Genomic DNA, 60948 nt, shown 5'->3' on the forward strand with positions numbered 1-60948 from the left:
ATTATTGTTGTGATCGTATCAAGTAAGAAACAAAACATATTATTTACACATTTCAATAATGTGTACGGAGAACCACACTTTTATTCAACTAAACCAGATGGAGGCTCAAATATAGAGGCTTTTATGCCATCTGGTCAGCTTATTGGAGCTGTCGGTGCACAAAACTCTATCATCTATGACAATAGAGGTGTTCAAGTTATGTCAACACATATGAAGACTATTTTTGACAGCTATGAACAAATGCACAAAACGATACAGCTTACCCATCTTCTTGATAAAGAAGTATGCAGAACCATGAACTATAAAAACATTGGACAAGTTTTATTTGAATGTGATGTTAACCTGAGACTTGACCACAAAGCCTTACTACTTACCGCATTGGTCAATTTTTCTTGTGTCTTCTACCGTCTGAGAAAGTACTTTGTGGATCCACCGCTTTCATTCTACCCTTTCAGCTCAAGAGTGCCAAATGCTCCAACAGCTGCACCTTATTAATTTTTTCTTCAAGAAAACTGAACTGTTACAAAATAGCCTTCAAAGTTTTACACATGTTTTATGAAAGAACAAAAATGATAAGAAATATATCTGATGCAAAAATAATTTAACCACTCCGCTTCCTGTCTTATAGGGTTCAACATGGAAAATCTAAGGGAATATACTTAATCCTTGCTATAAAGCCATTTAAACTTTTGTCTACTGGCGGTGCACTTACAATTCCTTCTAAATACCTGACATGTTCATTAAGTGGTTCAAATTCTTTTGAAGTTGGCGCTCATTTTACGCCATCATTATCCTATTGGTTGAGGCAATAATTGTTGTATTGCTTTTTTCAATTTTTATGTAAAAAAAGCAATTTCTATAATATATAAGCTTCCGGTTCATTATATAGTGTAAAAATTCCTTTACTTGATCTCTTATTTTACAACATGAAGATGCCTAGTCTCTCTATGTTGTGACCTCATTCACTGATCCACTCTAGTGTTGTAGTCTTCGAACAGTTTCTTCTTTACATTCAATAAGCCCAGTCTGCAAGTTTATCCGAAGTATATAATTTATCAATCAAATATCTACTGGATACAAATAAATACAAACATTACTATATAGTAGAACTAGCTGCATTACCCGTCTACAGAAACACATTCACGTGCAGCATAAGGTTTATTGAGAGTTGTCTTTCATACTGTAAAACAACTCCAAATATGCAGTCTACTGAAATTGTTGTCCTGATCAGAGAATGCATGCACATACGCAGTCGTGCATGTCAATAATGTTGGAAAGACCTATGGAAATATGCAATGTGCTCTACAGGTAGTCTACAATGCAACAGTCTTGCACCACTCAAATCCGAGTTGTCCTAATTTTGTAAAGAACTGATAATAAAATTGACATTGCCGGGCAAACTGAATTTTTAAAACTGGCAGTATTGAAAAGTTGTATATATTTTAAGAAATTCTAGAAATTACTTTGCTTTTGAGCTGCAAAGCAATTGCCAGCATTTATTGAATTGAGACTTCTACATGCTTAAAACACTAGTCATGACTCACCAGTTCTTCGTCTATAGCCTGTGTTTGACATGGTATATATTAACTGTGCAGCAGTAACGTGGTTGTGGTGATAAAATCTATTGCCAATAAAATTTTCTATATAAACTACATATATAGCCTCTCGCCTTTCCATCGTAAGGCATTACATCTGGAGCATTTTTGGACATTCGTCCAATAGAAAAATTCAGCCCTATACTGTGTAGAAGAACTGTAGTCAAGTGTGAAGTTTTCTGCCCATACACGACGCCTAGTAACAGCTGCGGTAGTTAGTGCATCTCGCTTTTGTCGCCGTTTCATCTGCTCTGAAAATTCAGCTCGCCGAGCAGCTGTTGTAGCTAGTGCATCATGTTCTGGTCGCCGCTGCTTCTGCTCGGAGGTTTCTGCAAGTCTGGCCAATGTAACGGCTGCTCTGAGCTGTTTGAGTCGCTGCTGTGTCGACTCAGTAGTCTCTGCACTTCTAGCGGCTGCAGCATCTATTCTGGCCTGCTCTTGATGTACCAGTGTTTGTTCAGCGGTTTCTGCTCTTCTAGCAGCTGCTATTCTGTTTCGTTGTATGTGTTGCTGTAATTGCTCTGCAGTTTCTGCACTTCTAGCAGATGCAGTAGCTATTCTGTTTCATTGTAAGTGTAGCTGTGTTTACTCTGCAGTTTCTGCACTGCTAACAGCTGCGGTAGCAGTTCTTTTTTGTTACGGGCATAGCTGTGTTTGCTCTACAGTTTCTGCTCATCTAGCTGCAGCTTTGCAAATTTGGTCTTTTTCTCTACGGGAATCAATCTGTTCTTGCGTTTGGGCAGTAGGCTTTTTGGACGGCATTGCACTGCTTCAAGCATTTCTAAAATTGAATGAGATGGTGTGCTTTTTTGTAATATACACTGCTCGCTTTCTTCTCACCGTCGCCTATCGCAACGCTCGGAGTGCCCGGGCAAGTTCTGTAGTAGCTGTAGATCTGTAGTACTTGTAGCTAGAAAATAAAGTAAAAATAACTCAGCTGCGGAAGGAAATGAATATGTTTACTATCCCAAACAGTGGCAAATCCAACGTTTTCAACCCTTTCACTGAAGTAGACTCATTTAGGCGCCTTCCATGGTCGACCGCCGACATTTTTGCGACTTTCCCAGCAATTGCTAGCAACTGAATTTTATTATTCGTTAATAACATAACCAACAATCTTTAAAACTTTTATAGTAGTGACAGTGTTGCCCAAAGATTTTTTTTATAAAGTTAGCCTAAAATTTAGTTTTAAATCTTTGTTTGAGAATTTTCGACTTAAAAACAAAAATTTGTTGTGTGAGTTCATTAAATGCGTTCGAGTTAAAAAACAAATAACTACTTATGTTGATGACACTATAACCATTTTAAATTTTTGTGATTACACAGATAATTAAAATGTACAAAATATAGATACAATGAATTTTTTGCATAGCAGTGCTTGTTAACATGTTGGCAAAATCTGCTAGATAACCAAAACAAACGTTCTACATGGAGTTTCAAATTGAAAAAATATCATGAAGCAATATCGGCAAAATGGCTGGCAGTAGGCCGATAGCTAATTTTGTATGAGGACGCAAGTGAAAAGGTTATGTAGTGGAACTGTGGCAATTCATAGGCAATACAACATTGAATAAGACGTAGGCTTACTAACCTTTTCGATATAGAAATTTAGTAGGTAAAATGCAGTAGCAGAATTCGTGCAAGTTCTGTTGTAGCTGTGGTACTCGTAGCTGGAGAATAAGCAAAAGTAACTCAGCTGCAGAAGGAAATGAACATGTTTACTATCACAAACAGTGGCAAATCCAGCATTTTTAACCTTTTCACTGAAGTAGACTCATGCGTTTTCTATGGTCGACCGCCGTAGACGCATATTTGCGACTTTCTCAGCAATTGCTAGTAACTGAATTTTATTATTTGTTGATCACATAACCAATGATTTTAGGACTTTTATGGTAGTGACAGTGTTGTCCTAAGATTTCTTTATAAAATTAGCCTAAAGTTTAATTTTAAATCTTTGTTTGAGAATTTCCAACTTAAAAGCGAAGATTTTCTGTGCGAGTTCATTAAATGCGTCCGAGTTAAAAAACAAATAACTACTTATGTTGATGACACTATAGCCATTTCAGATTTTTGTGATTACACAGATAATTAAAATGCACAAAGTATAGAGACAACGAATTTTTTGTATAGCAGTGCTTGTTAACATGTTGGCAAAATGAAATATATAACCAAAACAAACAGTATAGATGGAGTTTGAAATAGAAAAAATATCGTATACATATTAAGCAATATCGGCAAAATGGCTGGCAGTAGGCCGATAGCTAAATTTGTAGACGGACGCAAGTGAAAGGTTTATGTAGTGGAAGTGTAGCAATTCATAGACAATACAACATTGATTAAGGAATACTTACCATTTTTATGTAGAAATGTAATAGGTGAGAACTGCGTTTTCCAGTGGCCGCAAGAAACCAACGTTCGCGTGACCTTCTCGGTATAAGTTGGCAGTAAATATTAATTGAATGTAAATTACTATTCATTAATTTATTCTATTTAATGATTAGTACATTTGTATTGCTGTATAGACCGCTGAACTCAGAACAGTGCTTTTTAACACGCCAGCAATTTTGCTGTTTCAAACACACCAATGTCGTTGGGCGCCGTAAAGAGGCGCGCTAACCGGAGATGACGTGTTTTTGTGTAAAAGCGATGAATAGGGTATGTATAGAAGCGTGTACTAACAGAAGGATCCCGTTAATGCGCCCTAGATACCTAGTAGCGGGTAATAGTCAGAAAAGTACATTACTCTATAAAGCGGACACACGCACGCACGCGCACACACACACACAACAATTGCCGTTTATATAGTAGATTAATGATATGGTCAGGTTTTATATTACTGGAGGTATAGAACATAATTGCTTCATACATTCACCTCTGCCAATATTGAAACAGTAAAAAATAAAACTTTACATAAAAAACAGACCAATGTCATGTCACAATGGAAACCCTATTTTTAGTTTTAAATAAATTTATTCATCTGTTAAAAACCACTAGTTATAAACAAAAACTAATTCATTCACTTACTTCAACATCTGATAATTAGTAAATAGCTGCCAGTAATGTTAACACGTTCAAAATGAATATTTATCAGTTACCCATTAGCTACGCAGTGTACAAAGTATATAAACATTGAAAATTTAGACATCAAGTTTAGCCCATGAGTAATAAAAGTTGGAGGATCGAAATTCAACATTCTCTATGAAAATTAGAATAACGAAATCCTATTATTTTTAGTTACCACTAAATTTCTAAGAAAAACTAACACAAATTATATTATTGGTATATTGTGATAATAAACTACTAGATGAGTATATTAACGGTATTGTATACAATATAATAATGATTGATTACTGAAAAATACTTTACTGGAAATACTTTCTTTCATATATCTATAAACATTTAAATGTTACTTAAACAAGGAGGGAAAAATTTGAGAAGCAATTTATAACCAATAGTATTTCAACTCTGAAAATTTATAAATGACTTGAATATGTATATATGCCTTTATATTGCATATACTTGAATATATGCATAAGATGGTAATTATATGGTGATCATCTCCGGCTGTTGACATCCATTCCTGCTAATATTTCTGTCAGCCTTTGAAGCTCTACAATTGAAAAAGAAAGTTATTTATGACTGCATTTTAAACTTAATATAAACTTAATTCATAGATTGATTCCATCATTCATCGAAGCAAAACACCATAAAACATATTATTTAGTTACAGAGGCTGCAGTAATAAAACATGTATTACACAGATATTACAAAATGACTTACTGGAGAAGAAACAAACTCAAATATTTTAATGCTACTCTAATTTACAGGCAAACAGATAAAAAATTAGACTTTCAATGAGTAGATGGTGTTAATGTAACAGCAGAGCATTGAGGCCAGGGCCAGCTGCCGAGTCAGTTGTGCAACCGACAGTCTTACTAAACTGAGTCGTAGATTAGCAAGACTCGATCCTCAATGATCCAGCTCGGTATGCCGAGCTCGTCAGACAAAGGACTGACTATCATCACGACAGGAGACTCGGTCTTCCATGAGTCTGCCAGGTATGCTAAAATTGTTAAACAAAGGACCAGCGAGCCGAGCCTAAAAAGCAGGAAAGCCTATGGCGCAAAATGGCTATATAAGGAGCATGAAAATAGAGCCAAGCAGAGACAGCGGCGTTCTCTGCATGTAGTTTCTTGTATGCACACACATTAACTGTATGTATATGTATTATTCCATTTAATATATATTTGCATTAGCGATACACGCGGTGTATTTATTCTTGTGGAGTGTAAAGAAAACTACCAGTTTTCTTTACATTAGTGGCAGCATTGGAATCGCAGATCCCGACTCTAAAAGAGAAGGCTATTCTAGTGATAGTAAGATGAAAGCACCAAAGACCAAGACACCTAAAACGAGAGTCAACCTGATATCAGCATTATTTCCTTAGGGCAACGCCACCCCTGACGATGGGGGAACGATATTGCAGATAACAGGAAAGAGAGTCATCTCTGATTTCCACGGACTGTATTGCCTGAGAAAACACTGCTCTTGACAATTGGAAAGCACTCTCATCAGCAAGATGAATGCCAGATGTGTTAGAAGCACTGATCAAAGCACATACCATCTCGCCAAGATGCTGGAAATAACGATGCTGGTACTCCGTGCCTCGGCTCAGGTGACCAGTTAAAGTACCTATCCCCGCATGCTTGGTCTAAAATGAGCCCTCTTAGGCAAAATACAAAAATGTCTAAGGAGCTCCTTTACAGCTTCTTAGGGTCAGCAACCACTGTACAACCTGCTGCTAGAGTCAGCATGCTACAGTAAAAGTCATGGTAAGGATGCGGGCAGATTGTGATCACTTGTCTTGACAGATCATAGACACTTACTGTACTAGGATTACTGTAAGAAAATATGTATAGCCTATTCTCATGGTGACTGATAAACTCAAAAAGACCAAAAAGTATAAAAAAGGTTTCACCTTACTCTGTTCAAAGCAGAATTAATGGCTTTAGTTTTTTGCTAAGAACCTGGGAGTTTCACTATTTGCCTCAAGATTTTTGCTGTTTCAAGTAGCGTACCGCTGATTATTATTCAGCATTACTAGAAGCTGGCTTAACCAGTTTGGTGTTTCACTGTTACCTCAAACTAAGTTTCTATGGTCCTATGACTGATATTATAACTGGTATTTACTATGTTTTTTATAACTACAGCATTTTTCTAAATCTTCTGTCAATGGTTACTGATTAGTATTTTTCCACTCTCTCATTTTCTCTGTTTGCTGTTTTATAGTAAATTGAAGCTGCAATGTCAATTATTTGGGCACAGCAATCAGTTTTATCAAGTGACACAATGTACAGGCTGACTGAATGGAAGGTGTTTATCTGTTTGAATGCCAAAATTTCCAAGAATCTTAATACTCTCATTTGCATTGACTTTGCAAATAATTTCCTACCAACACTTAATAAGTCATCAGTACAATTTAAATGTTCTTGATTGCAAGCATACATGTACCTCATAACTGCAAAGCTTAAGTATCTAGAGGTTCTAACTAGAACCTGTCAACTGATTGCATCCAATTGGATACTAGATAGTCTTATGACATCCTTGCATAGCCTGCATTGAATGTCAGCAATAGTTTGATTAACTTGTGCTTGAACCTGTCTGGTAAGCACCACCTCTTCTTAGGAACCAAGAGTATTGATTCATTATAGGCTTTCAGACAAAAATTGCTCGAGCGCTGATATGTTTGCAAGAGATCTTCAAACTTAGACATTCAATGATGATGCTGGCAACGGAAAATATAGGTCATTTGATATCAACTTTATTTCTGCATGGTGCATGAACTTATCAAAGCTTACCATGACAGTCGAGCGGGACCTTTAATTTTGATATTTTAATTTGGAAATTTTAGTACTATTTTTGAACTGACACTCATGAGTGAGGTAGAGTATGTTCTACAAAAGGTTGAGAAATGCAGAAGAGCAATGGTGAATGTGCAATAGGCAATACCCAATTACTATGATACAGCCAGAAAAAAAGAAGCAAAGAAGAAGATAAGCATCTCTTAACCGCGGAGGAGATTGAAAAGTGCTGGCATGTAAGTGTAACTATAATCACAGTAGTCATTGGAGTATCGGATGCAATAACACCTTTACATCAAATGCAGCTTGCCAAAATACCAGCAAAAGTTTACAAAAATCGGTTGCAAAAAAGCGCTAGTGAAACTGGCTAAGATCTTGAGGCAAGTGCTCAAACTACCATGTTTGTAGAAAAAGACCCAAGCTTGAGTAGATGTTACCAGCCACTTGACTTAACATCTCTTTCATATTTATTTATTTGTCTGTTTATTTATTTATTAATTACTTTGTCAGCAAATTATTTTCAAGGTTACCGGAAGCTTGACGATTTAATTCTTGCATCATCATTGTTTCCTGTTCTTTGGCTTGGCATTCCAACTCTTCTATTTTTTGGTTAGCTTGCTTGAGCTCTAGAATATTCCAATTATAACATTAAAATGAAATGCGACGGTCGTTTATTTATATTCATATACACTATTTATATATGTTCAACTATATGTTCAAACAGTTGTTGTATCACTGCTTCACGCTGATGGTATTAGGGTTCATTACCTGAAGTTAACACTCATTAGTGTCATACATGGAGAATAATCAACTGAAAGTGAAATACATGTATCTAGTCTGGGTGAAAATAGAACAAAATCGTATACAGGTTTAATTAGACGATCAATATGTTGTTAGATGTTAGTAGGTGCTGCAACAGTCAAAGGAAAGTTAAAAATCAAATTATCAATCTACCTCGCTTTAGTATTTCTACTTGTGCCATACTCTCCTTAGCTACATGAGTGAGATCAGTTGCAAGTGTATTGACCATCAGCTTATGCTCTTTCTTGACCAACGCTAGGTCTGAAAAAGCACGTAGAACCTAAAACTTAAAACAATACTACCAGTAGCTACTTCCACTTAGGTAGGAAATTCAAATGCTTAAAATTGGTTGATCTTGAGTTGACACTTCAGATGTAGAAGTTCAACTCATGTGACACTTCAGCTATACTAGTTCAATTTTGGTGGCATCAGCCAGGGCTGGGGCCACTAGCAAATATTGGACGCGTTGCACTAACGTGCACTGCCAGCCATGGTTTTGCACGACGCACTTGCACTATGCACTTCTGAGTGGAGTTTTATGCACTTGCATTTTGCATTATCTACTATTAGGAAATAATCATACACTTGCATTTAACACTTTGCAGTGTCTCCAAGCATGAAATCCACTTGCACTTTACATTTCACACTTCCTGTTAACACTAAGTCCACTGGCACTGCACTTTGTACATTATAATAGTGATGTTTATCCACTTGCTCTGGACAGTTTGTACATTATGATAGTGATGTTTATCCACTTGTACTAAACACTTTGTACAACATGATAGTGATGTTTATTTATTTATACTAGACACTTTGTACATCATGATAGTGATGTTAATCCACTTGCACTAGACACTTTGCAATTTCAATAATCATATATTCCACTTACACTGTCATCTTTATAGTTGACTTCATCCACTTGCATTGCACTTTGCACTTTATTAGTTTACATCAGACCCACTATGCACTTAACATTGTAGCTGAAACAAATATTCGGTGCGAATATCAAACTACTCGACACTTTTTTTAAAGACATGGCTGAACAATGTGCCATATTTGGACTATCATGATTAAAAAAGCTCTTTAATGATAGAAAAGATAGCTGAAACTGATTCAAAAACCGACACTTAGTTTAACCTACACTCCATTTTGCTTAACACACTGATACCCAATCATTTAGGCCTCTAGTTGTATTTCTTGCAGCGTATATAAATTTTCCTTCCAATATGTCAAACTATCACATATTCATATATTTTGCATGTCATGTATTCCTTGCACCATCCACTGTTCACACATCACAGCACTCCAGGTTATCACAGCTATACATTTTCATCAATGGCAGCATTCCACTTTTTTGTACTATCCAGTAGTCATGGAGTGTTGCACTGCACTATCCGCTATCTATAAATTTTCACTGCACTTTTCTACAACATCTACTTTCATTTAATTTGGCATTGTACTTTTTTGCACTATCTACTATTTGTGTAATTTTGCACATCACTATTTGGCACTATTCACTTTCCATTAACATTTGCACTTAACTATTTTGCACTATGCACTTTTCATATAGTTTTGCGCTTCACTGTTTCGCACTATTCACTTTTCATATAGTTTTGCATATCACTATTTTGCACTATGCACATTTCATATAATTTTGCACTTCACTATTTTGCACTATCCACTAGCCAAACATTAATGCATTCCACTATGCATTACACTAGTGGAAGTTGAAATGCAGTGAGAAATCCACTTGCATTACAAATGGCCCCGGCCCAGGAATCAGCTATATGAGTTCAACTCAGGTAAAAATTCAGCTATACAAGCTTAACTCAAGTGACAATTCAGCTATATGAGTTCAACTCAAGTGACAATCAGCAATATGAGTTCAACTCAGGTAAAACTTCAGCTATACAAATTCAACTGAAGTGACAATTCAGCTATATGAGTTCAATTCAGGTGACAATTCAACTATATGAGTTCAATTCAGGTAACAATTCAGCTATATGAGTTCAATTCAGGTGACAATTCAGCTATCTGAGTTCAATTCAAGTGACAATTCAGCTATATTTCAACTCAGGTAAGAATTCAGCTATACAAGTTCAACCGAAGTGACAATTCAGCTATATGAGTTCAACTCAGGTAACAATTCAGCTATATGAGTTCAATTCAGGTGACAATTCAGCTATCTGAGTTCAACTCAGGAGACAATTCAGCTATATGAGTTCAATTCAGGTGACAATTCAGCTATCTGAGTTCGACTCAAGTGACACCTCAGCTATAGGAGTTCAACTTATGTGATATTTTTAGCTATAGGCCTATTAGTCCATTTGGGATTACAAGACAAAAATATTGACACAACCAAATCAGAAGTTAGCACTTTGTAATTTTTAAAATAGAGGCCATACTGAATTAGCATAGGTTTGAGCAAAGGTAGTAATGCGCCGTCCACAGCAATAAAAACTTTCCCTCGGATCTTTTGTTACCTAACTTTATGAGCCTCAAGATGCTTTACTCAAGTTATATAATGTAGATCATCTTCAATGTCTATAATTAAACTGGTAGTAAGCCTGCAGTTGCTCGCAACTTGCTTTGTTTTAAATCAGATAAGCTGCAGATGCCTCTTTGATAGTCTGGTTTTTTAGAGCCTGACTGAGTTTTGAAGCTGAATTTGTTACATGCAAACACACATGCCTACAATAACACATACACACAAACAAGTAACGCACACACATATGCATGCACACATATTCTTACGCACATGTGCAAACACACACAATCACACAGATAATTGCATGCACACAAAATGAAAAAGTGGTAATATTAGTAAATTATAAGTAATGTATATAAGTATATAAGTATATAAGTAAAGTAAAGTTAGTAATAGGTTTATGCAGCTTGATACCTTTAGTGTACCACAAAAAGTTGAAAGTACGATCCCTGGTTATAAAATGACTTTTCTATAAGCATTAAAACGTTGCGCAGATCTGTATCTACATGTATATGTAATCACTAACCAACTGTGTTCAAGAGCTTTGCAAAAGATTCTTACCTTCGCCAATAAAATATCCATAGCTGAGATCTGAAACTGGAAGAATTTTTCGAACCGATTTTCTGTTGTTATTTTTTATTCTCAACAGCTCTCTTTGTTGATATGGAGTTACGGAGGTGAGCAAAACTCTAAGTGTATCTATGTGTTTCTTCAAAGCAGCATCATGTAGAGCAGTATCCCCATTTAAATCAGCAATATTCAAAATCTGAAACCTTTGCTGGTTGGTCAGATTGCTAAGCATATAGGTACTCAAATCTGTGTGCCCAGCAGAGGCTGCTCTATGGATGGATGTACTTCTCTCAATATCCTGGAGAACTAACAAGCTGAACTGTTGATCTGAGGAGAGAAGACTCAACATACATTCCATGGTCTCAGCATCATTTCCCTCTGCAGCTCGATGGATGCCTGTCCACTCACTCCAGCCCCTTGTTGTTGCCAGCGCACTGTAACGTGCTTGAACTGGAGAATGCATTAGTTTTTTTCTTAATATTTCTTTATCAGAATATGAGTCAATATACTTCACTAATAGGTGCTGAAGCTCTGCGCTATCACTAGCCATGATGTAGCCAATTTAGCCACCAGGTATTCACGCAACATTTATTCTCTCTAGCAATGAAATGCTAAACCGTAGTAAAGGTAATCACGAACTAGCTGCAGGCCTGAGCCATATATTGATTTATTTTCGTGCAATTGTATTGGTTTGAATCATATATAAGGAGAGTTCATTGGAAGTTGGGAGAACAAAGAAGTTGAACGGGCAAATACGTGAATATGCGCTAATATTGATTTAATAGCAGCGATGCTGTTGCATAACACGCATCATAATACTTTTTCCCTCTACATTGAAAACACCATATTTGGGCATAACCAACTCAATAAAAACTCCATACACTCCAAATTGAAAAAACTATTAATTTGAATTTAAATTGAGAAAAAATTAATTAGACGAGTAAAAATGCCCGGAGAGATTTATTTGCTGGGTTTGCAGTACTTCAATTTAATTTCGATAAATAATTTTATTAGGCTTGTATTATCTTTTAATCATATTTTCAGCAAAGTTATTATAAACTTTATTCTAGTGTGAGTATGGCTGTAAAACGGCAAACTATATTACAATGTATGTGATGTAAACTATAAGGAAAAATTAGCTGAATATCTACTCATCAATTATAACTTTTCAATTTGTAATTGTCACTGGTAAGGGAAAGATTTTATTAGTTTAATTCTCACAAAAGCGAAATTTATTCACGTCTGTACAAACAACAATGAAAACAACATAGACTAGTGGTTTAGCACACCTGGAGGTTCTAAGTTAAAAGCCAGTGCGAACTGGATTTTTTGTTCCCAAAACCTTTGTTTCAAAAATGTTAATTTTTGTTTCTGTATGTATTATAAGTAAGGTTCATTTATGTTACTTGTTCTTGAATATATATTTGTAGCATTTGATGGATTATTATTATATAACTTATAAATTTGCATATTTTCAGCGTATTATTTGACAGCATCGTTGCGTTTATCTTAACTCCGCTTATGATGGATCAATGCTCATAACTCTGCTATCACATACAAAACGCTAGTTTTGGCTGCCAACTGCAGCAACGAGCTTTTGTGCAACATTGTTAAATATAGTTACAAAATAAAAATATACCTTTAAGCTTAAAATGGAACAAAAAAATTGCAAGCTCCAACACATTGCAAAGCAATGCACAGAGCCACAGGCTATAATAGCATCACAATTTAATTGTAAGCATTTGATATCAACTGGTAGCAATATTTCTCAGCTTCCTGATGCATGTTTATTTAAAGATCTATGACAAGTTAGCAGATTTATTGCATTCAAAAGGGTTAATGTCGCTCCGCCGAAGGAAACTGAAAAATATAGACAACATTCGCTTTGCCCACAAAAAAGGCTCAAATACGTGATTGCGTAAAAGAACTGTACCAAATGAAATGGTGACCAATATAAGGCTAAAACTCAGCTACAATTTGATGTCACTTTTGTCTTTGTAGACTAGCTCTGTCCAGAGATATAAGCGTTTGAAGATCATTTTTTCAACTGCTAAGATTTAAGCTGACCAGTGCTTTATTCGTGACATGTATAGTGAGTGTGTATGAAAGAGTCCTTGACTGATAAATGTACTATCTCTTCTTTAGCCAATCATAAGCACAAAATTTTATATAGGTCATAATATATGTTGTCGCTAATAAAACGTGTTGAATGTGATATCGAAGATACTCATCGTTAGGAAATTTACTGAACTACTACGCAGATTCCGCAATGACATCGTTATTTAATTTACGGAATTAATTGACTTATGTAATTTACTGAATTACTACATTGACATGTTTTCTTGACAAAAAAAATTGTAACAATGCTGCCCGTTCCAGCAAAGGTGAGTCAAGGTTTTCTATCATCAGGTGGCTGAAGATTGCGGCAGACAGCATATGGTTAGAGTTGACAGGTGTCGGCAGCGTTATGCTGCTGAATAAGAAAGGAGAATGGAGGTAAATCTACGTGTATATTTTGATTTTAGTCTTCTATGTGTATACTAAATTAAATGTAATAATTTTACTACTCATGTGTACATTTACTAAATGATAAAATTATAACTTTTTGCTATCACGAATCATCGCTTCATAACTTTTTTATCGTTACGCTTTAATGTAGCTGCAAAATTTGCTTCAAAGTTTTTTTTTGCAGTTTTAACTAATAAATTAGAGTCATGACTAGAATTTATGTTCATTTCTCACTTGTGGAAAGTGAGGAAAATGGATTGATCAATTTGATTGATCAATTGATTAATCAAATTGATCTTTAATTCCCAGAAACAAAGTTTCAAATTGTTGGCCTGGCGTACTTATGCTTTTGATAAACATTTGTTCATTTTATAATTTTACACTTTCAATCTACCAGACTCCCAAATTGAAAGCTTTCAGTAGTTACACGTTAGAACGACATATCGAAGAATGACATATATTTCTTACATTTGTTTTATTGATTACAGGATGTTTATATCACACTACCAGTAGAGCAGTGTTGTCAGTGTGAAAACCGCCATACGTCGGAAAGAGAGACCTGTGTGACGCACCAACCATTATATGTGGCATTCTGTTTTTCAGATACATAATTATAGAGTTTGTGTTTACTGTAGTTATTTGTCCTATTATACGAGCTGAAACTATGTGAGTGGCCACAACTTGGATAGATGTTTTTAATGAAAACTTTCTGCTGAGATGAAAATTTTTTGGTTTGTAAAATTTATATAATAAAACAATCATGCTGAAGATAATGCAAAACATAATTTGCAGAACATATTGAACACATCTTAGCCCCGTTTTCACCTGTGCCACAACCATGCCTGATAGTTTGATTTATGGAGTGTGATCAGAGCTGTAGTGGCAGGTACTTTATGCAAGCTCGACTCGAGTCCAACGGACCAGATATTAAGAGCTATGTATACTCAAAAAATTTCACGTTTCACACTACTAAGTGAAAACAGTTGAGTCCACACGACACACCGCCAACCAGGTGCAAAAGATGATTTTATTAACTCTCTGTCAGAATTGGCGGCTAATTTATTTCAAAGAAATTGACGTTGCTCTGCATTCACTATTTTGCTCAAATCGAAAGACCATTTGCTTTTTAGTTGAATCAACTAATCAAATGTGACCAGTCATTCTTTTTTACAAATTGAAACTAATAATGACTAGATGACGTTGGCTATACATGAAATTTCAGGGATGCCGTAGGTTTTGCCATATATTTGAACATTTTCTTTTCAAAGATGCGGCATGTTCAATTTTTCTAGTAACCAGTTTCCGGTGTGGGCAGGAACTGAGAACATTGCTAATACAAAGGCCACGATGAAATAAGTTAACTCGATGACCTAATTACCGTAGATTGGCAAAATCAAGGTCGCTACTCAGATGTTTACACAGCATTTACAGGAAACTAACATGACAAATTTTTAATTACCCTCATTTGAGGCGTTTGAGACATTTATAATAATGTAACTGTAGCTAAATTAAAAATTGTATTCTAGCAATCATGAGCAAATACAAAATAAAATATATGCCATTAGAGCCGTGTATGACTAGATATTTATGGCAATACCCGTTGTGAATACGAGGCTGTCTCACTATATAGTGTATAAATATACATCATTTTAGGCAAGTCAGGGCACATCTCTTTTTTACTGAGCGTTTTTATTGCGATCAATTTTTATCCATTTTAAATTTCAAATATCTTAACAATGAGATCACCTATAACAACAAACAACATCTCAAATGATAGAAGAAAATCAATATTTCTGTTAAAATAGACTAAAATTTGACCCAATCGCATCTTTGCAATTTCGCTATTTTGACTAAATTCCAACGAATCATTTGAAAAATGCAATTCCGGCCTTTAATTGACTGCTGCCTCTATTCGACTCCAATTATGGGAGAGGGGTTAAAAATAAAGCATGATAGCGTTCAAATAGAGGTTTTCTGGTGCATATTTTATATTTGGGTTATTAGGAACCATAAAAATAGTGTCACTTTTAACATTTTGGTAGTAACCACTATACAATGGGATTTGGTTGGCACAGGATATACTGACATCTGATGTAACTGCAGTTATAATGAGTGGATGAAGCCAGGAGATTATGTCGTATCACATGGTAAATGAATATATAAATCATTGGGAAGTAGAAAGTAGCAGGAGCCTTACATTTTCTGGCTTCAGAAGTAAAATGTGAAGACCGTTGATTAGGATGGATAACTGTGCAGCATTTCAAAGTCAATAGAGTAAATTCTGAGTTTATGTTTGACACTGGAGCTAAGGTTTCAATAGCTACTGAAAAAAACAGCCAATAGCTGGAAGTTTTAGTTTAAGAAACAATCAACAGCTCTAGCAAGTGTTGATAGGAATGATTTGAATGTAGTTAGAGTCATAGAGTTATCTCCCCCTAGAGTTATAACAACACGAGCATTTCCAGGGCCAACAAGGAGCATTTAGGCCACGCCCCTTTTTGTGCTAGTCAATCGTAGTGATTGACTAGATCAATAACATCAGCCATGAGAATGGTTAAACAAAGACCATGAATTTTCACAGTGAAGATAGTAATTAATGCTCATATTAAAGAAATGATGATTATAGTTTATTACTCTAATATATGCTTATTATTTAAAGCAATGCCATACCTACATGACTTGCAAAGGAACTGAATAGATAGTGTTAAGTAAGAGAGTTAATGCAATCAGTTATTCATAGATAAGATAGATAGCCATACTGGGGTAGTATTACATTAGTGTGATGGGAGGCTAATCGACTGCCATCAACTATGAGCTGTACTACCTGGCATTGCCCAAGTAATTAAAAAGTCTTTGGACAGAAAATTTATTTTTATATAACATTTACCATTCTAAATTTTAAAATTCATATAATGAGAAAATATTTTTAAGCAGTTCAAATGAATTAAGAGGAAAAAGAAAACAACTGTGAAGGTTTTCAAGCTTTTTCAAGCCACTACAATTTTAAATTTCATATTATAAAAGAAGAGTTTTGTTTAAATAAATTAGGAAAAAAAGTAAAACTGTAAATATGTTTAAATGTAAAATAATGAGCAAGTAATGACTAAATATAAACTGTTTAGCTATGATTACAATGAAAAATTATTTAAGAAATAAGGTAATAAAACAGTATAGTTTATTTTTATATAATTTAAATTAAGTACAAATTATTTTTATTTAACATATAACGACATTTGCCACTCTGAGTTTCAAACATTTTGCTCGCTTACATCAAGCAAAGATGTCCACTAACTAGTGGACATCTTTGCTTCAAGCTAGTCTATGTATTTGAATGATATGTATTGAAATCTAATATTAGATGCAAGGGCTGTTGAATGTGTCAAGGGTGTCAATGAATCACTCTATCACCATACAATGTCAATACTCTCAGTTGATGGCAGTCGATTAGCTTCCCATCACACCAATGTAATACAACCCTAGTATGACTATCTATCTTATCTATGAGTAACTGATTACATTAACTCACTTACTTAACACTATCTATTCAGTGCCTTTACAAGTCATGTAGGTATGGAATTGCTTTAAATAATAAGCAGATATTAGAGTAATAAACTATAATCATCATTTCTTTAATATGAGCATTAATTACTAGCTTAACTGTGAAAACTCATGATCATTGTTGAACCAACGATATACAGCCCCCCAATGTGATGTATATGGGGGGCTGTATATCATTCGTTTAATCATTCTCATGGTTGATGTTATTGATCTAGTCAATCACTACGACTGACTAGCACAACAAGGGGCGTGGCCTAAAGGCTCCTTGTTGGCACCGGAAACGCTTGTGTTGTTGAAGGCCCTGTTATCCCTCTAGGGGAGATAACTCTATAGTTGGGGTGGCTGTAGTTTATTTGGAAACTGGACGCAGAATGATGAAAGCTGTTTATTTGCTAAAAAAATTAGAAACAAATTTTCAGTGCGTAACTGAGTTGAAGCAGCCGAAATTATTGACTGCTGTAAATGCATTGTGTGAGAGCATGCTCTGACCAATTTAGCTATGTTCCCAAAAAGTTATTACTGCTGGGTTATGTTGTCATGTTTTAGAAGATACTAGGTCGCAAAACCTGACAAATAGAGACGAGACAAATAAAACCTGACATATGGAGCACGGTGTTGAAAAAGACCCTACATGTCGAGAATTGTGAAATAAAAAAAACTATGGAGTGACAAGTAGAAGAAGAACAGTAATAGGAAGTTATTTTGGAAACCAGCACAATGACTGTGGTCAATGTCTATGTTTGTCATGCTCCATAGAAATTGTCCATGGACAATGTCTATGGAGCATGATAAACAAAGCAGTGTGGAAAAGTAGCGGTATCTGTTACTGACAGAAGGACCACTAAATGTTTTCTTGGACCAGTCTACCATGCTGTTAGTAGCGCTCCTTACAGAAACTAAGAAAAATTGGTGGGTGTGGTCTTAAAGGTTGACTTGCAACACAATTCACATTACAGTTATTTGGTATTAAAAGATTCACCATGTCTTACTATGTCGTGTTGTAGGTACAAAATATGTGGAAATGTGATTACAAGCTCTTAAAAGCTCAAAAATGAAAAGCCGCCGTAGATTGGAATCTTTTTATTTTGATGACGTAGCAATGAAATTTGGTTGTCTTGTCACGTGATGTTCTCGCGTGAATTGAAAGGTTAATAAAAAGCTCAATATAAAACTTATCGTAGCAATAGTTTATGACAAACACTTCGGGTTTTACCGAAGACCCCATATCAAGTATACATGTAGATGCTCGCTACTTTACATTTTCGTTTCGGTTTGGTCTAATCGGCAAGTCGTAATCTGATCATGTGACCCAATACTTCGCAAATAATTTCTGCAGCACTTTTCGGTTATCACAAGTAACCAACAGGCTCGTCATGATTATCAGACAATGATATATACTCCTTCAAGCTAAGGCTAAAAAATTAAACGAATTCTTACGGTAAGTTATAGGATATCACTGCTAAAAGTGACAGCATTACGATGACGATAAAACAGACGCGTAAGAACAATAGACATGGTTTTATTAAATGCATGAAATATATTTGTCAAAATATTTCGACAAATAAGGTTGCATGAAACTGTAAACAGAAACCATCTACCACAGCTACGTCATATTTGAGCCGTTTTGGAAAGAGAATCCAAACTACGGCGGTCTCGTGTGGCTGCGATTAACTGTTCGTTTTTTAGCTTTTAAGAGCTTGTAATCACATTTCCACATCTTTTGCACCTACAACACAACAGAGTAAGACATTTGATATCAAATAACTGTAACGTGAATTTTGTTGCAAGTCAACCTTTAAAGAAAAACCGCCATCGAAGCTACAGAAGGTCAGATCTATTGACATCTCAAGTGAAGGAAGTCATGCTGAGGTGAGTGACGGTGCTGAGAATGTAGCTGTACCTGTATCTATTATGGAGAAGGCATGCTATTTTTAGTTGAGATGTCCAGTGATGGAAATGTAGCCAGAAATAGTTATTAAAGGAAGATAGCAGAAATTGAAAGAAAAAAGAGTGAGGAAATACAGAGGAAGTTTTAGGATAAAAGGAGCAAACTGAAAGCTGAATATGAGGCAACAGTTAGCGAGTTGGAGAATGCCAATGAACTCAGGGTGGATATAGAAAAGTTGGCCAAGGTTTGGAAAAGAATCGCAAAGAATTGACCTGCAACTTATTAGAATTAGGCTGAGAAGTAGATCTGGGCCTATACCAACACACAGGTATGTGACGCCACCTATTGTGATGTAAGAGGTGACTCAGCAGTAACATTCCCAAAGGATGCATGTCATGCCCCCTTCCATTAGTGGGAGTGCGGTTAAAATAGAAGAAATAATAGCTAAAGTTAAAGAGACATTATCAAATCAACCAACAGGCTTCGGGCTAGTCAGTAATGATGGCAGTGTCGGTAGCGACAGTGGTCAATGAGGTACAATTGAAGGTGACAGTGGTCGTGGTTATGGAGAAGACAGTACTTACTGCCAATAATGCTGGCACCAAGTATTGGGTATTGGAAAGTATTTTGGGCAGTGGCACAGGCTTGTACAAGCCGGTTGCACTGCCTATGGAGAAAAACCTAACAAAGTCAAGTAATGAGCACCACAAGTACGATGGGTTACTACACTTGCTTATTAGTAGTTTTGGTGCAGCCCGAAAAAAGAAAGGGCATGCTATATGATAGGTGCCGTGAGGCTCTAGCTATGATGAAGTGGATGAAGCCAGCAGATTACGTAGTATTACGAAGTACAAAAACGAGTAGGAGATAAGACAGTCCTTTAGCTACCATACATGTGAGTAATTCTCTTCGTACAACAGCTATAGTTTTATACCAAAACGCTGTGTTTGTTGGTGTTACAAGATCATTACCTCCAAAGGGTTCTGAGTTTTATAATCTTATACTGCGTTGTGTTGATTATTGATAGTATTGGATTATCTTATCAAATAATCTTACAACTGGTAGAGAGTAACTCAAGTTTCTTATCGAACGCAGATGAACTGCTCAAGTGTTAGTGCTAACTTTCAGATAAGGCCTAACTCTGACTAATAACTGTTAAACCAATCTGTCTGGTTGATTAGTGTAATAAAGATCTTATAACTGACCTTCTTAACTGTGAAAATCTGAGACTATACTCTGAGAAGGGGAATTCCCTAAGAAATGAAAAACAGGTTTTTTTCTAAATCTCATGTTTAGTTCAAGAACAAGAAACGGATATAAGTTATTAGAATATAAAGTAATGTTTGAAACTTAAAATATAGTCGCTCTCTTGTTCTCTTGAGAACCGACTCTTCTACTTAATCTGCTGTCAGGTCTGCCTGCCATGATGAAGCTGTATGGAAAGAGTGAAGCATATGAGTAAATATGCATACTTTCATATTGTTAAGAGTTAGCTTTGGTGTCAACGAGTGAAACTACGTTTTAGGTCTTCAATTGTGAATCTTGTAATTTTGGGGGTTCCTGGCTTATGTCATGTTGTTCTCCGTCAGCAAAGGTACCATAATATTTATTCTCTAATTTTAATCCCTGGTCTGGTGTAGATTGGCAGCAGATGCGGATCTTCATACAATGCATGGCACAAGTTGTTATCGCTTGGGTGTTGATGCTGATCGAGGGTGTGGCTAGGCATATATCTTAAACTGCTATTTTTAGATGTTTTATCTGAGTTCTAATTAGTAGCTCTTAATGATTATCTAAAATCCTCCTAGGTACCATTCTTGATGTTCTAGTAGTGAAATGGGGATGGTTTGTCTTAAAAGTCGGGATGTGATGGTGATAATCCCAAAGATAGGATCTTTAGATGTCGTAGCTCTGGGAATCTGTCATGTAAGCTGTATGGTAATGCAACTTGTATTTTTTTAGGTCTATCTGTATATGGCTGATATCACATATACATGTAACAACTGTCTGTGGTGGATATTGTCAACCGGGCAACATATGTAAAAATGTTGATACTACCACAAAAAGATTGCATAACTCTAGTAAAACATATGGATGCTTTGAATCTATTCATAGTACTGAGGAATCCTTAATCGTTGAACAACTTCGTTGAAATTAATCTTTGAATTAATTTTGAAAAATTTTGCGTTACATCATTAGTTTGACTTTTGGGACCAACAGAGATACTTTGTCTTGAGTAAAATTACGACTTAGTGCAATTGAAATCAAATTGAAACACATTTATTTCAAATAAACAACATTTCAAAGCATCTGACACTAACAACACAAATGATTAATAATCGCAACGCTACAAAGAAAATAAAATACAGTCAAACATGGATAACTCATCCACGGATAGCTCGAACACATGGTTAATTCGAACATTTCCTTTGGTCCGTTCCCACGTAATGATAAATTGCTACAGATAACTCGAACTCAACACTGTTAATTCGAACTGTTTTTTTGCCCAACGGCTACCGAAACGGTTGTTATCGCTTTAGAAAATCACTTTATTCAAAGCCATAGAGGTAAACTTCATCTTTTCGTAATTCATAAGCATCGTTATTACCACCATCGGCAAAATATTTTTGTCAACGACTTTTCTAAAAGTTTGGTGAAATTTGATTCATACTGCGATACGATGAATAGCACGGGCTAGCCGGGGCACGCGTGCAAGGATTTTCGCCACGCACATACAAAACAAAAATCGCATGTTGTTTTTGTGTTGTATGTGCGTGGCAAAAATCCTTGAGTGCGTGGCGTAACCCAGCTAGCCCGTGATGAATAGTTTCCGACGTTGATTCCGTGTTGAATCAACGTCGGAATGTTGAATGTTTAAATCGTCTTAAAAATTCTTGTAATTAAACGTATACGTTGTCTGAGCTACAAAAAAACTATTCATCGTTTGACCAAAACACAGAATACGTGTGTACATTCAATAAGTATCTATTAAAAAAGCGTGAGTGATATAGAATGTACCGTAAAACCTCGTAAAACTTCTAATTGAACTGCCTCGGAGTGTTGCTCTTAACTATTCCCAAGTAAAGTAAGGTAATCTGCATAAACTTCAAGAAAAAACGGCAAAATTGATCGTGGGTAAAACCCCAAAAGAAAAAAGTGTCTTTTCTTTTGAGCATTTCAACAATGATCAAGTTTTGCCAATGTCAATCTGAAAAACGGCCTGGCAATAACATCACCTCAAACAACAAACCAATCTCAAGTGATAGAAAAATCTCTATACTTTTTCATGAAAACGTTTTAAACTTTACATTAGAAGCATTTAATTTGAAACAAGCCATTTGTGCTTTTGATTTATATTATAGTTTGTATATGTACATGTATCTACTAATAAATAAGTAAATATATGGACTTGTGACAGTGCTCTGATAACTTGAATGCTCTGATAATTCGAACACTTTTGCTCGGTCCCTTGAAGTTCGAGTTATCCATGTTTGACTGTACTTACTATTTTCATATACAGGTATATATTTCATAATTATATAAAATAATCGGGACAATTCTCTTTTTTAAAAGTTTATGCCAATCAATAGCCCGGCTAATTCTAGTGAAATCCAAATTTAGCTCCATGAGTTAGTAGCTCGGTACACGGAAAACATACATGTAAGCTAGGCAGTAAAACCGGAAAACTACGGATACTTTAATTCGAATCGCGGCTGCATAAACAACTCTAACGCAAAAAGATAATGTAGTCATGATCATTTCCAAATATATTACCGGCGAGGGCAAATTCTACGGCATTTGATATACTTGTCACTTCCAAAACCTTACACCGACAGAGCTATACGTTAAACTTAAAACCCCTGGAATGGCGATCACGTGACTTTAACGTTGATATTGATACGTAACGTATGCGCCATATTGGAAAACTGATCGATTGCTAGTTCCGTTTGTAAACAAGCGGTGAAAAATGACAGAAATGTACACGTTGAATAGTTATTTTCCAGCTGGGTGTTAATGAAAACTCTTCCTACACAGCGTTTATAGTGCCCTGATAGAAAAAAACCTATTTAAAACATATGGAGTGGGATATATCAAATGATAAGTAGATGTAAAATAGATTTTCGTGAACCATGTTATTCATACAAACTGTTGTATTACAGATGCATAAACCCAGCAAATGATATATTCATGCAAATAACAACTGTTCCACTATATTAAATCTATAGTGCATTTGCATAAATGCATATGGAAAAACTTAGCACATGAAGTATTTCGATAAAAACAACACATAGGTATGCTGCCAAAACAGAAACTGTTTTCAAGATTTAAGTGATAATAGCTTATGAATGTATGATATGTATAATACAGTATATGTAAAAGATGGAATGAACTACTGCAACAACTAAACGGAAATTAAAAACAGTTGTAATAGAGGCTAAACAAAATAATGCAAACAAGGAAATGTAGGAATTAGTGGGATCAAATGATTAAACTTATACATACACATTACAAAAACTGTGTAAAAGGAGATTTGTATGGCACTGGATATTGAGCCGAGGTGCATCAGAGTTTCTTAGAACTAAATCAGATTAGGAATAACAGCACAACAACAGCTGCAGATGAATATTACAGTGATTACATTGTTACTGACCTTTAAAAAGTACTACTTTAGTATTGTATGCCACAAAGATGCACCTTGCAGTTCGAGTGTAGGGTTTTAGCATAATGATGCTGTCGGAGATCATAAGACGACTGAATAAGGTTTTTCATCAATGACGCAGTGGTTGGATACGCCGTCTGCCATATCTGTGAGGTGTTTACCAAAGCATAACACATCACTAGATCTTACACTACTGATAAACTACACCACACAATGGAGTGGATCTGGCTTGTATTAATGCACAAGTATTGATCCGCAACTAGCAGGATCCTGATGACATCGTCTGATGGACTCACCAATCCTCCATTGTTTTGTAGCTCGAGTAGAGAATAGAGACGTTGGTACTGGATTGACTTAGTGGTAACAAGCGACTAACGGCCAATGTCACGACAGCACTTTAGTTAGCTTTTGCACATTGTAGCCAGCTATATAGACTATACTGTCACCTATAACAGAAATTTGACATCTGAAATCATTGAGTTCCACAAACTGATCAACTTCTCGAGTAGCCTGTATGATGAGAATCTCGTTTTGAGCAGTAACATTACTAGTCTTACTAGCATCTGATTTTGCACCACATTTGCTGATAAGTTTGCGAAAGGTAGCCTTTAACTGAGTAACAGTAGGATTATTATTCCAACCACCTAAACAAAAGCATCACTTATAACAATTACATAAAATCAACAAAAAAAAACGATTGTCTTATTCACATAAACATAGTACCCTTAACATACAACAATACAACTAATAAAATAAGCAAAAATAAAGCAGCTCAAAATGCTACCATATCGCTATGTAAATTGAAAATGTGGCAATTTTCACTGGAAGTCTTTCACACCCATCTTAGGCAGAAAGCTTAAAGGTTGACTTGCAACAAAATTCACATTACAGTTATTTGATATCAACAGATTCACTATGTCTTACTCTGTTGTGTTGTAGGTAGGGTTGTTAAAAATCGATGATATTTTTTTTAAAATCCAAAATATCGATTTTTATTGATTTACTTGATTTTTGTTATTTCAATCGATTTTTTTCTTTCAAAAAAATGTTTTGTGTTCTAAATTGCAACTTATTGCTATCAATTTAGAATTTATGATTTGCAGGGGTAATACTACAACAATTAAAAAATGAAAAAACATTTACACATTTATCAATTTTGCTAGCATGTTTTTATGGCTGTTATGTACACTTTTTTATCTTTTTTAGTAAATTCTTCGACCTCTCTAGGAGTGACTTCTGTGAACCTAGACGCATATAGGCATAGAGTCAAGAATATCTACAGTCTCACGTTACGAATTTAACACGAAATCGTAGACGTACTAGACGTACAAGGATACACACGTAGTCAAAAGTCAGCTGATTAAACAACAATCACAGACAATAGTCGTACAGAGATACATCAAAGGCTACACAGTACCGCACATCTACAGAGATAGAACCGTGCATATTGAAGCAAACATTCACAGTGGAAACTGCAGTTTATCATCATAACCACACTGCTATTAACACTCTCGTACATATCGTACAGTAAACAAAGACATCGTTGTATCGACATACCAGAGGACACACAAGAGCTCTTACCGTCATGTCAGCTACAGCTAAGTTGCTACACGTACAATTCATTACATTTTAATTAAAGTTGAAATCTGTTTACCCAGCAGTCACGTAGGTTTGGGTCATAATTCGTCTTTGGGACTTGTTACGGTTGGTCATAGTTTTTTGTTGTTTTTGTCTCTATATACTGCATTTTCTTTATTAGTTACTCTTGTAACTGGGTAGGACTGTCAGAGAACACCTTGATTGGGCGGGTTAATGTTTGTGTATCCGCGAGCTCGCAGAGTTGGCGGTGGCACCACCTTCATCCTGTTACTTGTGGGTTGTCTACCTGTTGCTTGGCCTTGGTTTGCCGCAGTTGCTCTAGCTGTCTTCCTTGCAGTAGAACGTTGACCAATTCCCTTACACTGAAGTGAAGTGTAAAAAAGGTGATTATTGATAAGCACGCAATTAATGTATTGACCGTTCCCAAACTTGCTGTGGTTAACTGCACAGAAATATTGTGGTGTAGATGATTAGTAATAGCATAAGGTTGACTCAATAATAAGATTTTGTGCACAATAGCATCTTCACATGAAGATTTAATGACATTGCAGTCAAATGTAAATGGAACCCTATCTACGACTGAGCAGAGTAAACAGGGTAATAGTAGTCATGTAGCTGTGTCTGACAGTGCACATGTGTCTGAGAGCGAAGCACTTAGAAGGTCCAGGCGTGACACTAAACTTACTTTAAAAGCTAGAGAGCAAAAGGTTTTAGTACTTTTACAGAGATTAGTAAAAATTGTTGATGAGTTTCAAGAGCAAAGTGAAACACTTTCAGTAGCTGCTGAAAGCAAAGAGCTGCATGGTGTACAAGCTTTTGTTTTACAGATGGAACATAAATCGCATGCTATATGTAGTACATTTGATCAGATTAAGGCACTTCGCGAAAATAAAGTTGAAACTGTCACACAAAACTTCTTTGAGCAGTATATTGCTGAAAGCCAGCAGTTAAGAGATTATCTTCAACAACGAGAAGAAAGGCATGAGCAAGATGAGCAATTGCTACAAAAGGAAGAGGCAGCATTGCAGGAGGCCAAAGCTCAATTGGAAGAGCAGATGAAGCAGTTGCAAGCTCGTATGGCTGCTAGGCAGGTACAGCTGCTAAGAGAAACAAGTTCTGACAAAGCAGAAAGTGCGCAGCAACTGAATCAAGCTGCCATACAGACAGCACCACCACTTCCCACAGGACATAGGCGCTCAGTGTTGGAGGCAGACACTATGCCACAAAATTCACACGTTTCTAGCCAGCCAATCAGAAGGCAAGAGCATCAACCAGTAAGAGCATCTGCCATTGAGCTCAACAGAGAGTCTACATCTGAACAGCCAATTCTACCGCAAGCATCTAGACACAGCTTCCAGGCTCAGCATGAATCACTTGGAAGATATCAAGCAGCACAACAATGGAGTCCTACAACAGCAACGTCACAACAAAACCTGTTAAATAAAGCGGAGGACATAGCAGACGCCGTTACAAAACGGATGCACATATCTTTGTTGGCTTCAGCAGAGCCATTTGTCTTTAGTGGAGACCCTCTCCAGTATGCTGATTGGAGAGCCTCGTTTAATGGCCTCATTCATTCCAAAGAAGGAACACCGATAGAAAAGTTGCAGCGACTCAGGAAATATGTAAGCGGAGAAGCGCTAGAAGCTATCAGTGGATACTTCGGAATGCAAACTACTAATGCCTATGAAGAAGCGCTTGTAACCCTCCAAGAAGAATTTGGTAGAGACGACTTCGTAGAAAATGGCGACAGAGACAAGTTGGAAGGATGGCCAAAGATATACAATAAAGACCAAGTAGCACTCAAAAAGTACTCCTATTTTTTTTAGACAACGTCTCGCGGCTCAAGCAGCTATTCCAAACCTCAAGGCTCTGGATGAGAAAAAAGAGAATAAGAAGTTTATAAAGGCTCTCCCTGGATGGGCAATCAACCGCTGGATGTATGTTGTAACGGACCAAGAAGAGAAGAAAGGATTTCCACCTCTTTCAAAGTATGTGGAATTTGTCGCTCGTGAAGCTAGAGTGTCAAACAACAACTTGCGAGATGGAAGTGGCTCAAAACCAAATTCCAAACCAAAAGCCAACATCTCAGACAAACCACAAAATGCAAGAAGCTATCGCTCCAATGCTAGCAAGGCTGAAGATTGCATATTTTGTCATAAAAACTCTCACCGTGTCACAGAGTGTCGCTCATTAGCAGCTAAAAGCGAGGAAGATAAGAAGAAGTTTATCATGGAGCGAAGGCTATGCTTTGGCTGCATAAAGCCCGGACATAGCAGCAAAAGCTGTTCAGAAAGGGCTACCTGCGGTAAATGCGGCAAAGCCCATCCTACAGCTCTACATCAAGAAAGAAGCTCTACTAAGGAGAAAGCAACCAAGCAAGAAAGTACTAAAGAGAAGCAAATTCAGCCACCAAGGTCTGGTGAGAGCGTAACCGAAAGTAAGAAAGTAAATGCTAATGCAGCGAAACAGGGCCAAAGCAGGCTCCTTAGTATTATTGTACCAGTTTACGTGGGAACGTCTCTATCAGAGCAGCTGGTCTATGCTTTTCTCGACACCCAGTCAGATGTCAGCTTCATTTCTCAGAGCTTAGCTTCTAAGATAAAGCCCACGTTCACGACAGAAAGGATCACTATTACGACACTAAATGGACAGAAGACCAAGCTTTTAAATTGCTACAAGCTCACAGTTAGGGGCTTTGGCTTAGCAGCAAAAGAAGAGTTGGAGATTGAGGCTTATGAGCAGGAATGTATCCCCTGTGCACCAACTCAAATACCGAATAAAAGTCATGTAGCTGATCTCCCGCATCTAAAAAGCTTGCTCAGAAAGCTACCACCCAAGATGGATATTCCAGTGGGACTGCTCGTAGGAGTTGACTGCTCAAAAGCTTTAGCCTCATTAGAAACCATACTCGGGCAGGAAGGACAGCCTTTTGCAGTAAAGACAAAGCTCGGATGGACGCTGTGTGGCGAGATAAGCAAGCCGGTACAAGAGTTCACAGTACATAACACCCAAATCAAAGAAGAATGTGTGCTGGTGGATCACTCTCTTGGACAACCAAAGCTGTCACAACATGATTTGCAACTCTTGGACACCTTGGAAGGAGGAATAAGAAAGCTAGAAAGTGGGTCCTACTGTCTACCACTTCAACTCAAGGACAAGTGTTTTATGCCTAATAACAAGGCACAAGTCGAGAAAAGACTAAAGAGGCTAGTTGAAAGATTCAAAAGAGATGAAGAGTACAAGAAAGAGTATTTCAGTTTCGTCAAAGATATCGTGGACAACGGCTTTGTAGAAGTAGCCGCTGATGAAGCTGATAAAGGCAATGAGTGGTATATCCCACATTTTGGCATATATCACCCATAAAACAGAAAACTTTGCATAGTTTTTGAGGCCAGTGCCAGATATGTAAATGAGTCACTCAATGACAAGTTGCTTACTGGGCCCGATCACATGAATAGTTTGGTGAGCATTCTTTTGCGGTTCCGCAAGAACGCAATAGCGATATCTTGCGATGTGGAGAAAATGTTCCACAACTTTTATGTTCCAGAAGCACATAAGAGACTATTTACGGGTTCTTTGGATTGACCCAGATCTGAAATCAGTGAGTACCTATAGAATGACAAGGCATCTCTTTGGAGCCACCTCGTCTCCAGGTGTCGCAACCTTGGCCTTGCGGCGCATTGCAAGACAACACGAACATGAGAAACCTTCAGCTAGCAGATTTATCATCAAATACTTCTACATAGACGATGGAATCACTAGTGTCAATGCAACAGATGAGGCTGTCAACCTGATTGCCAAAGCAACTGACATATGCAACAGCGGTAACTTGCAACTTCATAAGTTCATAAGCAATAGCCAAAAAGTAATGGCTGCTATACCACCCTCTTAAGTAGTACAGGGAGCACAGGGTCTTAACCTGTTTCATGAGCATCTACCTACTGAAAGAACTCTCGGTATAGAATGGTCTATACAGACCGATATCATAGAGTTTAAGAATAACATGAATTTCACAGCCCCTACTAGAAGAGGAATACTGACTGCCATCTCGCAGCTTTATGACCCTTTGGGGTTGCTCTCTCCTTTTACTCCGAAAGGAAAAATTATTTCCCAAAAAGCTTGTCAGGAAAAAGGCGAATGGGACGCATAAGTATCCATGCAGTTGCAAGAACAGTGGCAAAAATGGGTTAATGAGCTAGACAATCTAGACACCGTCAAAATCGACCGATGTGTTTAAGCAAAAACCTTGGCAGAGCAATGCACACAGAGCTGCATCACTTTAGTGATGCAAGCCTACAAGGTTATGGTGCTTGCACTTTCTGAGAATGGTGGATGAACATAGCAAGGTCCATGTTACACTGCTTATGGCCAAAGGAAGAGTTGCTCCCACGAAGCTGATGACTATACCTCGTTTAGAGCTGCAGGCAGCTGTAGAAGCAGCAAAACTCAGCGCAACTGTCAAGGCCGAGCTCGATATGAAAATCGACCAAGAATATTTTTGGTCCGATTCTGCTGTAGCCTTAGGCTACATTAAGAACAGTGAACACCGCTATCACGTGTTTGTGGCAAACAGGGTGCAGACAACACGGAGCAACTCTGAATGTGAGCAATGGCACCATGTTCTAGGAAAGGCTAACCCCGCCGATCTAGTTTCTCGGGTGCAAGCTTATTTAGCCTCTAAAAGTCTGCATGGTGGTATGGACCACAGTTTCGGCATGCTCCAGATATAAGGAACCACTTAAACAATGAGTATTCAGGTGAAACACTACCTGAAGACCCAGAGATCAAACGATCCAAACAGGTGTTGTGTACAAGAAAAGCTCAGCCAGAAGAAAGAAAGCTGAACTTTGAACGACATGAATCATGGAAAAGACTGATTAGAGCAATCGCCACGGCTAAAACAATGCTCAAAAATAGAAATTGGCAAAAACCAAACGTAGATGTTTTTTAACTGCAGGAAGCAGAGAAGATAGTTATCAAGCTATTACAAAGAGAATACTATAGAGATGAGCTGAAGGCTCTCGAAAGCTCTCAGTCGGTGCACAAGCAAAGCTCATTACTGTGTTTGACCCCATTCCTGGATAAACAAGGCATGATGAGGATTGGTGGGAGAACTAGGAGATCCTTAGGGTTAAGCTTCGAAGAGAAGCACCCTCTGATATTGCCTGAGAAAGCTCACGTCTCAAAATTGCTAATAGAACGAGCCCATCAGAAGGTGTATCACCAAGGACAGGCCATGACCTTAGGGGCTCTAAGAACTCAAGGCTATTGGATAACAGCTGCAAACAAGCTAGTTAAACGCCATTTTCATCCGTGTGCACCTTGCAGAGCCATGAGGGCACCAATAGTACATCAGCAGATAGGAGAGCTGCCCCAAAGCCGGTTTGAGCCTACTTCGCCTTTCACGCATATAGGTATGAAATGTTTCAGACCGTACACAGTTAAGAATCGCCGTATAGAAATAAAGAGATGGGATCTCTTTCTGACTTGCATATATTCTAGGGCTATCCACATAACGCTCCTGGATTCAATGTCAACAGACGTTCCGATAAATGCTCTACGCTCCTTTATTTGCATTCAAGGTCCCGTTAAAACAATATGCTGCGACATCGGAACACATTTTATAAGTGCAAAGAATGAACTCCTCGCCAGTTTTGCGAGCCTGGGCCTTCTAAGTGCTCCGCTCTCAGACACATGTGCACTGTCAGACACAGCTACATGACTACTATTACCCTCTTTACTCTGCTCAGTTGTAGATAGGGTTTCATTTACATTTGACTGCAATGTCATTAACTCTTCATCCGAGGATGCCATTGTGCACAAAATCTTATTATTGAGTCAACCTTATGCTATTACTAATCATCTACACCACAATATTTCTGTGCAGTTAACCACAGCAAGTTTTGGAACGGTCAATACATTAATTGCGTGCTTATCAATAATTACCTTTTTTACACTTTACTTCAATGTAAGGAAATTGGTCAAGGTTCTACTGCAAGGAAGACAGCTTGAGCAACTGCGGCAAACCAAGGCCAAGCAACAGGTAGACAACCCACAAGTAACAGGATGAGGGTGGTGCCACCGCCAACTCCGCGAGCTCGCGGATACACAAACAATAACCTGCCCAACCAAGGTGTGCTCTGACAGTCCTACCCAGTTACAAGAGTAACTAATAAAGAAAATGCAGTATATAGAGACAAAAAACAAAAAAAACTATGACCAACCGTAACAAGTCCAAAAGACGAATTATGACTCAAACCTACGTGACTGCTGGGTAAACAGATTTCAACTTTAATTAAAATGTAATAAATTGCACGTGTAGCAATTTAGCTGTAGCTGATGTGTGGGTAACAGCTCTTGTGTGTCCTCTGGTATGTAGATACAACGATGTCTCTGTTTACTGTGCGATATGTACGAGAGTGTTGATAGCAGTGTGGTTACGACGATGAACTGCAGTTTCCACTGTGAATGTTTGCTTCAATATGTACGGTTCTATCTCTGTAGATGCGCGGTACTGTGTAGCCTTTGATGTATCTCTGTACGACTATTGTCTGTGATTGTTGTTTAATCAGCTAAATTTTGACTACGTGTGTATCCTTGTACGTCTAGTACGTCTACAATTTCGTGTTAAATTCGTAACGTGAGACTGTAGATATTCTTGACTTTATACCTATATGCGTCTAGGTTCACAGAAGTCACTCCTAGAAAGGTCGAAGAATTTCACTCCTTGTGAGAGAAATTAAGAGGTCGAATGATTTCACTCCTTATGAGAGAAAATTAAAGATTTCACTATAGCATTATGCGGATGCTAGGCAAGTTTGGTGCACTTTATGCGCAGTATACCGTATGTAACGACAAGGCTAATCCAAACAAGGAGATTGCACTGCTGCTTGGTAAATGAATTGAACGAGTTTATTTATTCTTGGCGACGAACAAATCCATACATGTTGTTCAACTCTTAATTCACCAATACACCGTGAAATCTAAAAGTTTAAATGAATATGTTACATGTGGTTTGCGATACTAGAAAAGATAAAAAAGTGTCCATAACAGCCATAAAAACATGCTAGCAAAAATGAATTTTACATTACATTAAAAGTAGCATACCTTTAATTGTCCAGGTATTGCCGTGTGTACATATAGTAGGCATGAACTTCTGGAGTAAACAGCTATACAAGTCCTTTAGTCAGGGCACGAAAAAACCTACTGCCTAGGTCTGTCAGAGCACCCACTGGTCAGCAAGAGCAATTACTGGTGTCCCCAAACCCCATTGGTAGATGTAAGGTGATGACCTCTCCAACGAGCCCAATCACAAGTCACCAGACCACCTGCTGCCTAGGCCTGTTTATTACATAACAAACCCAATCACAAGTCACCAGACCCCTACTGCTTAGGACTGTCTATTACATAACAAACCCAATCACAAGTCACCAGACCACTGCTGTCTAGGCCTGTTTATTACACAGTTAACACACGATAAAAAGGACAGCATAACTTATGCGTTGGACATTAAATCCCAGAAACGAAGATGAAGAATCACAGAGAACAGATCACACAACTGCTAAGCTGCAGACATATTCATAAGCACTTGCTGTGGCAGCTGTCACTGTTTTGCGTGCTGTTTGAGGTTTTTAAACTTTTTTTAGATCTACTAAATATTATCTACTTTAAAGGTTGACTTGCAACAAAATTCACATTACAGTTATTTGGTATCAAAAGATTCGCCATGTCTTACTCTGTTGTGTGGTAGGTGCCAAATATGTGGAAATGTGATTAAAAGCTCTTAAAAGCTCAAATACAAAAAGCCTCCGTAGATTGGGATCTCTTGATTTCGATGACGTATCCGCGCCGTTTGGTTATTGTCTTGTCACGTGATGTTCTCGCGTGAATTGAAAGGCCAATAAAAAGCTCAATATCAAACTTATTGTAGCAATAGTTTATGACAAACACTTCGGGTTTTACCTAAGACCCCGTATCAAATATAGATGCTCGCTACTTTACAGTTTCAGCTTGGCCATTCCGTTCGACAATTCATGTCGGAGTTGCGATCATAAAAAATGTCAAATTCTGAAGAGTTAAGACCCTGGTGTTTCGAGCCTGACGCTCTATCTGAAGAAGATCCTCAACAGAATCAAACCTCCCAGCAAGTAAGCACCGCCACTAGCCAGCTCTTATGTGCCAAGCTAGCTAGTAGTAATAGTTTTAGCTCGAGAGTGATAGAATGAATATTATTATATATATATGATTTTAGTCATGATAATTATCGCTTCATATTGCGAAAAAATAATTACAGATTTTTCTCGAATGACAACATTAACAATTTTAATATTTAAATTTAGTGCTGCACCGATATACTGTTGGATAACATTGACCTGATGTATTAGCTATGGTTGCACAGACATATCTGTTCATTTCTTTAGGAGCTAATACCACCGGCTACAGAGTGGTGTGTCTGCAAGCGCTGTCAAGACATGCCATCTCTTCCTTAATGTTTGTGCTGCCATGATGCTGAGTTTGCGCATCATCTCCATGACCGCGGGGAGCATGAATGCCTGTGTATGCATCCTGGTGTGGATGAACTTGTAGCGCCTGCACCCCTTGAGTTGGGGTGGAATGATTACCTGCGATATCATAGTGAGTTGGATTTTCATTTAATGCCAACAACACCAAAGCTATGCTAATGTGTCAAGCATTATCTACAATTCTTGTGTTACACATTTAATGCATTGGTTGAACACACATATTCTGAACTCGTGGAACACAAGGAAAACTGTTATATTTGGCCTGTACACTTACTACAGTAGAGAGTGTATTAGTTTTGTGATTTTATTATATAAAGATCGAGATTATTTTGATGATCAGCAATTATTGTTTTTCAATAATTGTTTTGGTAGATAATCTATTCCCATTTGGAGAGCCATCGCCAAATGCTCGAAAAAGGTGTGCATACCGCAATCTTGTGTTTTGTCTTATGCCGCAAATTTGTCTCAGTGAGCGACGGCCTCTACCTGCTTGCTTGGTGTCTAAGATTCGGGCTCTTTTCCCACCAACGGATGATGAAGAAGAGTTTGCAGACTAGCATAGCAGAAGCCCTTGAACACATAGTCTGCAAACTCTTCTTCATCATCCGTTGGTGGGAAAAGAGCCCGAATCATAGACACCAAGCAGGCAGGTAGAGGCCGCCGCTCACCGCGACGAATTTGCGGCATAAGCCAAAACACAAGCTTGCGGTATGCACACAACCTTTGTAACAACGTCCGTTGTAATGGACCTCACTCTCAGGCCGTGGGAAATTAGATCGGACTGGCATCGCTTGAAGCCTTCCAGCTCCATGGCATTAGAACTGGTGGTCTCCGTTGACTGCAAAGTAAAGAAAGTTACGGCCAACAATCACTTTCACATTATTTGAATGAATTATTTAGCTAGATCAGCAACTTCATGTTTATGTATTGATAACTACTAAAAAATTTGGGTTTTTGTCAGGCTGTGAAGTAAAAACTGTCAAAGTTTTACCTTGACAAGATGGCTGCTGACTATTAAACCGCAGCTCTGATCCATCATAGTGTAGGCCCCGTATGCGACTATCGCATCTACCATCACCTGCCAAATCAAGCTCCCAATCGATTGCTACCATCAATCTCTCGTTATGCAGGGTGTTCTGCTCAGCAATACACTGTAAAATATTGTAAAACTTCATTATACAAGATTAATTTGTATCATTATCATTAGTCTAAGAATGTAGAATCCTCTTTCCCTTTTTGTGCTATATTATGATGAAGAATCAGAATTTTAAATTATAATATATTTCGCTTGAAGGATGACATATTTTCATTTCAAGAAAAAAATTGTTTGCAAATGTCGTTATTCAATTAGTGTGCCAAGCTTTTACTCACATTTTCCAAGTTTATGGGTAAATATTAACATTCACACCATGTAAGTATGCTCTTTGTTGGTAGAGGCAAACGCTGTGGCTTGGTATCGCGATGTTCAGGAGCGACAGAAAACGGAGGTTCTGCGTAAGGCATCCGCCAGAAAAGAGTGATGCAGCTGCCAGCAGGGGGTTGATGGCGTGAGCTCTGTTCACCCTGGCAGTTGTTTCCCAAGTGTACGATTGGTGACAGGAGGCACATGTAACCTTGAACTCTACCCATCCGCCTTCTGGCACCATCGTGAATGAGCAGGGAAGGGCACAGACGTGACAGTGAAATAGTCGCTGGAGTGCTGTCACACTTACTATTATTTTTTTCTCTTTTAAGGAGGATTCGGGTCTGAAATCACAACACAATAGTTGACTTGCAATAAGATTTGTACAACATCATTTCCTGTTATTATATCATATTTGCTTGATCAGAAAAAGAATAAATATATAGCCATGCAATCATGGCACAGATTTTACAAAACCTTATCAGAATCCATGATATTGTAAACATAAAAATGTGAGTAATAACTCTATGGATATTCTTTATATTTTGTCAAGTTTGGCTAAGTTCAGCTCTATCTTACATGTAATTGGAGAGCGTTTGACGCTGGCCAACATAGCGCTCAAACTCTTCCCAGTCTTCAGTGGTTGGCACAAACTTTTCATCTAATACTAATAATAATCATCTAATAATATTAATATGCTATTAACGATGATACCAGAAAATGACAATAACTATTTTATATAACATATCTATAAGTGAGTGGGGTTAAGAAATTTGGCGAAATTAATTGTGAAACTTATAACATTATTTTATCAATTATAGATTATTATATTACGTTTTACAGATAGATATGCAGTATGAATTAGTTTTGTTATTATAATAAGAATAATACACGTAATTAAAAAGATAAAATACTAATATCATATTACAATTAAATGACATTAATATTGTTATATTAAATATAGATTAATACAGTAGTATTAGGAGAATACTGGAAAATAACCCGAGTTACTACTTTTAATACAAGTAGTTCATAAAATAAATTACTCACGTGCTTTGGTAACATGTGGAGTATGCAAACAGGTTAGAAAACATGTCGTCTTTGAAATGGCGAAAATAAAGGTAAGAGTAAGCAGGCGAATAAATAAAGTTTGTCACATCCAGCTTCACCCAGTTGCTCCACGCCCGGTGAAGGTTTGGTCTTTTCTCTGCTCTTGGCCAAGAAAAAAAGTGCTTTTCAGCTTGGCAGCTGCACAAACACGATGTGGCGCGTTAGACATTATGACGAATTGAAATTAACAAGTTTAATACGAGAAAGCGCGTTTGCTATTTGCGATAAATCAAACTTGAACTGAAACTAACATTATCTGATCATGTGACTTACAATTCCCGCCATATGGCGCGAACAGTTTCTACAGCATTTTTCGACCATCATAGCAGACCAAAAGGCTCATAATTTTTATCAGAAGATGATATGCAATCGTTCAAGCCAAGTTTAAAAAATTAAACATATTTTTATGCTACGTTTTGAGATATCACTGCTCAAAGTTGCAGCATTACGATGCCGATAAAATAAACGCGTAATAACAATAGACATGGTTTTTATTGCAAGCGTGAAGTATATTTGTGAAAATATTTCGACGAATAAGGATGCATGAAAGTGTAAACATAAACTATCTCGCACACATTTTAGCCGTTTTCGCACACATACGTCACATTTTAGCCGTTTTGGAAAACGAATCCAAACCAGGGCGGTCTCGTGTGGCTGCGATTTTCTGTTCGTTTTTGAGCTTTTTCGAGCTTTTAATCACATTCCCACATATTTGTCACCTACAACACAACAGAGTAAGACATGGCGAATCTTTTGATACCAAATAACTGTAATGTGAATTTTGTTGCAAGTCAACCTTTAAGTTAAACAACCTTGCAGCACTGTGCTTGACAATATGTGCTTGTAAAATATTACCTTTAAATGACTTCAGTCGAACGTTTTAACCTGTTTTCAAAACATGGATCATTGAAATGTTCGTTGCAGATAAGTGCCCAAGGATCAGGCTTATTCACTCTTCTGCGGTTGCGATACCATTGTAAATAACAAGAGTTCTGAGTTGCTTTGTTTGGAAATCTAAAAATTCAATTGAAACTGTAGTAGTTGGTTAGCAACAGTAGTAATAATAATAGTATTTTTACTTTTATCTCCTTACTGCTAGCTATATCCAGGTACAACAATAAATAATATTATAGGCACGACAAACATTTTTTTCAAATATAAATATTTAGAAATAACCTAATGGTTTGTAGTTCCAAATTATTAATATAAAAAAAGTTCCAAATTTCATTAATAAAGAACATTCGTTCTGAAGGAAGAAAATTTCACTCACTAGCTTAAAAATTTATCTAATTACTGACAAAATACAGTCAAACTCGTACACTCAGTAGTGACACTGATCGACTCTCACTCACCCAGTGACTAGTGTAATAGAACTAACTAGTGGCAGTACTAACTAGTAGTAGCAGAACTAGTAGTAGTCGTAGACTTTAGCAATAGAAATAGAACTAGTAGTAGAAGTGACTCACTTGTGAAATGTCATGCCCTTTCCTTTGAAAGTCCATTCTTGCGGTTTTTGCAGTTCATGGAATAGCAATAGCACTGTGCACCTACACCCTTCTCCCTCTAACATAAATTTCTAGTAGTAATCTCAGTAGTATGTTCCTTTGACTTAGCGGTGTATTCGTGATCTTCCATAGCTGTTAAATTTGAAATTAGATTTCCTTTTCACATTGAAATTAACTCTATCGGTAACTGAACATGGCGTCGGCCGGATTTCCGTACTCGCAAATGACCTCTGCCATTCCAGGGGCTTTTAGTTCAATGGAGCTATATATTGTATGTAGCGCAAGTACCACAAACCGTCTGCGACGACTGGTTTCGATTGTCTGATTGGATGAATTTGGATAGAAATGCAATAAACGGAGTGGCGTTATACAGCGGCTAAAGTTGCTATTTCAATTGTCTTTTGGGAACTGAGTACAGCCTCCGCGGACAGTTTTCTTTTAACATGGTCTTTCTATAGCTCGGTGTATATAATTACTGTTAGTATTTTCATTCATTATATTAGTTTATCGTACTAAATTTGTTTTATCGATGTGTATAGACCCGAAAAACGCAAAAGTTTGATTACTAAGGTGGTATACAGTTACTGGTTTAACCAGCCACTTACGTGAATATTTAAGTAAGTGGTTCCGATTTTTTATCTACTGCGTCAGCTGAACCTGATTATTTACCTTAGCTGTGACGAAAAACGTCGTTGTTAGTGATTATTGATGATAAATTGAATCGATTAGTGTAACCAATAGAGTTTTTGACTTACGCAGGTGCATCAACTAAGAAAATGCTAAATCTGCCATATCTGCATGTTTTAATAAAATTTTTAATTATTGCAACATTTAATTTATAGATTGTTTATGCTGGCCATGTCTTCCCACCCAAGAAAGATCCCTAAACTGTCACCTTGTAGGTCCCAGCTTCAACAATCTACCTCCCCCGTCTCACCTAAACTCACTCTAGGGACTAAGGTATGATAATTCAATATATAGTTATTTTAAATTTGTTTTTATACCGCTAACCAGGAAATTCTTCATATATATTATTCTCACAAAGTCATTTTTATTAAATGTTTCCTTGCAACATTCACAAAATTCAAACATGCAACAAATTCACATTACAATTATTTGTTATCAACAGGTTCACCAGGTCTTACTCTGCTGCACAGGTGTCCTTTAGCGGAATATTGCCGAGGCCGGACCGTAGTCTACACACACAAAAAACAACAAAGGTCCACGTAGTTATGAGCAAAAACATGAGTATCCACCCAAATATCTCACCAGTCTGATGAGCAGCACACACAAAAACTAAACCAATCGACAGAGCCACCCATCATGTCAAAATATTCCAAGTTTCTAGTCATGTCTTGCCCAACTCACCTTATGGTTTCTCAAAACTTGTACCAAAGTTCCTATTAATTTGAGACTGTCCGATTGCTGTTTTAGAAATGGTCGCCGCTAGCCTAGCCTGACGTCCTAATTCAACATCTCGGTAACTACCGGGGCATTGCTGAGAGCTCCCGATCTTTTTGGTTCCCTTTTTTAGCAATGCCCTGATAGTTAGTGAGATGTTGAATCAGGACGTTGAGTTAGGCTAGCGGCGACCATTTCTAAAACAGCAATCGGACAGTCTCTAATTAATAGGGACTTTAGTACAAGTTTTGAGAAACCATAAGGTGAGTTGTGCAAGACATGACTTGAAACTTGGAATATTTTGACATGATGGATGGCTCTGTCGACTGGTTTAGTTTTTGTGTGTGCTGCTCATCGGATTGGTAAGATATTTGGGTGGATACTTATGTTTTTGCTCATAACTACGTGGACCTTTGTTTTTTTGTGTGTGTAGACTACGGCCCGGCTTCAGCTTTGGCAATATCCCGCTAAAGGACACCTGTGCTCTGCTGTGATGTAGGTGAAAAATTTGTGGAAATGTGATTACATGCTCTTATAAGCTTCGAAACGAACGGTTAATTGCAACCATCACGAAAACACCGTAGTTTGGAATCTCTTTATTTCGATGACGTACTCAAACATTGTGGTTATTGTTTTGACACGCGATGTTATCACGTGAAAGAAAAGGCTCAATATAAAACGTCTCGTAGCTTTAGTTTATGACAAACACTTTGGGTTCTACCGAAATGCTCTTATCAAATATAGATGCTCGCTACTTTACAGTTTAGTTTCAGCTTGGTCCAATCATCAAATCGTAATTTGATCATGTTACCCATAGGCCTACTTGCTGCCAAATGACGCGAACAAGTTCCGCAGTTTTTTTCGGCTATCGCCAGTGACCAACAGGCTCGTCGTGTTCATCAGAGGATGATATGCACTCATTTGAGGTAAGGTTAAAAAATTTAACAAATTTTTGCGGTAGGTTTTGATATATCAGTGCTCAAAGTGACATCATAACAATGATGATGAAATAAACGCGTAAAGACAATAGACATGGTTTTATTGAATACGCGAAGTATATTTGTGAAAATACTTCGACGAATGGATTGCATGAAAGTGTAAACAGAAGCCATCGTGTTCAAGTATGTCCTATTTGAGCCATTCTAGAATTTTTTTTAGGGATTCCAATCTGCAGCATTTTCATGATGGCTGCGATTAACTGTTCGTTTTTTATCTTTTAAATGCTTGTAATTACATTTCCACATATTTTGCACCTACAACACAGCAGAGTAAGACATGGTGAATCTTTTGAAACCAAATAACTGTAATGTAGATTTTGTTGCAAGTCAATCTTTAAGCAATCTCAATGGAGTATTTATACATTGAGAGTTTTTATCTGTAGGCTACATTACAAATCACTTGCGTTTCAAACTGAAGGCACGAGACTATCTCTAATTTTATTTTAGTCTGCTTTTATGCTATTGATTTTTATTATATTTGGTATTACAGATGTTTTTTCGGCTCATCAGTTGTGATGGCTACTATAGGTGATTAATTCTTTGACAAAACTTTGAACAGTTTTACTAAGCATTACGCAAAGTACAGTTTTTCAGCAGTTTAATGATTTACTCGGATAGTACGTAAGCCAGTGACCAAGTGTTATCACTTGATTAAGATTTACTTTATATATACGGGACAAATTAATGTCAACCCTAGTATTGATTTCACAATATTGTTCAGTTAGTATTTTCATTACAACTGTATCTAGAGAATTAATTCACGTAAGTGTTGTAAGCAGTAATTTTTGTCTATTTGTGATAACAGAAGATATATCAGCATTCCTAATTTTTATTCTTTTCGGCTGACCTAGCAACAAGTTTTTTTCCCACTAAGTTTTGCTCATTGTACATGTAGATAGGCTAAGCATACTTGAATGGATGTTGTGAAAGAAGAAGTATGATTTGTTCACTTTGTTGGGATCGTAAAAATTTTGAAAACTACTCAATAAAAACATTCATGCACATGCCAAACTTGATTACTCTAATTTAATTAAAACATGTCATATACAGTATATGCTTTTTAAAACATAAATAATCTGCTTCAAGAACATTTACGTTGTAGGATTTCCCATTATACGAACCGTTAAATGCATGTACATTGTCTAATCTGTTCCAAAAACTCTCCAAGCTCACCCCTTTTTGCCCTTCAAATAGGAAATAGCTAAACCTAACCTTTGAAGTTAGTGTGGTAAAGTTATACGGTTACTTCCACTATGATTACTTCCAGTAATCGTATAGTTGCACGGTAACTGTAGTATTATTGGTTTGTATTGACAGTTTTTTTCTCATTGCTCTTACTTGGTTTACGGTTCATGATTGTAATTGCACAAGCCTGTTATGTCGTTTTAAATCAGTTTTTTCACTATTGCTAGATAGCAAGGTCTATGTTGCAAGAAAACAAATGTAAATATTGTGTATGTTTAAAACAAAGTAAAAAATACATATATATTCACAATGGCTGCGAAAAGCGGCCACCTATCCCAATACTTGTAGTAGCCTACCCGTTGCATGCACTATAATAAAAATGACGTTTGTCTGAAACAAGCGAAATTTGCTCCAGCATATGACAACTGAAGCAACATTTCCAATGTCAGAAGCTTTGAATGCGAGATGCAGCCTAGGGGATGCACCACCCAGCTTCGGTGATGTCCATTTTGAGTCAGCTAGGTGTAATTGAAGCTTAAATTCAATGTGGCCATATACGGTATTGTTACCGGTTCCAAGATCTATTTTATGTCATAACAAAATATTCGATGACATCGAAACATTGATTCGATGGCGGTCCAAAAAACAATAATTAATTTTATTCATCAAACCGTCTGGTAGGAAGTAAAATGTTGCCTATCTGAGAGTGAATGGGTGGACGGGTCATGAACATCTAGTTGATAACATGTTGATCATAGAAAAGAAGCGCATTAAGATGGAGTTACAACTTTCAAACTAATTTAATTCAGTTTTACGTTGTAATGCATTAGAGTAATAGGGGAACATGCAGATTGAAGCCTTCATGCACACTACCTATTACTAAGTTTCTATATATAGTAATTGTGTGGCGACACTTGCATGCGCTCCACAGCGATAATTAAAAAAAATTCAGATTGGTGGTCATGCGGCTACTGTTTAATATACAGAGCCAATTTTGTAACAGTCCGTCACCATTTGACGGTAATTCAATGTTTCTTGTCCAACTCACTGTTCACAATTCCTCATAGGCTGACTTACGCTTAGATGTAGCAAACACTTCATATCTGAGTTGATAAACAATATATTTGTCGATCACTTGTTTTTTAATTTCTTTTTCACATTCTCACAACTGCACTCCAAAGCCATATTTGGATCTTACCTTCACTTTATTGCTATTAGGTGATTATATCTGGACAGAAAGAAGGTGTACTTCGTTACTATGGGCTCACCCAGTTTGCCGATAGCATATGGTGTGGAGTGGAACTCTTTGATGGTAGTGGCAAGAATGATGGGGCGGTTCAAGGAGTTCGATATTTTTCATGTCCGGACAATCATGGTGTTTTTGTCTCTCCCCACAAGCTGACTGTAGTTGGCTCAGGTTTGTTATTACGATACATAACCTATGAAAAATATACTGCTGGACGTAGGGCGTGTTCGTAATTTTAACATGTGAAACTGTAATTTGCTATATCCTGATGACCACATGGACAAGCTTTATGCTCGGTTGTGACTATTCTTACATTATTTGGTTCATGAAAAGATATATTGTTAAAAACTGAAAACAAAGATTTTCCTCAGGGCGCGTTATGATTTTTTCCATAAACTCAAAAGTTGCTTGTTCATTTTTGGTGAATAAGTTAGTATGAATTTTACTGGTAGGCCTAATCCTAATTTTGTAAGTCTGTGGTCAGAGCCTTTCTTGTACCAGGGGACTTACATATTGCTACTGACCAGTGATTGCTTGCTGTTTGTTTATAGATAGTCACTTGACTTTGGTATTGATTTTGTCAAAGTGACATGGCCAGTTCTGCATGCAATTATATTGATCGTTTGTAGGTGTTATTGAATGCGTGTGCAATTCAATCCTCTCTTAACTGATATGCAATGCAGGTCGTCTGAAGGCTTGGCTACACACACTGACGAAATGCATTTTTTATGTTAGCTGTGCATTGGGAATGCGTTGTTGATGTTGAGACGAACATGTCGGTCTGTGCTAGTAGAGATGCAATTGATGCATCTCTACTGGCTCAAGTAGCTAATTCTTAAAAATATCATTTTTATTTCATTATGCTCACTTTTACCATTTTACCAAAGATTTGCTTCTGAACAAGGCTAAGGACTGGGCCTCACACAAAAATCTATTTATACATAAACAAAGACATTCTCATTTCTGCCAGACATACAAAGGTCGGTAGTATTAATTGAAATTTTAATGAAACATTTTAGATAAGTCTTAGGTAATCAAAGCTATTGAAATTCAGTCTCTATTTTAAGCTCAGCAAAAGTGAATACGTTATTACTATATAGTAATTTCCATATATGGAACTTCAAATATGAAGCACTACTGGCTCATTTAATTTACTAGGTGAGACTGACTGTTCAGCAAGGGGTGTGGTAATTTGATTTATAAGTTCAGCCAACTTAGCAGTTATCATAATGGGACAATCATAAGCTGATTTGGGATATCCGAATATTAGGTGGGAAGCTGTTAGAATTTTACTAATGGTGAGTAGTAGCAAAATAGAAACATGCAGCACTGAGTGAAATGAATCCTTTTTACACTTCATGGAATTCGCAGGAATGGTGATATGAGATAACATAGTCAACCTCCTGAATGAACATTTAATCGAATTACTAGGTCTCCGTTTGAGTAGTTATTTCGAAATGAGAGCAGTTATGAATTTTAATCCTCACTTTGGGATTGACAATAGGTATATTTTTACTTAGGACGTTAGGGGTCATTACAGTATGCCATAGCGTGTTTGTTATTGCCATAGATATAGTAGACAGATAATAAACCATAGATATATGGTTTATTATATTTATGGTTATTGCAATGATATAGCTCAACATTTTGTATAATTTTCTCCTGATGGTGATCATAAGCCATTTTTTTCAGTTATTATTGGCAATGAAGCGTGGCATGCAGGTATTGACAAAACTTTTTTTTAACATCGCACAAAGCCGTGTCAATTTTTTTTCCTGCATTGAGAAAGCCACTTGCTATTCGATCATTCTGGCTTGTGTTTGTTAAATTTTTATGTTTGCTGAATTCTAAGCATGCTCTTAAAGTGTATCTTGTAACTACTCTAGATGTCTTTGGGTACGAAAAATCATTGTTTCTCTTAATTTTCTTGATTGTAAAAAAAACGCAAATATTGGTGAGAGCATCAAATTATTTCTCAACTACGTTTTTGTTGCAATCACTTTTTGGATGCTTGTTGCTGACTCCATATTTTCTGCTATACTTGAAGATGACAACTACGAGAGCTTTGATGCCAGTGACCTTAGTGCATACAGCACTCTCTCTCCTCGCTCGTATCACAAGACTCCTAATCTTTACCGTTCTACCAAGCTACATCCAGGTGACACTGACGATTTAAAGAGCCCCTCTGAGCGCGAGTTTGGCGATTCTCTAGAGTATCTTCGTAGTGGTAGCAGCACTCATGAGCCATTTGATAAACCTTTAGATGACCATTCTATGGGTGCTCATGGCAATGCCAATGAAACCTTTGATGTCTCAGATGGCAGTAAATTATGCGACAGCATCGGGGATAGTTTTAGAGTTGAGAAGGGTAAGAAGTCCATTGCATCTCTGAACCTGACATTTGATTATTCAGAATTTGGAGTAAGTGACAGAAGTTCCATTTATAGCATATTTCATGGAAAGATTCTTCATTACAGAGTTCTTAAGGAAAACCAGTTTTCCTTGAGTTTTTCGAACTCACTCTAATCATTATATTCACGGTAGCATAAGCATCGGCGCAAATGAACTTATGTGATGATCTTCTGGGGTAAATAACAAATTAATAATGGTTTGAATAGTAAATAATATATAAATAATAGTATTGAATTTATGCATACATCGCTGCGAAAATTGATGGTTAGCAATTGTAAAAGAATGAGAGATGCGTAACATGGAGCATCCAAAAGTCTATATTAAAAAAGCTTTCAGGCCTAAAAGTCATTTTGATCTTTCTTTGGTTTTCCAAACAAACATCATTTCCGTCGTTTTGGAGTTGCGTAAACCTATAGGTATAGTCAAGTGATCAAATTACACTGGAATCTAAATTGTAATGAGTGGTGCTGCAGATTTGGTTACCGTTGTGAAAAACCTCAGTTATGTTGAGGTTGACCTAAAACTTACCTCCAAAGCCATATTTGTGTCTTTTGGCACTAATCTTGAGTTACCTGTATACTACTGATACTTTAGTGGGCTGATCCACATTATTTTTAAGAGGAGGTTTAATCAACAATGAAGTTTAGTTATTGAATACGATTTTTGACAATTATTTGCTTTCGATAATATTTCAATATTTCTGATAATGTTTGAAAGTACACTCAGTGCAACTATGAAGAGCCAATGAAATGTGCTTGCCAATGCAACGCATTCTGAACAAATGACAACACGCTTAATGTAGCTGTTTTTAAGTTACTATCAATGATATGCTAAATGATTTATATTGATGTTATGTTACAAATACCACACATAAATTAACATTTATAATGCACAAACCTGTGAATTGCAAAATTCGATTTTCTAGCATAATGCCAGCTTGTAATTTTTATTACAGCCTGCATTATGGTGTAATAAACATTACAGCATATGGCAAGCTCGAAATGTGTGTACTAAAGTCCCACGTATGCACCTGTTCCGGTTCGATGTTATTCTTGTCAAATAATTTTTAAAATAGTATAAACTGCTGAATGCCTGACATTGCGCAGGTAATTAAAAGGTATGTGTACAGAAAATGCTTTTTTATTTAATATATATAATAACAATTACCGTTCTAACTTTCAAACTTCATATCAAGAGAGAAGTGTTTTGTGCAGTTGAAATAAATTAAGAGAAAAAAGAAAACAACTGCAAAGGTGTTTGACTGTAGGCCTTAAATGGGAAACAATTAGCAAGTAATGGCTGAATAAAGTCTGTTTTGATATGATTTAAATGAAAAATCTTTTGGTATACAATTATATGATTTTAATTATGTTCAGTGTTGGCATCCTAAGGCGTAAATGTTGAATAGAGTGCTAATAGGAACCCATAGGAATTATATATATGTGCTGTACATATGTGTCATGATCACAGAAACCATGGTTAAGTTGGAATTATAAGATTTAGGGTTATCTAAACTAGCAGAAGGAGAAAATTCTCAGTTTGAAAAAAAATTTTGATTGTAGCTTAATTACAACTGATTTTATGGTCAAAAAACTGAATGCACGTTTACCATTAGTGCGAAAACATAGTTCCGAGAAAACTGGTGTTAATGTTTGAGAAACGAAAACCAATGCACAATTTTGTTTACATTTCAAAACGTCATAGCAACCAATATCAAGAAGTTGTGATATTTATCTAGATTTCTGTATTTATATCAAAAATTTATGCTGAATTTAAAAATCTAAACAGATTTTAGCTGGTTGTCATAGAAATAACTGTATATATTTATTAGAAAATGTATTACTCAGTTCTGCAGATTTTAAAAACGGCTTGGCAGTATCGCGATATTGGGCATAGCCAAATCAACAAAATATAAATTAGAAAAATAACAACAGAAACATATTGCGCACCATCGGTCACTATATGCTTTGATCTTGTAAATTCGAATATTTATTCTTATAATTGAATCTGATTATATTCTTATAAAATCGGATAATTATTCTTACAATTAAATATTGTAATAATCTTGAAGAATTGTTAGGAAAATAGCATCGTAATTCCCTTTACTTTCACTGCTTTTGACATCAGTTGGAATACCAAAGTACTCATATAAGTGTCCAAAAGGTCAAAGTTATCTTTAAAATCGGCAAAAAAGAAACGATTATATTTATCGGATGCCATTTTTCAGTACTTCCTGTTTAGCATAGCAACGGTTTTAAGAGGGTTTTTCCGAGTGTTAAAGACTTCTATTGGCTAAACTGACTTCAGATTCAGAAAGATCACTCTTTGATTGGTCCAGATGCACGTGTTACAAAAATCGTTACCGATATTATAAATTCAGTTAGTGCAACTTTAAAGTCGGATAACTCAACTTCGTGATTTGCGACTTAATCATGGTTTCTGTGACCGCGACCCATGTATTAAAATCTACAAAATAAGCATTGTTAACCTTAGTGACTACAGTAACTTTAGTGCATTCAGTGGTTTTGATCTGCAAGAAAATGTAACATTACAATGTACTACGAAGGAGTGCATACCGTGGAGAGTTTTTACCTTTGAGACAGATGTATAACATAAACATTAAAGGTTGACTTGCAACAAAATTCATATTACAGTTATTTGGTCTCAAAATATTCACCATGTCTTACTCTGCTGTGTTGTAGGTGCAAAATATGTGGAAATGGGATTACAAGCTCAAAAATGAACAGTTTATCGCCGCCATCACGAAACCGCCGCAGATCAGAATTTCTTTCCAAAACAGCTCAAATGGGACGTAGATGAACGAGATGGCTTCCGTTTACACTTTCATGCAACCTCATTCGTCGAATTATAGTCACAAATATACTTCACGCATTCAATAGAACCATGTCTATTGTCCTTTTGCGTCTATTTCATCATCATTGTAATGCAGTTATGTCAGCACTGATATCTTATAACCTACTGTGAAAATTCGTTTAATTTTTTAACCTTTGTTCGAAGGAGTACATATCATTCTCTGACAAATATGACGAACCTGTTGGTCACCTGTGATAATCGAAAAATGTTGCAGAAATTATTGGTGTTGCTTGGCAAGAAGTATGGGTCGCATGATCAGATTACGACTAGATGATTACTCCAAGCCAAAACAAAACTGTAAAGTGGCGAGCATGTATTTTTGATATGAGCTCTTTGGTAAAACCTGAAGTGTTTGTCATAAACTAATGCTTCGAGAGGTTTTATATTGAGCCTTTTATTGGCCTTTCAATTCAGTGAGAACATCACGTGACAAAACAATAACCAAATGGATTGACTACGTCATGGAAATAAACTTATTCCCATCCACGGCGGGTGCGTGATGGCTGCTATTAACTGTTAGTTTTTGAGCTTTAAATAGCTTGTAATCACATTTCCACATATTTTACACGTACAACACAAAGGAGTAAGACATGGTGAATCTTTTGATACCGAATAACTGTAATGTGAATTTTGTTGCACATCAACCTTAAAATTTAACTTTTAAAACTAAATTTAGTTTACTAAACACATACCCTTTTTCGAGCTAAGTTTTGTTGTTTTTACTAAACTAAATTTCAATTTTGACATAGCCTAAAATTTTATCACCTATCTGTTTTCGGTTTTGCTTTCACTATAACTCATGGCGAATAACGCAGAAGTGAGATAAAAAGCAAGCTTTCACCGTATCTCTTTCAGTCGTTTGGGATGGATTTCGGCGAATAGCATATCGGCATTTTCTTTATTTCGTCGTGATCAGTATACCAACTGCCAAATTAGAATTTTGAAAAGTTGTTTTGCTGATATCGTATGGCGGAACAAAGCCGAAGAAAAATTGGACTTTTTATGGTGAGGACTAAAAAACACCGTGTTCCATATTGTGAGGTGATAACAAATTTTCTAATAGAGACATCGTAACGCGAGGCCGCACTGTATTAACTAATAATAAAAAGTGTGCATTTGGCCTGTGCAATCACGGAAAGGATATACAGAATATAGTAAGAGCAACGGATGTGATAAGTACATCATGGCTAATTCTTTTAGTTATGCCCGCTTGTTAGTAGTCTTGCGATATGAATGTCTCGAGGTCAAATCCAGTACAAAGGTTATTTGTCACTGCTAAAGCTTTATCGCTATAACCGGACAGACAAACAACGTTCGATGACATACAAATATTGAGATTTATATAGGTTATAGATGTTAATTGATTATCTGTTTTTTGTGCCTCAGCAGATGAAAGCCTTTGTTGTACTCTAATTGATATTTGTTTAACTATTTATATGGTTGAGAAGGCTATCTTTCGTTTTATACAGACTCAAGATCGGAGACCAGCCAATGTACACCAGCCCACGCTAATACAGTTGAATTGGATAGACAGCAGATAGCACGGTCATCTCTAGATGGTTCTACTAGTCTGTCTTTTAACAGGAGTTCAGGTAATTAGTTTCTACACAATTTTTGAACAACAATATAAAAATCTTGTTTTGTTAAACAATCATTAGCGTTTTTTTATACTTAAGCTATATTCTCATTACACTGATACGCACATTGGTACAAGCATTCTTAGCTGGCTGAGAGTTTCAGATGTTGATGCAGTTGCTCTCTTCGCCAGAGACCAAGCTGATAGACAAGGAACCTATATTGTGACTGATAAAATTCTAAAGCATTAATGATTGTTACATAATTATGGTAGCTGTTCTACTCAAATCTAATTAATTTCTGTCTCTATTGATAATTGTGGAGTCCGATTTCGGTCATTCAAACTCATAAAAGGATTCACAATTGTGGGAAAGTTTATGTAATTTGATTTAAATTTAATTAACAGAACTACAACGTTTTTGTAGTTCTGTTAATTATAGTCAGATATAAGTTGATAATGTTTTTGTGAATAGCAGATATAAGTTGCAGCCTTGTGTTACCAATTTTCTAAGCTGTGTCAGAGAAGGCAGCTTCTTATGTAAAATTAGAAAAATTGCTGTTTACAATTGAAGCTGTTTTGTATGCTAGCTGATAAACGGGCAGACTTGAGTAACGTTTATTTTTTGTTGACTAAAATGTACTAAATGTTTGAATTTCTGCAATTCACGGGCTATTGTTTGATCGTGACAATCAATCATAGCAAATCAAATGCACAGATTCATTTTCTCATGCATAGCAAGCTTGGTTTCACTTAAATAATTGCAGTACAGTAGGCTCTCCCACAACGTAAATAATCTGTTCTAGGAACGTTCATGTTCTAGGGATTTTTCCTTATAAAAACAGTAAAATATATTTAAATTGCCTAATCCGTTCCAAGATCTTCCCAAACTCACCACTTTGTCCATACAAAAAGGAAAAACAAGACTTAAATTTTTTAATTTTAGGGCTGTACCATCATGGGTTTCCATCGACAACTTTTCTCCTTTTTATGATCAAATTCACTGGTTTTATAGATCATGGTTACAGTAATTTCAAACTAAGTTGATGAGAGGTGCGAATCCTCAGCGTTCATTTACAATGATTTGGTTATTTTTTCGAAACAGCAAAGTCTATGCTGGAAAGTAAAACTAACAACAAATATTTTATATCTCTACTATGAAGTAAAACAAAAGATATGTTTACTATAAAAACAGGGGTACTACCTGTTCACTGTCTATCTGTCCCCAGGGGTCATGGTTAGAATAAAATATAACTTTTGACGATACTCTAACTCGTGACATTCAGATTGGTAGACCGGCGCTGTAACGCCTGCACCAACCGATTGTCTTCAAGTATTTGTGAAGGGTTTTGCAGCTACCATATTCTCTGTTTTTTCGACACATCTGACGATCTATCACAACTAACTAGAATGTCAAATAAGTTGTATACGAGGTCTGATCCAGAAGTTCTCGGAATGGAGTTGTATACTCGTGCATATTTGCACAATGGAAAAACCCATTGCAGCGTTGGCTGGGAAACACCTCTGGAGTGTTGTCACAAAATTTCAAGGTGCTATGACAATGTGTTTTCATGTGAGCCGACGATATGTCAAGGTCTGTCAGGTGCTTCCGTCGCTTTAAAATTTTTTTTTATCGTCATGTCTAATAAACCAGAACAGCGCATTTGCATTAAATTTTGTGTGAAATTAGGGAAAACAAGGATAATACGACCTTTAAAATAAAGTTTTGATCATTCCTGAAAGCTTCCTTAAAATCGTTGCAAGCGTGCATCCTGAGCTCGTTTTGGTCATGAGTTAGCAAGCTTGGCACGAACTTTGCTGCGACTCGTTTAAGTTGTTAAAAAATCGTTTAAAATGTTTAAATAGTCAGTTAAAACTTTTTGAACAGTTCCAAAACTAAGTCCAGTCTCTCCAGATATCTCTAATGGTTAAACGTCGATCTGGCATGACTAGTGACCTCACACTGTCAATTTACGAGCAGGTTCTTGCCGACGCTGGTCTGCCAGACCTCGCGTCATCTTTAGTGATGTCTCTACCTTCACAGAAACGTTTGTACCCCTCAAAAATGTGTGTTTTCTTTAGACCGGTATCTCCAAAAGCAATAGTTAACATTTCAACTGTCTGAGTACTTGTTTTCCCTAATTACGCACAAAACTTAATGCAAGTACGCTGTTCCGATTGATTAAACAAGACGATAAATTTGTTAAAAAACGACGGAAGCACCAGACAGACCTTGACATATCGTCGGCTCACATGAGAACGCGTTGTCATAGCAACCTGAAATTTTGTGACAACACTCCAGAGGTGTTTCGCAGCCAACGCTGCAATGGGTTTTTCCATCGTGCGAATATGCACGAGTATACAACTCCATTCCGGGAACTTTTGGATCAGACCTCGTTTAAAGTAGCAATAATGCTATGCGCATGTCATTTTTTCTTTTGCATGTACAACCAGATAGGTTACCATTCAAATCAAATTTTATCACTTGACACTTTACCATATATGGATCTTTAAACGTAGGACGAAGCGAAAACTTCACAGAAATTCTTTATGTTATCTTGAATTTACATTATAGGATCTACTTCAGTCCGGTAGGTTAGTGTTCACGCAGTTTTAGAAAAACCAATTATCTCAACAAAACTCTTTCTTTGTGCTATTCTGTTCTTGAATAAAACAGTTGAGTTTAAAAATTCTAGATGAAATACTCAGGTTTTTGCTGCAAACTAAAGCTTAAATTGTAAACCTTCATGTTGATTATACGTGTAATACTCGTGTATGGAGTATTACATGTATCTTCTTGATTCTTTCAAACTGCACAGAAACTCAATTTTCTTACTCGTGAAAATCATTTAAATGCGCGAGTGGATTCACATCAAGTGCAGACTGATGGCTCTACAATTGAGATGCACTTCACTAGGCAGAAGTTCTACGCTCATTTTTTAGCCTATCGTAATGTAAGTTACTGTTGTGCTGCTCATGTTTGAATTTGCGTGCTACCATCAATTTTTTAATGGAAGGCAACTCTTTCGATGACTGAGAAGTTAGATTTTCTCCATTGAAGCTCAAGTTATTACAAGTTGTGAACCGTAGATGCGATACTCTGGTTTGATTTTACTGTAGCTATATTCCGTATATTAATAGACCACTGCTGTTGTAGGAAGTCAGTTGTATGCACAGAAGTTATACACATATCGAAAAAGACGACTCTCCGATTATCAGCATCCTGTTTTAGATTCAAGGTTTGATAACTCCAACAGTTTGTTAGCCTTGAGTGAAGTCGATGCATCCTTTGGTGTAGAAGCAGCCGCGGCGCCAACTCCAAATAGAACACAGACTCATATTTCTGCTCAAGATTCGCTACGCACAGCTGTTGACCTACCTTGCCTAACTCCTTCTCTGGAAGCTGGTGAGTCAGATGTGAAGAAATCTACAAGTTGTAATATGTTGAGTCAAGAGACAGGAATGACTGATACGATATGTTACTGGAAGTGTTGGTGGTTTAGCTTTGATTACACCAGTATACTAGCTATATGCGGTAGGCCGGACTCATAAAATCGCTGCTTAGGGTTTACCACAATCATATTTTCTAACACACAGACCAAAGTTGAACTTTTATGCAAAATAGTATGAAAACTTAAATGATAATATTTTTATTGTTTCAATTCTAAATGAAGCGTTTATCATACTCTTTGTAGGAAAAATTTATGCAACAATGTTCGTTGTCTCTATAATCGCGAGTACACCCTATACAAAGTAAACTTGATGAACAAAATTAGAAAGATAGTTTGAATATCAGTTTTAATATAGCTAGAAAAAAATAAAATGAGTCACGGTTTTAAACAGCTTTTTATGAGAGAGGAAGCTAACTGGAAGAATGCCAGTGTTTATGGAATATAATTGAGGTTGGGCTATTATTGGATAAGGTTGACCTATGTTGAAGCTGACATATATATATATATATATATGATATGTATAGCGTAATATGAACTTCAAGAAGTTGATCAGCGCAGGTGTACATGTTCCCTGTGTTGGTAGGTTCTACAGATGTATTGGTCACCCTGTATTGGTAGCTTGTACAGACGTAGTTACCAAGGCTAGCGATTGCATTTGGTCTTGTTTGTTAAATCACCCAAGAGGATTAGCCCATTTATATGGCATGATCACAAAGACACAGTGGTGACGGAAGTAGAATATTTCACCACCGCCTTTTAATTCAATGCCTGTATTCTTCTTCATGCCATAAATGTAACTGCTGCCATAGTCATGTGCACTCTTGATGCTTGTTCAACGGTAGGAGTTATCATCCATTGTGTCGAACGTCTATAAACTTTTCCATGCCCAGAATTCCTCTAAGTTTGATGAAACACTTGATAGATGACAAAGTTAATGTTGAACAACAATTCATAGGGCGTTGCTGATGATTTGCAATTCAATGATTGGAAGTTGTCTTGAAAAAAAACTAACAATTTCATCGGAGATTCTTCAAATCCAGTTAAATAGCCTGTTTTCTTTCCCAATTCAAACTGATCTTAGCTACTATGGTGTCGCCTCACACGTTTGAACTATGCGTAATACTTTTAAAACGATGAATGAGTTTTTGTGCTCCAATTCCCACTTCGACATAGAACCAGCAATTTTTCCGGATTTTCACCGACTCCACTTGAAGCACTGGCTGTGCCAGGTTGTGGATTTTTTGATTAACTTCCAGATGAATTGCTGATAGGCGTCCTCTTTCATGACCCACTTACTGATACCTTATTTCTTCACCTCTGTATTTAAGTTATCGGACACATTTATGCTTTCATTGCTTACATTTTTACTGTTATGACAGAATTAATTTTTGCGATATATTTCTAATAACATTTACTTGTTTTTTGCTGTAAAAGCTATAGTTTTTGTCGTAAAACTTCAAACCGATTTTTCGCTATTTCAACTTTATGAAAGGAACGTGCCATGGTCATGGATTTTAACAACACTATTTGTGTCTTATCTGACTAGACCGTAATGTGATGTCGAGAATTAAATACTTTGTGTTGTTCATAAATATTCAGAGGTGGTAGGGTTAGGGCGGTTACATAGATTGGTCCACAATATCAAGATATAACTAAAATGCTTTTGACAATATAAATACAACATTAAACAACACTTAATTGAACTTGTAATTTTAGCTTATGATTCTGTCGGCAGTTTTTCGTGCTGCATGCACACCAGTCTAGGTTGAAGGGAGAGCCGATACAGTTTCGGAGAGCCTCTATCAATTGTATTACTCAAAGTTCGCAGTTGTCGCCCTTGTAAGTAAGACAACTTTAATCAACTGGTACACGAGGCGAGTAGTTGAAAATAGGATATCAATACTCGGGACAAAAATGTTCAGCTGGGCACTAGGTATCTGCCTCCTTAAATATCTTTTATTGATGAGATTAGTTCGTTTTCCTCTGACTATGGCAAGTTCTAATTCTAGCAATCGTATTGGCGCGCGTTGTAAGCATGAGAAATATAATAAAGTTTTCCCCGAAATTGTAGAATAAAATTTTCTAAAACAAAGAAAGGCAAACGTCGGATACCTTAGACCTGAACATTTAAACCGAAAATTGAATATTATAAACATTCTTTATGTCTGGAGTTTATTTTTTGTTGTGCACCATCAATACGACAGTTGCTTCTCCCATGCTTTCCGTTATAAATTATTTCTCACGCTATCCTGCATCATCACCCGGAGGCACTCTTTTGAGGGCCACCCATTTCACAAGAGTTGTGTTCCACTTTACCAACAATATCGGAAGCACTATGTTGAATCAGTTCAGTAACATTTTAACGCCAACCAAAGCTTGACAACTGCACTATTCTGCTGTCAGTTCTATTCCACAAAGATACTAGTTGTAACTACATGTATTCCTTTTAACCCTCCGAACCCTGGCTGTTCAGTCAATGCGTTTCAGTAACTCTAGGCAATTTGTCCAACGATCTGAAGTTTTTAAAAAATTTTCTACATATATATAAATATGTTCATAGTACAATGGTATTTGGTAAAATACTAGTAAAAAGTCAGTCAACGTCAACCCACAGCAAATGTCATCAAACAGAAAAATAAACAGTACTTCATCATAATTCAGGCTAAAACTATAAAAGCTCGTAGTATTTTTAAAACTCGTAAAAGCTTTCACATTAGTATTATATCCATCGAGCACATGTTCATCATCATTTCATGACTCAAAATATACTGGAAAATTACAGTTAGTATCATAAAATTCTTTATTTGCATCACAATCATTTATGACCTACTAATGAATGAGTCGTACCAACTTTTTCACGATATTGTTCTGACAAAATTTGTTATTATAACGAAGGAAGTAGATAAAGATATTTGAAAACTGTTGCAAATGGAAGGGAAATTTCTGTTCCTGTGCAAAAATGAATTTGATTGGTTTATGTTATTACTTGGAAACAGCTTTTGTAAACAGAGCCATGTGAATGCCGGCATTCCGGCCTTTAGGGATTCTGACATACCTTACACAATGCCGGAAAACTGACAATTAGGGTTCAAAGGGTTAATTTTGTATAATGCTAGCACGACATCTTAACATTGCCTTGGCGCAGTATTGGACGCAGTATTGGACGAGTTCTGTTGTCTCTGTCACTTAAATGAATGTTTTTCACAGCTAATAAGCTCATTATAACAGCTTTCTGACTAATTGTACCATAATGGCCAGCCACTATAATATCTCTACGAGGTGAAATAGCTTAACTGTTTTGCCATTTTATCAGTAGTACAACATATTGTATTTACTGGTGGTATAGATGGGCAATATCTACACAACTCTGCTCCTTTTTTATCGTCATCATCTGGGAAGAACAACTAATAATACAAGCATCATATTTTAGGTCTTGGCAAGTGTAATCTGTCAGTCCGTCCATGGACACAGTCCGATCAATCTGCTAATGGATTGATCGTAGCAAAATGCAAAGTTGTGGTCTTTACTATTTATTCCATGATATTTCATGATATCAACCTTTTTAATTTCAATTATGACATCTCATTCTGCGCATTGGTAAATGTGAAAGTGGTAACTATTAATAGCAGTGATGGTCGAACAATGTAAAGGTTACTAGCATATATTGTATACATTAGAATTTGTGTATGTTAATTATCTTTGTTTTATTGTTTATCAGAGCTTTTCACATATCAATAAATCTTCTCCCACGGCCACAAATTTTCTGCCATACTTATTGCTGGCGGTTCTTTGGATCAGCCGAGCTGATCTTCTAGGGTCGAATTTCTTTCTTAGGTACCCTAGGACACTTATATTTCGCTAGTATTTAGTTTCGTGAGTAGCTCGCAGACTAAAATTTCGGAGCAACTTAATTTCGCAGCTCTGATGAGTGCGAAAATATAGTGATGTGAAAATAAATGCAGTGGAACAAACATAATTAGATTCCTCAGGTTCGGTTCACCGATAAAAAAAAATTCAATTTGCGACTAGTTTGTAATTGTGAACCGCAGGTAGAATGGTGTGGGCAAGGTCGATAATGCAATTTGATCGCTTGCTGCCATTTGTTTCTTGGACTATCAACAGGCCCGTTTTCACTGGGGCAGCTAGCTGGCCGGCTGAGCCGCCCCAACTTTTTGGGAATTTTTTACGGTAAGTGCAGTCCAACTCGGATAACTCGCCCTCAGATAAAATGTAACATTTCATCTCAAACACAAGGTAAACTCAAACGGATTTGTTTGGTCAGTTCCAACGCAATGATAAATTCCTTCAGATAACTCGACCTCAACATCATTAATTCGAAAAGTTATTTGCCCAACGGCCATGGACGCGGTTTTTATCGCTGTGGAATATCACTTCATTCCAAGCCATAGAGACAAACATCAACTTCTAGTAGTTCTTAGGCATCATTATTATCATCATCAGAGGCAAAATATTTTTGTTAACGACTTTTATAAATGTTTGCAGAAGATTAAGTTTTATCAAACACCCGCTTGGCCATGTCCCATCGAAAATGTAAAAGCCTCCGAATGAACTTAGAATAAAATCCACAAAATTTATCTTTGTTAAAACGCTCAAAAGAAAAAGATGTCTTTTTCTGAGCATTTTAACTGCGGTCATGTTTTGCCTATTTTAATTTTAAAACGTCTCGTCAGTCACATCACTTAAAACAAAACAAATCTAAAAAAATTACAAGTTATTGAAGAGGTGTCAGTGGTGAATCCAAACCTTTCCAGAGCCATGCTGCTTGTGTAGTACTCCGAGTGTCAGTGCATGTGTCTTATTTTCTTTCAACACACGGTGCTCACTGCATTGATTGATGTCCCCAGCAAACGATATTCTACTAATTCGTGTGCATTGACATCAAATTCCTATCATTATAAATCATTCTTAATGGGAAAATAATCATAATTAATTGCAAAATAATAACGTAATAAATTTTGATAGTCAAATTATTTTGTTGGTTTATATTTTAACGATGCTATAGTGGTCGTTAAAAACGTTAAAATAAATGTCGTTATAAAATCCATTCTACAGTATCAATGAACAAAGCTATTTAGTTTCGCTTTTTCGCTCCTTTATTATGATAGTTTAGTTTCGCACATGAAACTTTCGCGAGAGGATGACACCGCGAAAACGCGAAAGTTAGATGCCGCGAATACATAAGTGTCCTAGGGTAATATCTTTTCACCAAGATTAATCTCTCAAATTGTACCAAACAGTCCAATCTCTGTTTATCTGCGCTGCTACAATTCATATTCATGGCTCTATTTTTGCTCATAAACGAATGCATTGGATTTTTTGCTGATAAAATTTGTGTCGTGTACAGCGTGTCAATCGGGCCTTTGTTTCAGTAGCATTCGATTAACTGGAAATTTACGTTCTCACCATTAGCAAGTAACTAAAAGTTAGCAAGTTCTCTTTATACGCAATGAATTGGCAATGGATTGGCAAGCGCTTGAAATTATCTTCTGCTATGGTGTTTGATCAGCAAACAAAACTAATTAAGTTTATGTTGATTAATCACTTGTGCTGGTGACAAGTGGATATCTTAAGTTAGTGTCACACTTAATATTTTTCAACACTTCTTTTATCTGTCATTCATTTATGTTGTCGTCGATAAGTCAGCTGTTGAGGCCCATCACTTTGTCAATGGCTGTGCCATTTTATAAACACTCCACAGAGTAGACACGTGCCATGACCAATTTTAAGTGTCAGACTCTGCAACCACTTAGAGCATTTTGTCAACTGGTAGTGTTAATTGCACAGCATATCATTGATATACTATGCAGTCCCCCACTGGAGTTCATTGTGTACCGAGCACTTATGCAAACACAGAAGATATCTCGTTGCTAAGTAGCCAAAGCAACACAATAATATGTTCCCTCAGTTGCAATGTCAGTGTGTACTAGCAGCGTATTTTCGGTTGATTTAAACATTGGCTGTACAGCTGGATTCTTGGTATTGATGCAGGCACTTAAGTGTGAGATGTAAATGTGCAATGACATCAGTCCACGTTCGTGTTTATTCGGAGCTCTTTTTCATCACATGCACTTGAACCTTTGGACAGTTCTGGTATTGAAAAAAGGGCCTTTCTGCTTTAAAAAGTTACTGATCAAGATAAGCCTAGTATTACGATAGCCCTTTTGCAACAAAGAAAATAACTAATACTCAACGAAAATATCATTGCAAATGGAACTTCATTGGTTAATTAAAATAATTCTGTCATTAACAGATAGTTCAAGCTAAATTAATATATTTAATTCTTCCCTTAAGGGTTTAGGAAGCATTTGTTTGATTTCATTGAATACTAAACAAATTGCTGCTTCAAACCACTCATGCTGTAGCTTTCTAACATATTCGTGCTTTCTATAAAATTTTAACTTATATAAATGTAGCTCAAAAAGCGTAACAAGGATATGATTGAAAAACGCATTTCACCTTAGTGATCAATTTACAAAATGCAATTTACAAGATGCAATTTACAAGCTGGTACAGAAATGCTTCTTACTTTTGCTAATAACCTAACCTGCAGTTAAAATTTATGATAAACACATTCATCGTTGAAGCCCAACTCAATTATTATTAAAGGGTAATGTTCCACGCCACATTATTATCTTATAGAACCCCATAGACAATCTATGTGCCGATAATGCATTTGAGCCACCTCTTTAGGAGAACACTTTTAGCTATAAACTGATGATGCATATACGCTGAAGATATATAAATTAGTACGCTGCATACAGACGCTCCCCTACTTACGAACATTCGAGTTACGAACAACGGTACTTACGAACATGATGCGGGTGAGGAAATGGTGAGTGTTGCACGGGCATACAACTTGAATCGATGGACCGTCGGTACCATTTATAAACAGAAAGATCGTATAATGGAACGCGTGAAAGGTACAGTGCCGATGCAATCGACGATCATTGGCAAAAAAAGGGGAAATCATCGAAGTGATGGAGAAACTTCTCACAATTTGGCTTGAGGATCAGCAGCGGCGGCGTTTTCCTCTGAGCCTTCTGCTCACTCAGGAGAAGGCAAATCTATCTTTGAGGATGTCAAGGCTAAGGCTGGGGAAAGTGCTTCTGAAGAAACGTTTTCTGCTAGCCACGGGTGGCTTTCCCGTTTCAATAAGAGGGCTAATCTCCACAATGTGTCCGTGTCTGGAGAGGCAGCATCTGCGGACAAAGAGGCTGCCAAGCGATTCTCCCAAGTTATTCGGCTAAGCAGATCTTCAATGTCGACGAAACGGATCTTTTTTGGAAGAAAATGCCAGAGAAGACCTACATTAGCCATGAGGAGAAGCCGATGCTCGGAGATAAAACGGCTAAAGACCGCCTAACCTTTATGACATTAACATTAACTAACATTAATAACAGCCGTCTTGGTAGCCGTTTGGCAAAACTCTGTTAGAGTCAATGATGTTAAGTTCGAGTTAGCTAAAGCAATTTATCATTGTGTGGGAACCGACCTAAAAATCCGTTCGAGTTGACCGTGTGTTCGAGCTAACCGAGGGCGAGTTATCCGAGTTTGACTGTATATAACAACACATATAACTTTAATTCTTTAGCCATGGATCCTAAGATTGATAGCAACATTAAAGAAAGAAGTAATTTTATATAGATAAAAATTTTATTGTGGATCATAATCACTACTGTAGGTAAATATAGTTACTAAGGATAGTATACTATTTTG

At 36.7% G+C, this 60948-nt stretch overlaps 4 protein-coding genes across 4 annotated transcripts; all 4 read left to right on the plus strand.

Annotated features, from left to right (window-relative positions):
* The first annotated feature begins 19770 nt into the window (after nt 1-19770).
* Nucleotides 19771-28894, plus strand: LOC137402610 (uncharacterized). Its single transcript, XM_068089115.1, has 3 exons — nt 19771-19979; nt 26385-27287; nt 27358-28894. Exons 1-3 carry the CDS (start codon nt 19771-19773, stop codon nt 28892-28894), a joined length of 2649 nt encoding a protein of 882 aa, XP_067945216.1.
* A 148-nt stretch (nt 28895-29042) lies between these two features.
* LOC137402611 (uncharacterized) lies at nt 29043-29423 on the plus strand. The gene has a single exon (XM_068089116.1). The coding sequence runs from the start codon at nt 29043-29045 to the stop codon at nt 29421-29423; it is 381 nt and encodes a 126-aa protein (XP_067945217.1).
* A 433-nt stretch (nt 29424-29856) lies between these two features.
* Nucleotides 29857-30261, plus strand: LOC137402612 (uncharacterized). The gene has a single exon (XM_068089118.1). It carries the CDS (start codon nt 29857-29859, stop codon nt 30259-30261), a length of 405 nt encoding a protein of 134 aa, XP_067945219.1.
* Nucleotides 30262-30276: 15 nt separating this feature from the next.
* On the plus strand, nt 30277-60595 carry LOC137402614 (uncharacterized). Its single transcript, XM_068089119.1, has 8 exons — nt 30277-30288; nt 30489-30913; nt 38913-39030; nt 42873-43071; nt 44948-45268; nt 49656-49778; nt 52992-53165; nt 60240-60595. The coding sequence occupies exons 1-8, from the start codon at nt 30277-30279 to the stop codon at nt 60593-60595; spliced, it is 1728 nt and encodes a 575-aa protein (XP_067945220.1).
* Nucleotides 60596-60948: the final 353 nt, after the last annotated feature.

This window comes from Watersipora subatra, chromosome 8 (genome assembly GCF_963576615.1).
Source record: "Watersipora subatra chromosome 8, tzWatSuba1.1, whole genome shotgun sequence".
In the NCBI taxonomy this organism is placed as follows: Eukaryota; Metazoa; Bryozoa; class Gymnolaemata; order Cheilostomatida; family Watersiporidae; genus Watersipora; species Watersipora subatra.

Coding starts and splice junctions, on each gene's coding strand:
- LOC137402611 (XM_068089116.1), top strand. CDS start 29,043: ATGTGGAGAAAATGTTCCACAACTTTTATGTTCCAGAAGCACATAAGA.
- LOC137402612 (XM_068089118.1), top strand. CDS start 29,857: ATGGTGGATGAACATAGCAAGGTCCATGTTACACTGCTTATGGCCAAA.
- LOC137402614 (XM_068089119.1), top strand. Junction 49,779..52,991: donor GTCTTTTAACAGGAGTTCAG/GTAATTAGTTTC, acceptor ATCCTGTTTTAG/ATTCAAGGTTTGATAACTCC. Junction 53,166..60,239: donor AACTCCTTCTCTGGAAGCTG/GTGAGTCAGATG, acceptor ATTTGGCTTGAG/GATCAGCAGCGGCGGCGTTT.
- LOC137402610 (XM_068089115.1), top strand. CDS start 19,771: ATGGCAGTGTCGGTAGCGACAGTGGTCAATGAGGTACAATTGAAGGTG. Junction 19,980..26,384: donor TCAAGTAATGAGCACCACAA/GTACGATGGGTT, acceptor TGCTATATGTAG/TACATTTGATCAGATTAAGG. Junction 27,288..27,357: donor GAAAATGGCGACAGAGACAA/GTTGGAAGGATG, acceptor TATTTTTTTTAG/ACAACGTCTCGCGGCTCAAG.